Consider the following 72,089-nt stretch of genomic DNA (forward strand, 5'->3'; position numbering starts at 1 on the left):
GGTTGGAAGAGTGTGTACTCACTCCTAGTAAGCCTTCATGACCAGCCGCTGTTATTATGTTCTTAGCATATACATTTTTTTAAAATTCAAGATGGCCACGAGGACAATCAGGCTATCAGACTTAGGGCTCTGAGCCATCCCTCTCCTCTGGGCTGGTGGAGAATGTCCTCTGAATCCAAGCCCTGCGTTAGACTCGGAGATTCTGCTAGTTTTGTTCCTCACTTCTCCTGGGACCAGTGGAGATGAAAAGGCCGTTGGTGTGGTGGCCTTTGCTGACACAGTCCATCTCAGAACCCACTCTCACGGTTCATCAAAGACTAATTTGGTTTCTTTACAATGGAGGGTCTGAAGCCATGACGTAAACATTTTCAGTAAACCATGAGACTATGATAAACCTTGGAGTCCTCCCCTTTAGAATAACGAACACAGGCTCTGGATTTACAGCAATGCTTCACATTACCCACAGCAAATAGTTCTATCCTGTAAGGGCTCAGCAGCCACGGGTTAGCATCCACTGAGCCGTGGCTACCAGGCAAACGTGGGTTTCTGTGAGCCTGAGGTCATAACATTTTTGGCAACTGGTCAACACATCACCATGTTCCTATATGCTTTTGTGTAGAGATTCCTTCTTTATACATATTTTTTGGTTTGTTAACAAAGAGCTAATGACTGGGCCTGAGTGACTGGCTCAGTAGGTAAGAGTGCTCGGTGTACAAACAGAATTGCCTGAATCCCCAGAACCAATGGAAAAAAGCTGACCCTTACTGTGACCTTAGTGTTGAGGGATGGAGACAGGCTGGTCTTAAGAGTCCACTGGCCAGTCAAATTAGCCAAAATGGCAAGATGGTAAGCTTCAGGATCTGTGAAAGACTCTTTCCCATGGGAATAATAGCATATTCTTCTGGCATCCATGTGTTTGAACAGGCACACCCCCCAACAAGCACACGTGTGTGCACGCACAGCCCCCACCCCCACACTCACACTCAGTCTTATAACTCATACCTGAATGAACTTTTCTGACCCGCACTTTTTCTCTCTAGGGCACATCCCAGTCTTACTGCTCTGAGAAGCTTATGTGACACTTCAGCAGTGTCCTTGGAGTCACTGTAAGCAGTTTTGTGGGGACGTTAGAAAGATCACTAACGCAAGGTACAGAGGCCAAACCCACCACACGGGAAAGGTCACGGTGCGAGAGCTGAGTCAGCAGGGCAGCCACTCTCTCCTTCGTGGCAGTGGGATGAGGCCCTTGATGTATTCGCCGCTCATAAACAACTGCGAACACGTCGGCATTGATTCTAAGTCAATTTTCACGTGTAGAATCTTTAGATAATGACAATAACTTTATGTATCTTGAGATTAAGAGCCCATGGAAGTTCATTCTGGGGGAACTGGGACAGAATGAAGAGTTCAGATGTTGTGATCCATGAGAATGAACCTAAAGTAGGAATAAGCAAAACATCTTTCTGTAAAGTAATGACCATAATATTTTTACTTATTTATTTTAAGGCATGCTCTCACATCCCAGGCTGGCCTTGAACTCACTATCTAGCTGAAGATGGTCTTGAATTTTGGATCCCCCTGCCTTCACCTCTCAAGTGCTAGGATACAGGCATGTACCACCATGCCCTCCAAATGGGCATCTTTTATCAAGAACTTTTATTTTTTTATTTTTATTTATTTATTTATTTATTTATTTATTTATTTATTTATTTATTTTGGTTTTTTGAGACAGAGTTTCTCTGTGGTTTTGGAGCCTGTCCTGGAACTAGCTCTTGTAGACCAGGCTGGTCTCGAACTCACAGAGATCCGTCTGCCTCTGTCTCCCGAGTGCTGGGATTAAAGGCGTGCGCCACCACCGCTCGGCGAAGAACTTTCATTTGTTTTGCACTGACATTTTATACCCCTGGATTCTGCTTAAGATCTAGTTATTATAGAGGCATTGAAAGAAGTAAACATACTATAAAATAAATATTATCTGGTGCCTTATATTTATTATTCGTTTGCTTGTTTATTTTTGTTTTTCCACATCAAGATTTCTTTGTGTAGCCCTGACTGTCCTGGAACTGGAACTAGCTCTGTAGACCAGGCTGACCTCAAACTCACAGAGATCTGCCTGCCTGTGCTTCCTGAGTGCTGGGATGAAAGGCATGTAGCTCTACTGCCCAGATATATTTATTATTTTTATCTTCAGCAGCAAACTTTCTAGAACAGTTATGATTATTGAAAAAATATTTGGGTGCAGGCCGATGCAGAAGCCAGAGAATGAAAGGCCTGCCACTACAGCGAGGAAGTGTGTGGTGAGGAGATGAGAGAGAAAGAGAGGTGGAGCGCTGTGTGCACTTTGAAGAGAGATGGAACTGGAGAGGTGAAGGTAGTGAAGAACAGCCTGATACGAGAGGCCTGCATTGACACCTGAGACCATGGCGATGTCTGGACCTGTGCTACTGCTGAGGGCCCTGTCTGGGTCTGTAGTCCTGCAGCAGGGGTCTGTGACAATATCTATAACCCGTGTCACCACCAAAGACCATATCCTTAATCTGGGCTGCTGTCTGAGGCCATGTTAATGTCTGAGTAAGGCTCTGAGCTGGACCAACCCCTCACTGGGCACCACCCCGTGGTGCTGGGGTGATTCGAATGTAGGAGAGATGGCCCTGCCTCTTTCTGGCTGCAGCACTGAGGAGAGTTGGCTCGGCCCTCACCTGGGCATAGTGAGATAGCTAGTCCTGGGGGCATGGGTACAGACAAGCTACCACCCAGGCCCAGATCCAGGACAACACCTACCCCTTCTGTGAGCTGCTGGAGCACGTGAAGAAGCCGGTCCTGAGGAATGATAGCCGCAGGACCTCCATGACTCAGGGCAACAGCAGGCTATCTGAGAGGAGTTCCAGTGAGGAGCCAGTATCGATGTAGCAGAAGCCAGAGGCCTCGGAAAAGACCAATGACTCACTGCAGTGAACATTTACAAGTAAAGCTGGCTGGGCAAAAGAACAGACTGTGTGACACACTGCAGCTTCCAGAGCAAGAGCTTTTTACAGTTTTTATTTCTATTTTCTTTTGTGGAGAGGTTACCAGGGTGAAAGGGGTATATGGAAGGACTGTGAAATGGGTGGGATTGGGGCGCATGATGTGAAATTTACAAAGAATCAATAAAAGTTATGGGAAAAATGTTTGTACATAGAAAACTTGAAAAGAAATGATTGAATGAAAACATTTGTTGAGATGGCAGAATGGGGAATATATTTTTTATAGTATGATTTCCAATATAGATGTTATATGATCTCAGATATAAGTGAACTTAAGCAAAGGCATCATGACTAGGAATATATATCACTGAGCGATTACCTAACACATATGAAGCCCTAAGTTCAATTCATTACGCCACAATAACAAAAACAAAGATTCAACAGCAAATCCCTTCAATTAGAGCAAAATATTTGGGAACGAAAAATGGCCAGAGAAAATACATAAACACACAAGAGGTGATAATCTTTAATCTTTCTCCCTTGGAAATTGATTAATGTTGGGGGAAAGCGATGGTGTTTCCCTCTGTTGTTTCTGCCTGCAGAGTTCTGGGGGCCACGCTGCTTCACCTCAGGCTCCTTGCAGATTTCCTTTGTTCAATGCTGAGCCCCAAAGTCAAAAGCTGTGATCCCCAATATGTCATTGCCGTAGATAACGATGCAGTGCATTGTGGCGGTGGTTCTAGGAACCTGTGGTTTTATGAAAATGACGGTGGGTCCTGTCCAGAGGGAAACTGCCAGCAGGGAGGGCAGGTGGCCTCTAATAAGGCTGGTGAGGTACAAGCATGGCCTGCAGCCTTTCAACACTGAATGTAGGGTGTTACCCAGGTCCAGATACTACAGCCAAGGCCTCAGTAATTAGACAATGCAGATTTTACTGAGCACAATTTACATGTCAGACAGGGTCATGCATGCTAAGTACTGAGACAGATCAGACCCAATCTCTAGCTGTCAATTCATCCCTACTTAAACTTTTTGTATGTTTGTTTGTTTGGTTGGTTGGTTTTCAAAACAGGGTTTCTCTGTGTGTAGCCTTGGCTGTCCTAGAACTTGCTCTGTAGATAGGGCTGGCCTCAAACTCACAGAGATCTTCCTGCCTCTCACTCCCCAGTGCTGGGATTAAAGGCGTGCGAATTCAGTTAGTACCAAGCTTTGGCATAGAGGTAAATTTAGTACATTTGACTTGAGATCTGCAGAGGCAGGCAATGGTGGGAGGGCCATGCGGCCACAGCTCACTGGGTTTTACTTCCGGTCAAAACTCATCATAGTTACCAGTGCTGACTCTTCATTTGGACATAGAGTTCACATAGGCCATGCTGTCTAGCATGAATCAGTCCCCGTGAACCATGACCGTAAAACTTAGAGCAACAAGGGCCCACAGTAACAATCAGCCTGGCATGTAGGACCAGAGCTGGACCTGGAGCTGAATGGGCTCACACTGTTTTGACCATATTGCTGTTTGCTCACAGAGCTCCAAGCTGGCCCTGGCAAGTTAACTGGAAAGCATGGAAAACATTACCTTTGGTATCCTAGACCCCCTCCCCAAGTCCTTATACGTGTTCATGACCTCTTGGTGACCCACATGGACATCACCTCATGGTGTTTACTTCAGAGCAAAGACTAATAAAAAGGGCAATTTGAAAACTAGCAGTTCCTATCACAACCATTACAAAAGCAATAATAACAATGGCATGTCCAGGGAAAACAATAGTTCCCTGGAAATTTGAGAGGAGATCCTGGGGGGTGGGGATGCCCCATAATCATCTTACTCAAGCTGTTTTTTAATAGAAGACAATAACCAGAAATGAAACCATCGCCATCAAGTACACTATGTCATAGGAGATAATTGCCAGCTCAGCCAGGCTCTCTGGAGCAAGTCCTCCTTGGCCTTGTGTCTTCTTTACCAGCTACAGACATCCTCTTCTCACTGTGGCTGAGGAGTGCCTGGCTTGCAGATCTGAGCTGGGAGTGCAGTAAGCAGATACGCGTTGTCCCAGCTTCTGGCTTCCGGCTTCTGAGCTGCGGGGAAGCTTTGAACTTCAGGAATGGACCATTTCCTTTGTGGGAGAGAAGTGCGTAGGGAGACCCAGGAGGAACACATGTCCCTCCTCTTTGTTTACCATATGTGTGGCTTCCGAGCAATCTGGCCCTGGATGAGAAGTCACTAACACTGCCTGGGTGGGCCTGTAAACAGGACCCCCAGCACTGCAAGATTTGAGAGCTTCTAGAGGGCTCTCCAGCAGCCATTCACCAGGGCACGCACTACCCCAAAGCCCAGGGATGTGTGGCTTCCTGGGAATCCAAGCTGAGAACAACTACTGGAATGTACCAGCTGTCTGAATGTGCGAATAACCCCACTGGCATTGGGGAAACCAAACAAGGCACACCCTACCCCTGACAGTGTGTCATCTTGGCCGTTTATGGCCTGACATTTGACCCACTGTCTCTATGTCCCTTTGGTCACTACCTTAGAACACTGGGATTCCACTTTCATTTTAAGAGTCATAATTCTAAAGCATCGTTCGGCTCTTGTGGCCTCTCACGGGGAAATTCCTCCTGAGCAATGGCACGCAAATCTTGTGGTCACCAGGTGTGAAAACAACACTTTTACCTGTGTCACGCTACAGGGCTGATTGGTGAAATTTGGGAATGATCCCAAGTTCTCTTGAGGAAACTGCAGCCCAAGCGTGTGGGCCCTGCCCTGCTTTACTCAGAGTCTCCAAGGTGATTCACTTCAGTGATACAGGGAACCAGGGAACTGGGAGCCACCCCGTTACGCATCTCGTTGTCACATTTAATCACTCGGAATCACCTGGCATGATTTGGAATGTCTTAGAAGGTGTTATTCCAAATTTCGTTTATGAAAGCTGGAGGGCAGCCTAGGACCTCCTTGAGGCGTCACTGCTGGGGACAGGCCATGGGAAGTGTTGCCCTGTGGCTTTCTTTGCTTTTACCCTGTAGCTTCTGTGGTTCTGCAGCCCCCACTCTGCCCTTCCCCTTGGGTGATTTGGTGGCATTCCTTTTCTCCTCAGAGGGCTGGAGGAATTGCTGGCTCTTCCTTCCTTGGCAAACCCTGTGAGGCAAAGGTAGACAGGGTCTTCCGTAAGGAAGCTCTGCAGCCAGTAATCCTCCCTGTCAGATCTGGGGCAGCAAATCCCCTCACACCTTCTTCCTCTCTGCGCTCTGCCTGGGCCTGTTGCTTTCCTCCTTGGCTGTCCACAGTCCCGACAGTACGATGTAAGTTCGCAGAACCTCCAGATAAAAGCCTTCCATCCTCTTCTTGTTCCTCTACACCCAGCACTTCATTCTTTGTAAGAGAAGCATGTAGAGCTCACAAGCCTTTTTTCCCAGGCAAGCCTAATGACCTGAATTAGATTCCTAGAACCCATGGAAAGGGGGAAAGAGAGAACCGATTCCATCAAGTGTTCCTCTTGCTGCCACTATGATGCCCTTGCACTCACATACATGCATCACACACGCACCTGTTCATATGTATACACACACACCACACACACACATAATTTAAAAGTCGTAACTTTTTAAGAGTAACATCAGCTGTGAGTGGTGGCACACCCGTTAATCTCAGCATCCAGGAGGCAGAGACTAGCTGATCTCCCAGTTTGAGGACAAATGGGTTTATATAGCAAGGTTCAGGCTAGTCAGGGCTACATAATAAAACCTTGTTTCAAAATAAAACAAAACCAAAAAAAAAAAATCTATTTTGCTGAATTGGATTCGAGGGACCCAGGAGAGGCGGTGACAAAGTAGGCCTTTTACTTTGCTTTTGAGTGCTAGGTGAGTCTGGTAATTGCTGGAAAGAGGCCTCCAGAGGTAGCTGATCCACACATGGCCGCAGAGTACCTACTGTGTTAGCCTCCCCACCCACTGTGGAAGCCTCTCTCTCTATGGTAGCAATATATAAGGCTGTTTCAAAGTAAAAACATAAAATATCCACCATATTAAACTTAGAACAAGAAAAATCACAACATGTTTATATTGATTACAAGATGTTACTTTAGATACTTTGAATAAAATAGTTTTTACTTACTTATTTATTCATTTATTTTTGGTTTTTCAAGATAGGCTTTCTCTGTGTAACTCTGGCAGTCCTGAAACTTGCTCTGTAGATCAGGCTGGCCTTGAACTCAGAGACCTTTGCCTACCTCTGCCTCCTGAGTGCTGGGGATTAAAGGCATGTGCCACCACCACCCAGTTAAAATCGATTTTTTTTTATTGTTGTTGAGATAGGGTTTCTCTGTATACTACTGGATGTCCTGGAACTAGCCTTGTAGACCAGGTTGGCCTTGAAGTCACAGAGATCCCCCTGCTTCTGCTTCCTGAGTGCTGAGATTAAAGGTGAGCAATACCACAACCCAGCCAAAATAAATTTTTAAAAGGGGATCACTTCACCTATTTTATTTACTTCTCCTGTTTTTTTCTTTTTCCATTTTCTTTTCTTTTTTTTTTTTTTTTTTTTTTTTTTTTTTTGGTTTTTCGAGACAGGGTTTCTCTGTGGTTTTGGAGCCTGTCCTGGAACTAGCTCTTGTAGACCAGGCTGGTCTCAAACTCACAGAGATCTGCCTGCCTCTGCCTCCCAAGTGCTGGGATTAAAGGCGTGCGCCACCACCGCCCGGCTTTCTTTTCTTTTGTTATTTGAAACAGGGTACCCCAGATTGCCTTGAATTTTTGGCCTTCCCACCCTAGCTTTCTAAGTACTAGGATTATAGGTGGGTTTTTGTTTTTGTTTTTAATATCTGCTGGAAACATTGAAGTTGTATCTGTGGCATTGATTGAGCAAGCTGTAGGGTGAGACACAAGCCTTTACTTTGTAAGTCGCTGAGACCACAATGCCACCCTCTAAGGTTTCTGTTGCAACTCCACTTAACACTGAATCCTTGTGTAGTGCTCCCCACAAACACAATGGAAATGCCATTAATTGAAGATTTTTTTTCTTTTAAATTTTTTTTTTCTAACTCCCTGACTTAGCTTCCATACCAGGCCATGGGAAACTCTGCTCACTTAAGTAGAAATTGCATCAGTGCGGCAGCCCCGGGACCCTGACTGTGACGGTTGCTTTCATGAGAACCCCTTTTAGATATAACTCTAATGGTGAGGCTGCGGGCCAGGGTGGGTAAGATGTGTCTCCTACGTGAGAACACTAAAGTATGATCTGGAAAATGGGCTCTTCCAGGGACTAAAGGACACCGTGATTGCGGACAGGGCTAAGGGGAAGGAAGTGTGATCAGGAAATGCTATCATTACCTCCCACTGGATAGTCACAGATACACACGGGTGTCTATAGAACTTGCTCTTGGGTGAGGCATGGTGGTGCTCACTTGGGAGGCAGAGGCAGATGGATCTCTGTGTAATTCAAAGCTGGTCCAAATAGTGAGTTTTGGGTCAGCCAGGGCTACACAGTGGAGGCCCCATCTTAAAAAACAAAAACAAAACCTGTTCTAAGAGTGCACATATACGCAACTATAGAAAGCTCAACAGATCGGCCTGCTCAGATGTGGTCAGTATGTCTGTTGTTTGAAAGACAAATCCCAAATTCCCCAGAACTTGAGACTAGCATTAGTTTGGGCTCTCATTCCTTCTCTTAATTTACTTTTACCATTCCAGAGATGTCAAGCCATTCTACACATGGATTAACAGCCAAAGATATGTCTTCCATTATACGTGGATCTAGATAGGCAATCAGGGACCATTCCCACCTTCTGGTGTCTACCATTCAGGGAGGCAGCATCACTCTCATTAGTTCCCATGGTAACTGGTGAAGGCAGGGGACTAGAGAAGTATTACAGAAACTGTAGTGCACCTTGAGCCTTGAGCTCCACTTTAGGTGATGTGTATTGGTCATGGAATCTGTTACCTCCCTAAAAGAACCATCACGTGGCTTAGCCTCAGTAGGTGCTCAAGGAATTCTGGGCAAAAACAACTGATAACAAAATATCAACAATGGACTGACTGGGTCATATGACCAGTGCTTTCTCGAAGTCATGCTCACTAGTTCAGGTCTCAGAAGTGATCAACATGAAAAAGCAAAGGACAGTGCCAGAGTAGGGCCCTCCACTACCCCTGACAAGGCTCTGCAAGGCGTTTCAGTGTGGAACCCATTATGTGAGTGCTGCCCAATGCTGTGGAGAACCCAAGGATGACCACGGCCCTAGTCAGAGTTACCGCTGCTGTGAGAAAACACCATGACAACTTGGGAAGGAAAGTATTTATTTGGCTTATACTTCCATGTCACTGTTCATCATCGAAAAAGTCAGGACAAACACCCAAACAGGGCAGAAACCTGGAGGCAGGAGCTGATCAAGAGGCCATGGAGGGGTGCTGCTCTCTGACTTGCTCCACATGGCTTGCTCAGCCTGCTTTCTTATAGAACACAGGACCACAAGCCCAGGGGTGAACCCCAACCACAATCGGTTCAGTCCTCTCCCATGAATAACTAATTAAGAAGATGCCCCATAGCCGGATCTTAGGAAGACATTTTCTCAATCAAGGTGCACCTCCTCACCCTTGTACACTCTAGCCTGTGTATCCTTCGTCCTTCTGCCTGTACCTCCCAAGTACCAGGATTGCAGGTGTCAGCCACCATAGATCCAAATTTTTACAAAATATTTTAAAAATCAAAATTGACATAACCCAGTAGGGTTCTTCGCAGAGAACTACAATGTTCCTATCTTTTGAAATATTTAGGCCCCTTGGAGACTCTCCTCTAAATGGAGGAATACATTCTCTCCTGTGACTCTGATGCCACCCGGAAGTTGTTCAGACAGTAGCATGTAATCAGGGTAAGTATGGCACATGGACCTTCAAAGTCATGATGTCCCGCCCTGGGATTGTCAGCCAAGGAGCAAGTGAAGCAGGATCCTTGGTGGCAGCCTCCACCCATGGAGAGCCAGCGTTACCTCATATCCGTGGGGAGTTTCTGTGGAACCAGAATGGTTGAGTTTCTTTGCAGTTGCTATGTGGTGTTTTTTGAGCCAGATGGAGCACAGACCCTAGGAAACTCTACCTGGCATTTTCTTCTGTAAGCCAGATCAGACTCACTAGGATGTTTTGAAAGAGATGCCTTCAGATAAACCACCTGGAATTTCTTAGCTTTGTCCCAAATCTTCCGAAACAGCTCTTCAGAGAGCAAGACCCAGAATAAAATTTGTATTCAGCCTAATCTCATGCACAAACTCACCCATATCTGAGAGTTATTATTGCGTGTGAGCAGCTGACACGTCCCTAAGGCCGCTTCTTTCCTCCATAGCAGTCAAACCTACCTCCTGACCTGTCACCGCCATCCTAAAGGACACTTCCTGCCATCAAAAATAACTACCACGCCATCACCTCAGGGTTTCAAAAGTGTTGGTTGGGAGCTTGAGACAAAGAATGCCAGCGGCAGCCTAGACCAGGGTACTGGCACAACAGCATGATGTCAAGCTAAACCACCAAACTCTTTTTGTCCTTATAGTTTCTGATTAGCAATCTATATAGATGTGGGGGATGGCTCTATTGGTAAAGTGCCTGCCTTCTAAGCATGAGGATCCAGAACCCACATTAAAAAAACAAAAATGGTTGCGATAGTGTAGGCTTGTAGCCCCTATGCCCAGGATAGAGTAGCCTTGTAATCCCTGTGTTTGGGAGATAGACACGAGCAGAATGCTGGACTCCATGGTCAACAAATCTGCCTTACTTGAAAAGTTCCAGATTAGTGAAGATCCTGTGGTGCCTTGCATTTTCAAAAGTTTAGTTCCTTATCATCGTGGTGCAACATGGTGGTGTTCAGGCCGACATGGTGCTGGAAATGGAGCTAAGATTTCTATCTCTTGACTTGTAGGCACCAAGAAATGATCTGTCTCACTGGGTGTGGCTTGAGCATATTTGAGACTTCAAATCCCACCTGTCCAGGAAAAAAAGCTGGCTATGCTAATGGTGAAAGTGTCAAATAGTGCATTCGAGTCCAGCTTTTTGATATTGTGTGACAACACTGTCATCTACAAAATCCATGACTTCAAACAAAATACTGAGTTACAAGAAATTGTATTATTTCCCAAATCCCAAACTTACAATGTTTTAAATAAATTTATGATGGGGGAACTGAAAAAAAAAAAAAGATCCTGTGTTACAAACAAACAAACAAAAAAAACCTATGCCTGAGGAACAACATTTAAGGTTATCCTTCACCTCCGTAAATACCCTTTCCTGCACACATAAGTACACATACACACATGATGGGGGAAGCTCTGTTAACCAATCACCTTTAAGAAGTGGAATCTAGTTAAGACGTGGCTACCTGGAGCCCAGGAAGAAAACTGGGACGGACCAGGTGCGCGCTCTCTCTCTGGATTATTCCGGCCGGACACAGTGGAACTCGGACTTCCCATTCTTGTGGCGTGAGTTTCCCCTTATAACAATTAAAAATATAATTGTTTATCTTTATGCTGGCCTGGTTATTTCCCTAATCGAGTGAACACGTACACACACACACACACACACACACACATAACTGCCATGTCTCCTCAGTCTCTCACTGGCCTAAATTATGAGGTCTGAAGCCAGCCACAGGGTCCCTTCTAGGAAAATTCTCCCCAACAAGATCAGCCACAGTCTGGGTGACCAGTTCAGACAAACCTTGTTCACGGGGAATGCTCATGGTTTGAGTTGGGCATGGAATAGAGTCTTGGCGGGCCTGGTCATCAGCTGCCCTAAGTCGGCTCACATCCCTTCATCCCTTCGTCAGAGATATCCTTACACTGAGCTTCAGTGACCTAGAGGCAGGAGCTTAGTTCATTTGGCAGTTCTGATACTGTGTTTATTATTCCCTGTTACAGGGATTTCCCAAGACCCAGGCAGAACGATTCCCTTTGTTGGCCAAATATAGTGGCAGGGGCGAGAGGAGAAGAAGAAAAAGGCACGCTGTGCTTTGACTTTTGCTAGTTTTTCTTTGTGAAACAGGATCTCATTGTGTAGCCCTGGCTGGCTTGGAATTCTCTCCAGGCTGACCTTAAACTCAGAGATACCTCTCTGCCTATCACCTGAGTGCTGGGATCAAGATGTGGCACATCTGGCTGCTATCCTGCTTTTATTATAGGACAGAAGTGGAAAGTTCCACTCAGATAGTTCTTCCTAAAGTGACAAGCCAGTTGCCATGGGTGTTCAAAATTGTTGCCGACTTTTCCCAAATGAAAGTGTAAAACAAAGCAAAACTCTTCCCTCCCATCCACCTACTTTCTATAGTTAAACATCTAATCCTAGCATATTTTTTCATTCTAAAACAGACATGGACTTAGGCTGTTTCTCCCAGGGCTGAGTGCTCTCTACCTTATCCTTTATACCGTTCCCAAATCCTACTTACCAGCAATAAAACCATTCACAATATGTGTTATTTGTGGGACCACCTCTTAAGGTCAAATATTACCAGAAGATATATATATATATATATATATATATATATATATATATATATATACATATGCGTGTATATATATATATGTATATATACACGCATATGTGTATATATACATATATATATATATATATGGACAGAGAGAGAGAGAGAAAGTAATGGAGAAACAAAGACAGAAAGAAAGAAGGGGAGAGAGAGATAGAAAAAAAGAAAGAGAAAGAGACACAGAGAGAGAAAGACAGAAAGACAGAGAGAGAATTGGGTCTTGCTGCTGGCACTCATTTCCTGTGGAGAAGAGCATTTTACACCTTCCAGTCACATCTGATGGTGGAGTAGTACCTGTTGCTCTGCTCCGCTGGAGGGCAGCCCCAGATTCTTCCAGCCTGTGAGCACACTAAGGCGCATTGTGGAAGACAGAATCTACAATCCAGTCAGCTCAAAATCAACAGGGCTTTTTGATTTTGTTTGTTTTTGAAACAGAATCTCTCTCTATGTAGCCCTGGTGTCCTGGAACTCAGGATGTAGACCAGGCCGACTTTAAGCTCACAGAGATCCTCCTGCTTCTGACTCTTCACCACGCCTGGTCTAGTGAAGACAAGAAACAACTCTAAATCATCATGCCAAGAATTCAGTTCCTTTCCATTTAGTAAAAACATTTTTATAATCCAGGAAGTAAAGGGCTTTTATACAGACAGGGAGGGACCTTTGTACGCAACAAAGAGACTATGAGACTTTTGGTGTATCAGTCTCTGGCTGTATCAGCTCCTGCCAGAGTCAGGGAGAAGCCGCCTGTCAGGAGAAATGCAGGGTCCTGAGAGGTTGTGCGAGCTTTGCAACTCTTGAAGACAGTGTTTACCATTATTTCATAACCTGAGAGCCTGTCCCTCGGTGATGTAGAGGCACGGTCATAGAGCCTAGTTTAATAGATGTCCGTCTGTCTTATCACTGGGATAACTTGTATGCAAATATAAAACCTGGCCATCCAGAAATCTCTGGGGTTGAGTCACTTTCCCTCCCCCTGCTACTAGTATCTTTCAGAAATAAAACTAACCATTGCATATAGGAATTTCTTAAGAAAGCTATGAACCTCTTCACCGGGTTGAGGCTGTTCACTGTCTGTTTTTGTTTTGATGACTGCTCAGGAACTGTGGCCGGGGTTGTTGTCTCCCACACTCGGTTGTCTCGTCTCTGCTCCTGACTCAGGACAGGCAGTGGCTGTCCACATCTTTCCTCCTGGCTTTGCTGTTTGATCTGAGTCCAGTCTTTTGTGGACTGAGCAGATCTCTCATTCCTTTAGAATTATGTAAAGCATTGCACAGAGTCTGAGAGACACTAAGTGAGGGCTCAACCCACATGTGCCTGGCGTTTAGAACTGGGTTTCGGGAACCCTTCCTGGTGTCGCCGAGTCATCGAGCTGAAGAATTTCTTATCAGTGACAGGAGTCTCAGAAGATGACCTTTGTGCTACGTCTCATCTCTGTGGTGGCCTGTCACTTATTAATACTCTAGCGTTGTTCGCCTCAGACTTCACTACGGGGAACAATGGCCAAACTCCAAGACAGCAATGCATGGGAAGAAGTTTCCATCCGCAGAGCCAAAGCTCACGGAGCAAGAGGTTGTTTGTGTGTTTCAACTGGACAGAGGTAGCTGAAGAGGGCAGGACTGAATGACAAGGCGGCATGCAGAGCGAAGTGTCTCCTTAGAAATGGGCACAAGAATATGGTTGCTGGGGACTGCATGAGTTAGCATTCCCAAAGCCCTTGGGAAGCATGAACTCCTATTTGAAGACAGAGAAGAGTAAGCCAGGGCTGAAGGTTGGCTTTGTTCCAGGATAAGAGTGTTATTTCCAAAAAGAAGAAGAAAGAGAAGGAGGAGGAGGAGGAGGAGGAGGAGGAGGAGGAGGAGGAGGAGCAGCAGAAGAAGAAGAAGAAGAAGAAGAAGAAGAAGAAGAAGAAGAAGAAAGAAGAAGGAAACTGAATTTCCTTTTGCCTTTCTTTTACTTTGGAGAAAAGAAAAAATATGGTTAATACTAATTTTTGTTATATAATACATTTTAATTCATACATTTTATTTCTGTTTGTGTATGCTTGCTCATACGTCTGTGCACGTGTCCATGACCTCCTCTGACGTTAGAAGAGGGCACCACGTGCCATGGGACTGGAGTTACAGGGTGATGTAAGCTACTGTATAGATGCTGGGAACTGAACCTAGGTCCTCTGCAAGAGCACCAAGTGCTTTCTTCAGCACCTATCTGATAAGTTTTACTTACCAAAACAAATCTAGCTGGGTGGTGGTGGCACATTCCTTTAATCCCAGCACTCAGAAGGCAGAGGCAAATGGATGTCTATGAATTTGAGATCTACCTGGTCTGCAGAGGGAGTTTCAGCATGGCTCCAAAGCTATATAGAGAAATCCTGTGGGAAAAAATCCTAAATATTTCATGTTAAAATACATCTTTTTTTATGTATTGGAGAAAGAGTTGGGCATGGTAATGTACATCTTTAATCCCAGCACTTGGAAGGTAGAGGCAGGCGGAACTCAATAAGCTTGAGGCCAGCCTGGTCTACAAAGCGAGATCCAGGACATTCAGAGCTGCTACACAGAGAAACCCTGTCTTGAAAAACAGAAGAAGAAGAAGAAGAAGAAGAAGAAGAAGAAGAAGAAGAAGAAGGAGAAGAAGGAGAAGAAGAAAACAAACAAGCCATAGTGTCTTTTATAAAACAACCATTGCCAACATCTGACACATAAAAATACAAAGAAAGGAAGAGGATAGTGAAGACAGTCATGAGAACGGAGCCAGCCAAGGAGTACTTCCAGCTTGACATGCAGAAGAGAAAGGCCCATCCTTCTGAAATAACCCCCGTCTGCTCAACCATGTGTGTGTGATGTGTGTGTGTGTATGTGCATGTGTGTGTATGGTGCATGTGTATATATGTGAACATATGTGTATGGTGCATGTGTATGTATGTGCGTTTATATGTGCATGTGTATGTGTGTATATGTGTACATGTGTGAATGTGTATAAGTATGTGTGCATGTGTATGTGTGTGCATGTGTAGATATGCATGTGTATGTGCGTATGTATGTATGTATGTATGTATGTATTGTACTTGTGTGTGAATGCACATATGTAGGTACACATGCATGTGTGTGCACATGCATGGGGGGGCAGAGGTCAGTTGTGGGTGTCTTTCTTAAAATTACGTTCTGTAGGGAGCCAGTGAATCTGTCATGTTGACATGGGCAGAGCCATGTCAAGAGACCCTATTTTCTCAGCCCTGTGAGGGTGGCAAGGCTTTCCCTGGTGAGCCTCAGAGGGATGGCAATCCTTCTGTTCTGAGTGTGGATGTTGACAGTGTGTGCAGAAAATACCCATCAGAGCTTTCCCCTCCCGGATGTTTGCAACTGGCAGACTGCACCTTCAGAGATCAGCTAAACCTGCCTCCTTGTTCAATTGTGTGCAATAACCCCGCCTTCCTATTAAACTGTGTGTAATAAACACACTGAGCTTCTTGGGAGATGCTTTTCCATCGGAGAGCCCAGGCCACCCAATCCTAGCTTTCCTGTGTGTTTGTGTGTCCTTTAAATTTGTTCTTTCTTCATTCCCCAGTTAGGTCAGGCCCTGGAGCTGGGCAAGGATGTGCCAACACGACACCTTTTTTACTGAGACAGGATTTCCTTTCACTGAACCTCAGGGATTAAGCTAGCCGGGCTGGCTGGCCAGCAAGCCCCAAGGATATGCTCCCCTTCCCTGCCTCTGCCTTCCCAGAACCAGGGCTCCAGGAGCACACTGCCACACACTCGGCTTTTACACCAGAGCTAGGGATCTAAACTCCACTCCACAAGCACTTTAGCAACTGAGACCTCCTCAGCCCACAAGACATTTTCTTAACATGTTTAAGAAGTCCTTCAGGGAAGCATAAAGAAATGAGGATAGGCAGGGGCAGGCTAGGGCAAGGGACTCCTCGTGGGAGCAGCGAGCCCACAGACCTTTTCTTCAGTTTTACGATCTCATGAAATGCAGGCTCACCCTCCACGAAGTGTGGTCTTGAGTTGTTAAACTCCAGGTTTGGTGAACGAAAGGACAAGACTGGAAGGTGTGTCATTATTAATTTAGAGGTGCAGTTTCTCTCCCCAACTGTTTGTTGACTCATTTCCAAAGACAAACTGCAGAACCCTTGAGTTGTGGCTAGAGACAACGAATAGGAATGAGCTTTCTCAGGTGCCCACACCTTAGCCTTCACCAAAACCTGGGCCATTGGACATAGGCTAGGACTTTCAAAGCAGTCAGTAAAAGGCAAACAGAAGTCAAGAGAAAAGAAGGGCCTTTGCTTCCACCAGGATGGAGAGTCCCTCTGCCTCCTGCTGAGCTTCCGGGCTGTCAAAACACGAGAAAACAAGATGGTTGGTGGTTTTCATTGTAAACACCGGGCTCCAAACAACCAGCTCAATTCGTTAAGCAGTTGGATGACCCATTTTGACTCATGCTGCCCGGGTTATGGAAATTCCACTGCAAACAGCAGAAGGAATTAGATGAGACTGTCAAGTCAGGTGTCTGTGGACGTGGTGAGGGGGATGATTCAGAGCAGGACTAAGATAAGTCTTTCCTGCTGAACTCCATGGAGTCCAGAGTCCATTTTCTAAAGTCATTATGAAAAAGGAAATTCATTTGGGTAAATAGAAAGTAAACCTTCGCAGAGCCATGCAGGTGACATGTCCCGCAAGAAGCTGAAGGTCAGGGCCCAGGAGGGACGAATCAGTGGGCCATAAGTCTATATCCTTCGTCATATAGAGCAGGTTCACAGGAAAAGTAAAATGAGGAGGACACTGGACTCCACTACATTAGAAATAAAAGGTAGTTCAAAGCTGGGCCTGGTGGTGCAATATCTATGCTCTCAGCACTTGGAAAGGAGAGGCAGGAGTATCAGGAGTTCAAGGCTAGCTTCACTAAAATAGAAAGTTCAAAGCTAGCTTGGGTTAAATGAAATTCTATGTCGCAAAACAAAAACAAACAAACAAGCCCAAAAACTTAATTTGAAAAGAACAAAACAAAACAAAAACTAAATATTATTGCATTTACTAGGTTTTTTTTTCTGTAGTAAAAAGAGACAGATATTGTCAGTTGTCTTTAATGGTTTTTTAAAAATATATATAGTTTTTACTTGTGAGACTGTGGGAATACACACATACACACAGACCCATTATGGAAAAGATGAAGACAAGGTGTGTTCTGGGGTAGAAATATTTGATGCTGAAGTTTCTACGTTGAACTTGACCTATGGTGGGAGGGTTTGTAGCTTGAAGGGTTCCAATCTATCTGCAGGTTGGGAGGTTTAACTATCACTTATCTCTTTCTATGTAGGAGAGAAGACTCCCTGAAAACCTGTTTCAGCCTCCTATCCTTCTAAAGAGTCCTAAGCCGACCAGTCGGACTGTCCTCATGGGGTTCAGTCAGTTCTGGTCATTTAACCAATGTGGGTATTTTGCCAACAGTCCCAGGAAACTGTGGAGAAGTGAGTATTCTGTAAACAGTGCACCAGGCTCAGGGTTAGGTGCCCAGGGTGAAGTCCAGCTTTACCCCTGAATCTGGTATGTGTATCATGTTACAGTTACCAGGGCTGGACAACTAGGGAAGGAAGTGGGAAAATCCCCAGGGCCTCTTCAACCTCAGAGATTCTCCAAGTTCAGAAGTTCTGTCATCTGTGGGATCAAGAGTCTGCTCACTGCTCAGGTAGAGAATGTCTGTAGTATATGCAGAAACAGAAGAATTATTGATAGGCTCAGGCCAAACTAGTCTACATAAGTGAGCTGCAGGCCAGCCAGGACTGCACAGTGAGACCCTGTCTCAAAAATAAACAGCACCATCCATCCATCCATCCATCCATCCATCCATCCATCCATCTGTCCATCCACTCATCTGTCCATCCATCCATTGAGCCATCCATCCATTGAGCCATCCATCCATCCATCCATCCATCCATCCATCCATCCATCCAGTCAACCAACCAACCAACAAACCAACCAACCTATCAATCAGACAGACAGACAGACAGACAGACAGACAGAAGATAACCAACTAATCAATGAACCAACCAGCCAGCCAGCCAGCCAGCCAGCCAACCAGAAGCAATAAATTCCTCCCAAAGTAAACAGTCTAACAAGCTGCCAGATCCTCCAGGAAAATGCCAGCAGGAAGACATGTCATGGAACAGGTTCTCAGGCAGGAGCCAGGGCTGTCCAGTGCTTGCTGGGCCACCAGTGGAAAGCACATTGGACAGTACAGTTCACCATGAAGGAAGACTTTGTTACTCAGTTTCCGGTGCCCCCAGATCTTCTCTCTTTGCCAGCGGATTTGGAGCTGTAACCTATCCTCTCTGCCATGCAGTATAAACATTACAACTCCCCCTGTCCAGGTTGTCACTCCAAAAGCATCAGATTGGAGCTGACTCTAAGAAGACAGGGCAGGAAGTACTTCTCCCTCCCTCTCCACCCTCCTTCTGTCGGCACAGCTATTTCTAGGTTTCTTGAAGAGAATTCATTCCATTCCTTAGACCTCCATGAAAAACGTTTGTTTTTCTACATGTGTTGAGAGCCGGCCAAAGATTGGCGTGCATATTAGGTAGTATTTAATTTTTTAAACATATATATCTGGGTCAAAATTCAAAAAATTCAAAATAATTCTCAAGGTAAAGTAAGTCTCCCACCTCTTTTCCAGAGGCTCCAACGTTCTCCTGATTCTTGCATATCTGTTCAAAGATCAACCCAGAGGTGCAGGGTAGATCTCCAAGGTAGAGCCATTGCTTAGTCCATGCAAGATGCTGGGTTTGATCTCCAGAACATATTTAATGCATACATAACACTTTGCAAATAAATAAACTGTCATCTTTTCCTTCCACAAATAGAAGCAGGACACATGTCAATATACTCTTGCTGTTTTTTAACCTATAGTCATGTTTGGAAATCTTCCATTTTAATACCTGTAGAACATGTAGACCAGACTGCCAAGGCAAACAAACAAACAAACAAACAAGCAAACCAAATTTTAACCTGTAATATTTCACTATGTAACTGATCATCATTTATTAGGCAGTCTTTAGTAGACATTTGAATGGTTTCCAGAATGAAATCATTAAAAAATAGTGCTGAAACAAATGCCCTTCATGCCTATAATAGTGTCTTGTCACGCTCTGCCTTGTGCTGTTAGATTTCTTCTCATGTGTAAGTATGTTTTTGATGAGATTGTAAGTGCCTGGAGACCTGGAAGAGACACTCTTGCACCACCATTGCCAAAGCAATACGCAGCAGGGTGCACATAGTTTGTGTCTTGGAATGCTGGGTGAATGAACAAAAACTCCCCAATCACGCCAGTGACCCTTTAGACAGAAGCAGAGAGCATCTGAAAGGTTAAATGGCCTCCCAGATTTCACAGAGACCCAGCCAATCAAAGCAAACACCAATGAAATCAAAAAGTGGATAAAAATAAAGATGATATTTAGAATTTGTTCCTAAAAAGAGAACGTTTTCCCAGCACTGCCTTGTGCAGCATAAGTGACCATTTCATTGACTAGTCCAACAAGAAAAGTAAACACCTGCTCTAGAAGAATCTGTCATCTCGGGAGGTAAGCAGATGTCCCCGGCTTTTGGAATTGCTCCTTGGTATTGCCTCCAGTTCTCCCAACCACCCGTGTCCCAGTGACCTGGAAACCCTCAGGTTCAGCATCAGCCCGAGCCTGACTGGCAAGTAGATCATTCCTCCCTTTATTAGTAAGGAACCTAATAAAGCCTAGAAGAGGACAAAAAAGAGGCAAGGGTGAAGGAGCGGGAACCAGGAGAAGCACCCTGTGAGCACGTGCCAGCTCAGGAATTAATCAGGAAAAGAGGGAAGGAATGGATGATTCTAGTGCTGCTACCACCACAGCTGCCGTGGGTGATCCACGGGCGGAGTGAGCCTTTGTTAGCAGACAAGGAGGGTGTTGTTATCACAACACCTAATGAGCACTCATTATAGCCGGGTAGGGCAAATGTGTGGTCTGATTGGTGGCCCTCAAAACAATTATGTCGACATCTCATAGCTTAAAGATAGGGCTCTGTGGTTTCGCAACCCTGCACCCCTAAAAAACAGAAAGAGATTTTCATACCCACCGCTGTTGCACGAATCTCTATGACTCCTTTCACGGATTTCCAAGGTCCCCACCTAGAGTGACTCCACACTGACACACCCTTCCCTTTTTTGTTTTGAGGTAGTAAGTTTCCTTTGCCCTCAAGGGAACGGGAAGGGGAAGAGGACTCCACAGATGCTGCTGTCTCTTTTCTTCTCTTTTCCTCTTTCATTCCCCTCTCTTTGGTGACACGGACGAGCAGGCCCAGTGGATTTGGAAAAGTCTCCCGAGTCACTCAACTTGTCATGGGGTGGAAAACAACACATGGACAACACGCCAGGGAAGAGGAAGTGTGGATGCCATGCAGCCCTGAGATGCAAGAGTCAGTGGAGGAGTTAATTAGCCAAGGCTTCAGTCTGATGGGGGATGGAGGTGGACACTCCTCAGCTTGAGTACAGTGCCCTGGAATCTGAGTGGCTATTGAAGTAGTCCACATTGCAAGTCACTGGCTCACCTCAAAGAGCTGGCCTCAACCCCATACCAAGGCCCACCTGGGTACCCGTGGCCTTGACCCATAGGGCAGAAAGCCACAAGCTGAGTCATCAGTCCCTCCTAAGCTGAGCCAAGAGCTACAGGGCAAGGCCACCCTGTTTTTCTTTGTTACCTTGACCAAAACACCCCAGAGAGCAGCGTGGTTGGACCAGAGTGCCACAGGCCGATTCTTCAATGACACTTTTTAACTTTAATACATCTTTATTAAGATGAGCAATAAGCTTTTAACTTGCTGGTGGTAGCAATGGACTCAGAGGTCACTCGGTTTACTTGAGGCATTTTACAGATGTGGAGAGGTGACATGTTTTGCTAAAGTCATCCAGCTGGCCAAACCAGTAGCAAACCGAGTGTCTTGGTCAGTTGCCCTCTAACATGCCCTGCTACAGTGCCTGCCCATCTCCTGACACCAATACTCCTCGGGACACCAGCTTATCCTCACTCTTTTTTCACAGGCCATTTTTTTTTAAAAAAACAAAATACTGTCTAGTGACAATGTCTGTAGGCATCCTTATGAAACAGTGGGCTGGTTTGAAATAAAAACCTCACACTATCTCAGCAAGAGATATTCCATATAATACTGGAAAACAGAAGTAAGTAGTTGTTCTGTTTGTGGATGAACATCTGTAGAAACTCCTGTCTATGAAGAGCTGTACAGAGAAAGACAGCTCCAACTAGCCACACCCGAGTCACCGCTGTCATAACCCACATTTTCATTGAAGACACGGACAGATTTGCCAGTGCTTGTATGCTACTCTAGCCTTGTCCCATTGGGGTCAGTACACTAAGTAGAATATGGAATTTTTCTACTGGACATCTGAACCTAAATACTATCATATTGTACACTGTTCATATTCACAAACCCTTTTGATACTGTAAAATTAAAATTGTAAAATTAAAAGCTATATAATCAAAACTGGGTATTAGTCTTTCAAAATAAATTTGGCTTCCCTTAGCAGATATTAATATAACTACTTTATTTAAAACTATCAGTGACAGGTATCAAATTATACGCTGCACTTTCCCCCCTGAAGCAGGTAATTTTTTGAGGTCAAGGTCCTGGCCTTGCTTGTACCTGACCCTTGACCTGGCCGACCCAATTCCTGAAGTGTAACAGGCAGGTAATAAATGTCCTTGGGAGAGGGGATGAGTAAACAGACAGCTTAGAAAGCTGATATTGCCTTTAGTTATTAGGATAACTAATAACTAAACCTAGACAAAATAAAATAAAATAATCTGAAGGGTCACATTCTCACATATCTAAGGAGAGGAATGAGAATTACAGGAAGGAGGACAGTAGAAAGGATTAGCTAAGCAGTTTCTCTTGGGGACAATGATCCCAAACACACTGCACTGGATCAGTTAGTTCTATGTTGTGGATCCTTCTTAAACCCTCTGATTTGGAAATACACAGTAACATAAAGGTTTCAGTATATATTGTAAAGTTTATCTCACTTCAAAGACCCAGGCTTTTTTGTTTGTTTGTTTTTATACTAAGGTTGAGCTTCTGAGATAGAGAAAATTTTGGTCTCAGTAAGTATGACATTAAATTACTCGAAAATATTTTTAGAATGGCTGGGAAGATGGCTCAGTGATTAACAACATTTGCTGTTCTTGCAAAAGAACCCATGCTGGGCTCCCAGTACCCACTAGGAAGTTCATAACCATCTGTAATTCCAGTTCCGGGGAATCTGATGCTTTCTTCTGACTGTGGTACATGTACACACATGCAAGCAAATCACAGAAAGTTAAAATACATACATCTTTTTTTTAAATGTATTTTTACACCCGGCAGTGGTAGCGCACGTCTTTATTCCCAGAACTCAGAAGGCAGAGGCAGGTGGATCTCTGTGAATTTAAAGCCAGCCTGGTCTACGGAGAGCTAGTTCTAGGACAGTCAGAACTACATAAAGAAACTCTGTCTTAAAAAAAAAATCAAAATAATAATCCTCATGTAGTAATAATAAAATAAAAATATTTTTAGAGCCAGGTCTGGTGACACACTCAGCTACTGAGGCAAAAATTCAAGGCTCTCCTAGACCAGGTAGCAAGACCCTGTCTCAGAAAAAACAAACAAACAAACAAAAAACTGAAAATTAAAAAGAAGGCTGGGGATTGTGACAGTGTTATAACACTTGACATAACACATATAACATATAATATATGTGTTACGTAACACATGTATGAGCCTCTAGGTTCAGTCCTCAGACATATAAAGGAAAAATCCCTATACACACTGTTGTTATTTTTTTACATTATCTAATGTCCAACCTTTCTGGGCTTCTTTCTATGTACAAGTGAAAAGGACCTAATAAGTTAACCTTAAGGGCTGTTTGTGAGGACAGTTAGTGATGGGTACCAACTTAGTGACTTCCACGGGAGAAGTCACTACGTTCAGAACGACCGCTGAGCACAGAGGCTGCATTTAGGGTTCATTTTTACTTTCTGTTTCTTCTACTGGAACCATGCCATTTTAAATGAATACTACGGAGGAAAAACAGACATGACTCATGAATCAGATGTTCTTTGGAACCCTAATCTCTTGCTTTCTTCGTTTATCTCACGAAGGAAACGAGCCAAAGAAGGAAAGACAAGGCGAGAGTGGACACAAAGTCACTCTAAGGAGTATGAGGCTAATTTCTCCAAAGTTCATCAAGCAAGCAGTGTGGGCAACTAGTTCAGGGCACTTTACCGGTCTGTGAGATGACTGGAGTGTGATTTGTAACCTGTTCCTGTGGCTTGTTTCCCTAGCATTTCTACTTGAGTGTCTCAGAGTAAGAAGCACGTTGTAAAAGCCGTCAAGCTTTGTTCTGTTCTGGGAGGGACTATGATCTACTGAAAAACAAGCTAACTTCATTCTGAGCCTTGAAGCTTAACAGTGTCATTTACAGTGTGACATAGTCACGCTCACGCTGTAAATAACCAGAAACATTCCAGAGTTCATGACTGTTGTGTAACAACAACACTTCAAGGGTGGCTGCAGGCACGAGGCACAGCACGCCCAGTGCGCGGTGAATGCGGAGTAACCACTCCCCTGGAATGTGGTCTTGCTCAAAGGTAGTCAGGCCTTCTCTCCTTCCCCACCAGCCAAGCGTGCTGGGGGTGGACAAGCCAGACTGGAGGCACAACTCTATTTTCAGGGCATGACAAACTGACGGCGCTGATTGGGGGAGAGTACTTACCTGCCTCCTGCTCTGGTTCTAGGGACAACGTGCAGGGAGAATTTGCTTAGTAGCAACTTAGAGAAGGAAATGCCACTACACAACCTGCTACCAAAGAGGGAAGGAGACTTCAACCAAGGGTTGACTAGAAAATTCTCCTCCCAATAAGCCTACAGCCACCAGGCTGAAGAAGAAGACATTCCATTCCACTGACAAGGAGGAGACAAGATGGCAACTCTAAATTACACGTGCAATAGCCCAAGAGGCTTATAAACATTTAAGGAGTTGATGGTTATTTTCATTCCTGGCTGGTGCGCTGGTGCAAATAACAACTCCAGAAACTGTTGGAGCCCAAGCAGGGTGCTGAGCACGTGGATTTGTGACTGGGATCTGCAGGGAATGATGGCTCTCCACAAGGAGTGAATCTGAACTGCTCCTCTGGCACGGTAGTTGGTGTGTGAGCTCAAAACAGGCCTTGGTATGGAAATCAAGCTTATAAACATAACTGAAGAAAAGCACTTGTGATCCCAGTAGTTGAGGGGGAGAGGAATGAGGACCAACGTTTCAGGTTTGCAAGATGAAAAAGATCTATTGCACAACAAAGTACGTATAGTTGACACCACTGTGCTGAACACTTACAAATGCTTAAGATGCTACATTTTCTATGTTTTTTTGTAACAATGGAGAGAAGCCATGTAGATCAGCTGGTGGAAGGCTTGTCTAACATGCCCTAACATGCCCTAACATGCCCATAGATGTAGCTCAGCTGGAAGAAGGTTTGACTAACATGTCGTAAGTTCAGGCTTTGATTCTCAGCACCACACAAACTGGGTGTGGCCATAGACACATGGAGTCCAAGATCACTCTTGGCTGCTTGGTGACAGGTTTGAGGACAGGCCAAGATACATGAGACTCTGTCTCAGAAGAAGAAAAGAGAGATGAGAGAGAAGACAGACAGGCAGACTTACAGACATGGCAGTACAAAGTTTATGCCCAACAGCCAAAACCTATAGGTACCTGTATTCCTACCTGTCTTTACCCTGCTGGGCCCCCATCAGTACCTGTGCTAAAGAGTCAAGCATAAACTATTCTTAGGCTACCCAGAAGTCATTGTGGCTACTCTATGGGCTTCTCACAACCACAGAGCTCTTGAAGTTAGTGTTCTTTGCTTTGTCTAATGATATATTTCTCCTCACCCCAAGATGCTGAGAGGTCGCGTGGACTCCCCCAAAGACACATTTGGCTGATTTGAGGCCTAAAACCTGCATAGGCCACAGTGGCAAGCTTTAGGCCCTCTCTGCTCCCCTCACCCCTATAAACCCTTCCCAGCCCTCAACACCCTCTCCCCCCATCAAAGGGACTTTCCCTCTCTAACCACCAGGGTCTCCAGTGGTGAACAGAGACGATGACAAAGGAGCTGATGTGGTTTCTGCACAGTTAGAGCACAGAAGAGACTTTCAAACAGCCCTTAGAAGGGAGAAACCCGAGCACGGAAGGAAGTCTGTGCACCTTCAACACAGGCTTTTCTCTTTTTCTTTTAAATCTTCCAGAAGGAGCTGTTTTGGAGAAGACCTTCAGCAGAGCTCAGGGTAGAGTCTATACTAGCAAGACCCACATCATCCCACCACTTTCACACTCCTCTCTCTGCTGTGAATCGAGTCAGCCCTGGATTTACAAACTCGTCCTTCCTTTTTTCCTTCCTCCTCTTTCTTCCCTCTCCTTCTCCTCCTTTCCTTCCCTCCCTACTTTTCTCCCTCCTTCTTCCCTTTCTTTTATTTCTTCCCAGGCAGCTTTTGAAAGAGCACATCATTCTTTAGGCTACAGATAAGTAATAATAGCTTTTGTTACTGCCTTCAGTTTGGAGGAAGGGTTGCAACAGTGTAGTCCAGCTGAGATGGGCTGGTCATAGAAGCTTTAGTCTGGGATCCATGTGTAGGTCAAAACCAGAGGAGACAAAACAATGTGAGACAATACGACTAGAAATCTTCTAGGGTTTCTGTTGGTTCTAAAACCTGTGTAACAGGGGGCCATGTGAATAGTCCTCAAAAAGCACCCAAAGGAGTTGCGCCTTTGGGGTTCCACTGCCTAAGAACAAAAGGTTGATCAAACTGTACCTTCTTAACTTTCTTCTCTGCCATATTTAAGGCAGGGAATAAACCACCTTAAATTCAGGAGCAACACAGGCTTTTTCTGTGCACTAGAAATAGGAATATGTTTGTTCATGTGTCTTCCTTCCTTTGTAGAGAGCATACAGGCTCCATGCCCTAAAGTAGAAGGAACCTTTAAAACCAGTTTTTCTAAACAGCCAATGCCCATCCAATACCTGCTACCCAGGATCTGAGGCATGGGTTAAATGGGCACCTCAGTTTCCTCTCTGCATACAGTCGATCTGAGGCTGGCGTAGATGCCTGATACCCACCCATCTGCAAAAGCAACAGAAACACAAACTCCTGGAGGCACCTTACAGAGGAACTGCCATCCCCAAGATGGTTGGAGGGGTGGGTTCAGACTACTAGCAGACCATGGCAGGCCATGGTTCTCCAAGACTTTCTTTCTCAAGTCTTTCTCCCTATCATGACTTACAAACAGTTAAAAGTCCAGGCCGTGTGACTGCTGGCCTAGTTTACTAGGAAAGCACTCACCGAGTACGCACAGGGCCTGGGCTCAATACCCAGTACAGAAGAAGAGCTAAGCATCTCACAAAACAACAGGCAGTAATCTGGTGCCCAACAGGCCTCCTGCCCGAGGAATAGCAGTAGCTCCTTTGTTTGCCCAGCTGCCATAGGAACAATGCCTAATCTGCTAACATATTGAGCATAGTCAGTTTCCAGGTCCAGCACGAAGCTGTTAAATGTCTTGGGCATCTTCCTGGACCTTTTCCCCATCTCTGGGCTGGATATACTTCAAGCCCAATCCCATCTACGTCCTTCATGGAAAGCCCCAGCAAGGAAAGCACATTGCCTTTAAGCTTCCTACTACCAAAGGCAAGAAACCTCCTACAGTCCAGTAGGTACCAAGGGTCCTATGGGGTATTCAGGTTAGCCTCATTGGCCAGTGGACAGAACTACATTCCCACAACGATCATTAAACGTGAAACAGGTGCATTAGGAGCAGACCATGCATTAGAAGTTCCTTGGATCATCCGGGCCAAATGTCCCCTGGGCCTAGCTTCCCTAGTGCCTAGGTCACTAGAGAGTCATATGCCTCCTTAAGCCTGTTCCTTTGATGAGGGTGTGCTCACAGAGGGAGGATGCTCACCAGTGAAGTGGACCGAAAACACATCCACACAGCTAAGCTTGGGGTGTGTGGCCACCTGCTTCCCATCACAGTGGGGAACTGTGGAGAATCCCACCGTGGGGAACTGGCTATGGTATCTGGTACTGGCCATTTTTCACAACACCGGGCCTGGCCAGTGTGTCCTTGAGCACTTCCTCTCATATCCCTAGTCATGCAGGCTCGCGGGAGGGCAGACTCACACTGGCAGAACCGGTCCACTTCCTGGTGCTCCCTGTGCTTACTTCCCCCAACTATGCAAAGGGGTGGAGGAGGGAATCTGGCTATGATTGGCATCTCTCTTGCTACACCTGAGCCCAGATGTGCTCAGGGAAGAGTCATCAGACCTGGACCTTGAGACACGGCCACCATGGCTTGGTTGGGATCACACCACCTGAAATGACTGAGTGGCAAAAGGCAGGAACAGGTCATGGCTTTGGTTCTGATGAACCCCCTCCCTCTGCTTCTTCGTTGTTCCCACTCTGCCTTCACCCCTTGGCTTGTCCCGTTGGGCGATGCTTGGCTCTCACCTCGCTGTCACGACAGCAGGTTGGAGAGGTGACCAGTCATAGTTTTGATGATCAGGGTGGTAGAGTGGCCCATACCGTCTGTGCTAGAGGCAATCACAGTGAAACCGAAGGAACAGTCAAGTAGAAAACAGTGTCCGCCCACAGGCAGTGCCGAGCCAAGCCTGCAGTGGAGGTTAGGGGCTAGGGCTGCTCAGGCCAGCCTCTCTGCCGCAGCTTGTGATTCAGTAATAACTGGAAGTTGCGATGGCTTCTTCACTCACTATTTTTCAACGGTTTATTCATAAGGCAATTTTTCACTTTTCACTTATTTTCAGCCCCTTTCACATCTATTTACTCACAGTTTCTGTCTTGGCTTAACCTTTTCCTACTCCTCCCTTTCTCAGCTCAGTTTTTTTCTTTATTCCCCCTTTCAAACTTTGAGCCGTTAAAATGATAGCAAGGCCTCTTGCTAACCGACATGGTTTCCTCTCAATGCCACCTTGGGATCTGCTTACTGTGTGCTAAGGTTCTGCCTCAGCTGTCGGGGTTTCTGTCTCCTGGTCCTTTTTTTGTGACAACAAACTTAAATCTTTCCCACTTGTCTTGTAAATATGACTTTGCTTTAAAGAAATTAAAAGAGGGGGGAAAAAAGACAAAGAAGAGAAAACCAAAACCAATTAAATTAGACAATTCTGGTACTGAAGTTTAGTAGGGGTCTGGCTTAAGCATAACCCATTATTTCTAAGAAGAACATGTAGGCTTCTTTCAGATAAGCTTATGAAAGGGCAGAGTTCTTACAAGTTGGCAGGACCCGTGAGCTTACTCTCTTTTTCCAGCAGAAGCCGAGGGAGTTGGCTCCACACCAGTTTGCCCCTCACTTCTGGGTCTCTGTCATTTCCTCTTTGACTTACGGCTGTCTACCGCAGCAACCAGACTTCAAAGTACAACAGGAAATAATGGAACCTTAGCATAGCAAAGGTGTAATCCTCCAGAGGGAGCTGGAAACCACCCAGGAATGGCTCCTCATTCTAAGGACCAGAGACAGAAGCCTAGGAAGGTTCTAGAATTTTCTCCGGAGGATGCTTCTGAGAATGGGCAGACCTTAGGACTAGAGCTATACTCCTTATTCTGGGTACACAGTACGCCCCAGGAGAGGAAAGACTCGAGCTCAGTTGGTACCCCGAATACATTCCTAGACTATGAACCCAAGACCCGTGGAAGAGTTAGGGGACCCTATTCTTGATCTTCAGCCCGTGGGTATCCCAGGACCTCTCTACCAAGTTACTTGCATTAAAACTGGGTGGAAAAGGTTTACAAAGGAGAAGATGCTGATGCCCCATCCTTCCTTTGCTTGTGTGAAAGGAAACTTGTATTTGGGGCTAGTGTGCTAAGAGGCTGGAGGACCCCTTCTTCCCTAGTAATTACTATTCCTGAACCTACTTGGTTGGTAGTGTCTCTAACAGCGCCAGGTGAACACACATCATTTCATCGCCCTTTTCAGTACTTGGGAATTGCAACGTGAAACATCTTGTTTTTAATTACATGAGGGTTTTTTTTTTTGTTTTTTTGTTTTTTTTTTTTTTGCACAGTATCATGGACTCTTCCTCAGAGACAGGCAAACTTTACTAGTGTTTAATTATACCTATTGCAGCTGGGCAGTAGCAGCACAAACCTTTCATCCCATTACTCCGGAGGCAGGGGCAGGCAAAACTCTGCGAGTTCAAGGCTAGCCTAGTCAACAAAGCGACTTCCAGAACAGCCAGGGCTATTCCACAGAGACAAATAGGCCTCAGGGACATTAAGGGAGCTCAAGTTCTCCACTAAAGCCTTGTAGGTGTCTTGGTTTAGGTCTATAGCTGTACACAGGATTGACAAGAGCGTGGGCTGTGGGCTTAGAAGGGTTTGCCTTGGCATCTTGAACTGAGCTTGTGTTTTCAAGCTAGATGACTTTTCCTGATGTCCTGCGCACAGGGAGACTCTGGCCCTGTTCTGGAAGAAGTCCAGTGTGTTGCCAAACTTAGGTTAGTCAGGTAGTTAGTTTCCTCAGTTTAAACCAGTGGTTCTCAACCTTTCTAATGCTGTGACTCTTTGATACAGTTCCTCATGTGGTGGTGACCCCCAGCCACAAGATTAATCCATCGCTGTGCCATAATTGTAATCTTGCCCCTATTATGAACCATAGTGTAAATGTCTGATCTGCGACCCCCCAGGTTGAGAACCGCTGGTTTGAACTCTGGCTGGGGGTGAATTTCTTTCGTTCCCCCCCCCCCCCCGTTCCTGTTCACAGTGGAGAACAGCTGGCTGTCATTACCCACAGGTGAATCCTTCTGATGCCTAAAGATGGGTGTTTTCCTACCATTTCATGAAAGTACATTTTGTAAGCACACTGAAGAATTCTTTTACCAAAATTGCCCCAGGGTGCTTATCTGTCACTTCCTCTTTCTTTCTCGATAGGGTAGAGGAAAACTAAGAGATGACTATGCCACCCTTGTGCTGAATAACACCTTCTGTCTTAAATACACAGGGAGGGAAATCTTCACATGACCACCTCTGACTCAGCACTTGGCAAGCCTGGAAGGGGCAAACAAGGAGAGGGACCTGTTAGTTTATAGTATTCTGAGAAGCTGAGCGATGCAGAGAATATTTGCATAAATCTGGTTAAAAATAACCTTCTAGAATCTTGCTGCAGTTCTCGTCTGAATCACACCGATTAGGACTGTATTGAAATTAAGATCCCTTCTCACCCGTTTAAGACGCTGTCAGCAGTATTTTGAACACTTGGACTCAGGGGCTCTGAGGCCTTGAAAGGGGTGTGATGTGAGGTTGCTCCATGGGCTCAGAAACTTTAACAGTCCTCACACAGCTGAAAGTGGATTTGAAGAACTAGCCAATGCTCGGAATGGTCTGGCTAAAGGTAATGAAATGGGCACGTTATGGGAAAAGCGCTCCCTGGTTCCCCAGGGAAAGGAAGCACCCACTGCCCAGTTTAGTGAGCGCGTTGTGGTTTTCCTCCTATTCTTCCCTTCTCCTAGTTGCCCCTTCTCTGTTCCAGCCTTCCTTTCTAGAGATATCTCCCTGGAGGCCTGGGTTAATGTTACAAATCCTCCAAGTGCCCACAATTACATCTCCCTCTGTTCTGGCCCTCTCTCATGATCTATTTGAAGATCTCCGGGTATCCGTGTGTGTATGTTTAGAGACAGGGTCTCACTGTATAGCCTTGATTGACCTGGAACTCCCTATGTAGACCAAGCTGGCTTTGAACTCAGAGATATCTGCCTGCCTCTGCCTCCCACTCCAGAATAAGAGAACACACACTCACAGTTACACAGAGGGAGAGAAAGGGGGTGGGAGAGAGAGGAGAGAGAGGAGAGAATAACTTTATTTATACCACTTCATGGACATGAATTGATTTCATTTCCCCCAAAGAAAAACCATCATGAAATAAACTCCTATGGTGCAACATATATTGTCTATATATTGTCATGTGGTAGAAAATATTTCTGCATAGCTTTTATGTTAAGGAAATTTTTAAAAAAATAGTGACTTCTGCAGACTTTCTCTGCCCCACACAGGGCAGTGATGCCTAAATCTAACAATATAGACTCTGACAGAAGGTCTTGGACTCCTGTGGGTAGTTAACCTTCCATCCAAATCCATCCACAAATGTTCCTGAGCTAGGCAACTCTCAAGAAAACAAGACATGATCTACCAACTACAGAATTATATGTTAGTAATTGTTATACCCTAGATCTTATGGGGACTTTAAAAATTACTACCACAATGGGTCTGCAGAGTTTAGGCATCTAACCAGCACCACTTGGTGCATTATGACAATGGGGTTCTGTTTTGCTTTACTATACAGTTGTATATTGGCAACATTTTAAATTCTTGGCACAGATATTTAAGTAAACTTAAAGAAACACGGAAAGCAAAAGAAAACACAAGAGAATCTTGAGTGTATAAATGTAATTAGGATCATTATTTTCTCCACATGCAGTTAGCAGGGAGTCATGAGCTTGGTAATGGTGAAATGGGAGCCATGAAAAGCTTTTGTGAAGCACTTGTAGATTCTTCCCCAGAGACTGCTGTCATTTCTTCAGACCCAGCTATTTTTATCTACCAAAAGGGAATCAAATTTACTTGTGCCTTCTCTCTGGGGACAAGTTAGGTTCTGGAACATTGATGAACAAGAAAGGAAACTTGTTCTCATCGCATGTTCCATGAGGCCCAGAGCCATGCCACCATGAACCCTAGGTTCTCATGAAGAATGCTTACATTTGGGTTAAAGCAGCTTTTTGGAAATTCATGTTAAATCCCCAAGTTGCAAATGTGCTTCCCAATTGAGAAGGAGTGAAATTTTTTGTGGCACCCTTTGTGTTAGCTTCAAACTGCAGAAAGAATACTAATGCCAGGAGTGGGAAATGTTCCTGAACCCAAATACTCTCAGTCCCCTCACCCACTGGAGGGCTGAGTACACATGGGCTATTTCTGAAATGGGACCTAGTGTTCCGTGGCTCCTCAAGTATATCGATAAATATCCATAACTCATAATAAAAGGAACACTACTGAGAGTCATGACATTACCACCCTGAACAGTCTCGGAAGCTAAGCAGGGTCTGGCCTGGCTTGCACCTGAATGGGAGCATTATGAGGTTCTACATGCCAGTGATGTTTACTTGCTTTCTAATAGAGCACAGCAGGGTGGGATATTGGGCATCATGACTGATACTACTGGGAAAAGGAGGGCTGGGAGGGCTGATGGAGCAGGTAGAGACAAATTGAAAAAAGCAACCTTCAAAATGTGCCTCAGTGACACCCTTCAGTAGGGACAATAGGATTGGGCATCTCAGTTCAAGACACTAGACAAGCATTGGTAAAGCATGAACATTTATATTTAATTTACATTTTAACAATTTGCACATAAATAACAATGTAAACCAGTACGTAAACATAAGATAGTTTGTTGTTCTAGCAAAGTAAAAAGCCAATAACTTTGGTCAGTTTTAACTCTGAGGAAAAAAAAAAAATAAAACCACTGTTAATTGTGGGCTCAACACTCACATGTAAGAGGCCTAAGGGGAAGTACAGATGGCAAGAAAAGCAATTAGTACTTGTCAAACTCCTCCCAACAGGAGGAAAACAATGTAAGTTCACAGAAAGAAAGCATATTTGGTGTCAGTGTCATGTCATGCTTTGGTTTACCTACAGTTAAGGATTATTTTCATCAAACACAGATGCATCCAGAAATGTCAGTTTTGAGCTGGGCTGCAACTCAGTGCTAGCTTGCTTGCTAGCGTGTGTAGAATCTCTGGTTTTGATCCTGGTAGGTGTTGAGAAACCCATCATGTTAGTCAACAGATAAGGCTCTTGGGATTCCCTGGAAGATTTGAAGTTTTCCTCTTTGTGTGTTGATATACAAAACACTAAACTAAACATCAGACTGAAAGAGTGAGGAGGTATCAGGGTTCCAAAGGAGGGGGATGAAGAAAGTAAAGTGGAGATGGGAAAATGATCTTTATTTTTGTGACCCAACTGACACAAATGTAGCACACAAAAAAATTAAATCGAACAGATGATGCTCAAAAGCAAAATGGCGTTTCTGTTCCTCCCTAGTTGCTACATGGCCCTTACCTCTACACCAACGTGCTATGGTCTCTGGTAGTAGGCAAGGTGGTGCATGAGCACCGTGTGTGATCGTGAGGTCATGGAGTTGTAAGCAGAATCTCAGAAAGAGGTTCCTTCTGCTCTTTAGGAAAAGTAGGTTCTTTTACATGGCTTGGCTCACAATTTAAGTGGTTATAAATATATTATATATACACATGGTATAGTGGTATAAATAGATTCATAAATATACATCATTCTTCGCTACACCTTGAACACCAACAGGTAACCTTTGGGCTTAGACGAGTACAAGACAGAACAACCCAGCCTACCATTCCAGAGCACACGCGCTCAGCTGAGTAGCAAGTCATGAGATAAGACATCACTTCCTGCACTCCTACTGGGTACACTCAATGAGGTAATTGTTGTTGAACAACTTTGCAATGCCCTTTCATCTTCAATTAAATTAATTATAAAATGCAAAAACACAAATACTGAGAACAGCTGAGTTTTACAGAAATTACAATTGATGTGTTGGGGATAGGAATGTTCATTACCCGCTTAACCTAAGATGACAAGAATACCCGTTTTTTTTTTTTATTTGTTTGTTTTGTTTAGCTTTCTGTTCATTTTGTTCGTATTTTAAGTGTGGCCTGAGCCTATCGACACCAAATCTTTCTTGGTAGGGCACCACCTTTGTGCAATTTTGACATTAAGAAACATAAACAAGTCAACAACAAAATGACACCCAGACTCAAGCCCCCAACCCCCCCCACCCACACACACACAATTATCTGTGCTTGAAGACAGATTCTCGGTGGTTTTAACATGGCATTTTTCTCTTCTTCACATTTTCAGATAACACACTGGGATGCCAAAGTCATGTGGCCACTCGGATTGGTCCTATGACATTGGAGATAGGAAAACCCAATGCTTTTGGTGGGACAGGCTGGCAAAGCCTTCCTGTCACTATTTTGGTAAAATTGTGGCAAGGAGGGGAAAAATAAACTATCATTGGAAACATAAAATATTTCCTTTCTTATTCCTTCCCTTCAAATTATTGCTGAGTAATTCTGCACACATATCCCCAACTTACACAACGTTATTCAAATGATACTATCCTCTGAGTCAATACACCAACCATATGACTTTGGCAATATCAAGACCTCATTTTAAAGCATTATTATAGAGAAACTTGGTCTGAAATCACATAGCTGTCTACTAAGTCTCAGGTATTTCAACAAATGTGCAGAAATTATCTACAAAGAATGGCCACAAGACAATAACATTTATACTCAAATTACAAAGAATTTTTCCAGTCATTGTAAACTTTTTTAATTATTGCTTTTTGAAAGATAAACTGTATAATAAATTATGAAGGACTATCATTGAAAAAATAATTATGGCTAGGCAATAGTTTTAGTAATAGGAAGGCTATGCAAACATATCCACACAAATATTCAAAATACACAGGTTCAAATATATAGACATGGCTGTAAATAAGTATATATATATATATATAATATGTATATATGTATATATAGTGAGTCTTTGCCTCATTTATGCCCTGAGATTTTTGGTAACTTTGGAGTCCTTCTTAAATTCCAGAGGTGTGGGGAACTACCTCCTGCCAGGAGATCTTTGCAGACCTGGAATTGTTCACAAGCAATTCAATACAGGCGCCCTGACTCACCAAGTCATAACCTAAGAAGCAAAGCAAAAACAAAACACTTCTTTTCTGAAAATCTTAAGGATCCATCGGTTCAACTGTTTCTTGTTTGACCTTTACAGGCACCAGAGGTAGTGGGTTGCTGTGAGGCAACTTCATGAGGGACAGGTCTGATGACTCATAGAGGCCGCACCCTGAGGAGAGGAGCCCATTCCCCATGTTTCTTTGTAAAGACACTTTCAGACCCGTTTCCTCTTTCTCTTTTCTGACCACAGACAGAATCTCATTCTCCACCATAGAGGTCACATCCATGTTGTCCTCCATGTCCTCAAGACGGTCAGCATTGTCACTAATGTCGAACTTTTCGATTTCTTCATTGATTCGGGTAAGATCCTCCAAAGGCAGCCCAGGGGCTGGAGCCACGGGACAGTTGCCCTTCAGGTGGACCTTGAGGCTGCAGAGATGGATGTAGCTCTTGTGGCATTGGGTGCACTTGTGGGGCCGCTCGCGGGTATGCAGTCGTTTATGCAGCTTCAGGTGCACAAACTGGGTAAACTTGGCAGGGCACACCTTACATTGGTAAGGTTTTTCTCCAGAATGCAGTCGAAGGTGGGTCTTGAGATTGCTTGTGCTGCTGAATCGCTTGTGACAGACCTAGAGTGTGGAGACAAAAGAATGCAGAGAAAGGATAGAGGGAAAAATCATTAAGATTAAATATTACCAGTAGTAAATATTAAATAAAATTACTGATATTAAATATTACCAATGGAAGGGGCAAGACAACAGGCCAATACCCAGCTACCTTGGAAGACCAAAAGCCTCTTAACGGCACTGGCGGTGTGGTAAGCAGTAAGAGGGAGGCACTGTTTCTCTGTGGTGATTTCCTCACCCACTGAAAGCTAACGGTGGCATCCACCCATCACTACAGCCTGTGAGCAGCTGCAGAGCCTCCAGGAGCTTCACAGGACCAGCAGCCTGTGGCCAGGCAGGTACCTTGTGCTGGCTGAAACATCACTGGAAGCCAACACTACAAATATTTTCTACCAAGGCCGAAAGCTCTACCCAGAAAACACTGCCCACCTGACATTCATGTGGCTTTTCTCCCGTGTGCACCAGGTAGTGTTTCTGCAGGTGAGCGAGCTGAGTGAAACCCTTGTTGCAGGTCTGGCATTTGAAAGGCCGTTCTCCACTGTGCACTCTCAAGTGAACCTGGGAAGAAGCCACAGGCGTTAGCTCTAGAGTTGAGATGAGGCTTACCACTTAAGTGTCTGTTCAAAGAGCCAGATGTGTGCGATGTAAGGCCTTTGGGAAAAGGCATCAAGACAAACCCACATTTTCAGCACTCAGCAGGCCGCACCCTCACAGCCCAGGCCCAAGCTGGGTCTCCTATAGCTCAAGTGCAGTTAAATACCTGCATCCCGGCAGTCAAGTACAACCCGCACAATGCCTGGAGGCCTACCTTCAGGTTGGAGAGCTGACCGAAGGTCTTGGCACAGACATTACACTCATACTTGATCTTGCCGTTCTGCTTCTTCAGCGGGTAGGGAAGGGTCTTGTAACCAGTCATGTTTCTTTTGTTTTTGATGAGATTCATGGCTCCATCAGTGCTGGGGGCTGCCATCACTGCTGAGGTAGCTTTGGGTTGTACCACGTGTTCGGACGTGGCTGCGGTTCCCGCTGTTGGAGAACCACTGGGGGGACTACTCTCGTCCTTCATGCTGGCGGCAGCCCCGGTAAGGGAAAAGGCACTGTGGGGTGCTGGGACAAGCATCTCTCTGGGGTGCTCCGGTGGAAGCAGCCTCCGGGCTCCATCTGTGGGCAGGGAACTTGGTAGGGAAGCTGGGGTGAGCATTGGATGAGGCAGGTTGCCTCCACCAAGGAGGTTGCTGTAGACAGGATACAACCTGGGGAAGAGGCTGAAGTTGTTGATGCCGTTGATGTTGTTCATGGTGCTCAAACCATTGGAACTTAGGCCGTAGGGTGGCAATAGGAACTTGGGGTAGTGAGCATTGTAAGAGGGGATGAAAGCTGGTGGGAGGGGGGCAGGTGTGTAGCCAGGGTAGGAGCCCAGGCCCTCGGAGCCATAGGAAGCATTCAAGTAGGAGTAGGAGTCCCGGGGTTCCGGGGGGCCAGGCACCAGGGGTGACACAGTGTTCCCAGGGCTGCCGTGGGGACTGGAGCTCTTGAGGCTCTGCTCCGGGCTGCTTGCCGGAGGGCTTGGAGTTGTGGAAGATGGAAGTGGGCTGTGGGTAATGTAAGTGGGTCTTTCTATCCCGTAGGCCAGGGACGCTTTCAAAAAGTCTTCCGGCAGAGGTGCCCGGATGGGGTAAACAACCCGAGGATAGAAGGGCATGTCAGGGCTCCCATTTTTCCTAAAGCCATCCATGTCCTTTTCTGAAGTGAGGGGTGAAATGTCGGAACGGTAGAAGTCCTTCCTTTTGGAGGAATTGGAGTCCAGTTTCAAGATTTCTTTCACGCTGTACTCTCTCTTGGGAACATTCTTTGGGTAAAGTTCATTTTTCTCACTACTGTACTGCTTTGGGTTGCTTTCCATTTGTGCTAAAATGAAGAAGAAAGGGCGGTTACTCAGAGACTGTGAAGAACCAAAGTGAAATCAGAAAGCATTCTCTCTTCTTGAGAAACTCCGAGCAGCAGCTGGCAAGGCGAAGGCTAGACAGACACCTGGCCCCTCACGCCTCTCCCTCCAGAGGGCTCTGGGCCACCCACTCAGAAGAGCTGCTCCATTTCCTCCAAGGGGAATGAGGACAACAACAAAAACCGGGAACAATGGCAGTAGCCTGCACCCAGTAAGCAGCAGCGCAGCTTCCATGGCAGCCTGCACTCGGCCACGGCAGCATTTGGACAATCTCGTTTTCCATTAATGCAAACTATGATAGAAAAGTGCTGTTCAAGCTGGAACTGTAGAGCCTTCACTCAGATGGGGTGGAAAAATACAGGGGTGGGGGCTGTCAGAGGTTAATAAGTCATTCTGATGTTTGCAGTTTACCTAAAGGAAATCGGCACACTCTGCAGCCTTAGATGGAAGATTCAAACTAGTTGAAGTAACGAGCACTCATCAATTTTCAACTCGATTCTCTTTAAATAAGGACTTCCATAAAGCCCTGTTCTAATTGCCTGTGCCAAACAGATTAAGGACACGGATGCTACCCTTTATGGCCATTGTTGGACAGCACTGGAATTTCACCAAGGTTCTGGTCTAACTAGGCTACCATCTGGGCTGGCTCCTGGAATCATGAGGCGTGACAGCCACCTCTGCCAAACCACAACAGGTACTTCCCAAGCCAGTTCAATTACTTACAGCACCAAAGAAAACAGAGGCAGCTAAGAGGAAAACATTTACTCCTAGAGACAGCATATATTGCCTGGTAAAGCTCAGAAGCAGTGAGGACATTTCTAGACTATCTACCGTCATCTGGCCCTATTACACAGGGAAGATGAGGGCCGCAGGAAAAGTCTCAGCTCAACTTCCCTCGACAATAACACATATGATACACAGGCTGAGCTCTGGTTCCTGGGGTGCTCCCTCAAAGAGGCACTCCTACACCCTCGAGTGTGCTGAGGGCAATGGGGGGTGGGCAGCACATGGGTGCAGGGGGTGGGATGAACATGTTCCAAGTAGAAGCAAGATTCTTGGCTTCTGCCATTGAAGATGTAGCAGATTCAGGATAACGTTTAAGACATGGGAAAAAAAAAGTATCCTTTGTACCCTTATAAAACAGCCCTGTTGGGCTTAACTTTAAGAGAAGGAACTCCAAGCTTGCCACCTGATAGGTCTGAAGGCGAACTAACTCTTTGGAAGCCCAGAAGTAAACCTTTCCAATTCATTCTGCAGGCTGACAGCCGGAGGGATTCAATTCCAGTTGGAAAGCCCTTTAGAGGATGTTATCTCCCGCAGCTGTTATCAGTTACCCCTGGGCAGCCAGAGCCCCAGAATAAACACAGTGGACAACACTATCAGGGAAGATGCTGGTGGGGTCAGTGATGGAAAGCTTGCTGAGGGAGAACAATTTCTCAAGCCTCTAAACCAAAATAAATATCCCCTTATCAGGCCAATATCAGTCTTTCGGTGAGGCCCAGCAGGCAGGAAGTTCAAATTGTCACTTTTGTTTTTTAAAGCTAAAATGGTATAGGAAAAGAGACAAGTAAGCTGGAAAACTGATAGGCAAGACACCCCACAGTCACAGGAAGGGATTTACTGGAGCTTGAGAAAAAAAGAAAGATAATGACATCGAAGCATTTCAGGTCAAAAGAAAGAAAAGGAGATTGTGTTGTGTACAATGCTCCTAACTCTGCCCCCCCCCCTTTTTGTGGAGGGGATGGGCCTTTTTCTGCAGCCTTGGTTGGTGAGGAACTTGCTCTGTCAACCAGACTGGCCAAGAACTCAGAGATCCACCTGCTTCTGCCTCTCAATTGCTGGGATTAAAGGTGTGCACCACCACACCCAACTCTGCCATTTTTATGTGGCAAATCATGTCAAAGCCTCATAAAGTTTGTGGTAGCTCCACCGTGAAAATTTAACAAATGAAAGCTCTCAGCATAAGGAATTAGGCTCTCTCTTAGTGCTGCGCCCATGTTTAACCATGTGTTCTTGCTACGCACGTCAGTTACTGAACTGATCTAAAGCTAATGGTTGAGTCAACAAAGAATTCAAAACTTCATTTTCTCCGTGACACACGCAAGAGTCGTGTTCAGTGTCTCTGTATTCAGAAGAACAAGCCGACAGCTTCTTCTGAAGGAGTATCTGCAGCCAACTGTCAGTGTCTCTAAAATACTTTACATCTGGAAATTATAGACTGTATATGAAGGTACATTTTTAAAAACTCTTCCTTCAGCAGCTGAGTAATCAAAGGAGCTGGTATCATTTCTAACTCTCCCACTTAGCAGCTTGAGTTAACATGAAAAGGAAAAATCAAGATCTGTTTTTGTTCTTAAATCTTAAATGGCTGTAGGCGGACAGAGTCATTTCAAGAGTAAGCTGCCTCTGAGGTTCTGAATGGCTTAATTATGCCGACTCACAATTTCGATCTATAATAAGCAGCCCCAAGACTACAAGAAAGAACCTAGAAGTTCTGCAGTAGGCAAAACAAAGTCTGTTTTCAACTGAAACCGAGAAAGCAGATTAACATTCAGAAGTCTATAATTTGGTCAACTGATTTCTAGATGGGTTAGTTAGATAGATAGAAAAAAATTACCAAAAAGATTGGGAGGGCCAGGAGGTAATAGTTCTCTTTTATCTTCTTCCCTCCCTTTTCTTTCTTGCCAGTTTGTGATTTCTGGCCACTTAACTTTCCTTCATCCCATCCCTATTCTTTCCTCCTGTGGAAGTCCTTAGGGAAGACGCTGGACAGACCTCTATTGTGCTTTAAGCACGGAAATCCAGCACAACTCATCCTGGACACATGCTCTCCCTCTGAGGCCTGATGAAATGGTGGAAATTTTCCTGATCACAGTTTCAATCATCAGTTACCACACCTGAGCCAACAGGTTTCACAATCGGTGGCAGGAGCCGTGTAGTGCGCCTGTATTGTTAACTCTTCCTTTAGTAGGAATATCAGACAAAGGAGGTGCTAACAGGACACTCGGGAGAATCCTGACTAAATCAAAAGGGAGAGCTGAAGAGCAAAGATGCCATTTCACAGTATGCATGGGCATTCCTCCTGAACACAAAGAATCAACGCTTGAACCAGGCATGGTGGGCACATGCCTGTAACCCTAGCATTTTGGGAGTTCGGGTGAGATCAGTTAAAGGGCATCCTTGGCTACCTAGCAACTTTAAGGTGAACCTAAGATAAATGGGGCCCTATCTAAACAGTAATAAAAAAACAAAACGCAAACATGGGAGGAGAGAGATGGCTCCCTTTGGCCAGGCTGGATGGTACCCACTGTGCTCAGGGCAGGGGTGCACTGTGCTGAGTTAAGGGCCCTGGGCACAGAACCTATAGTGGGATCCTATGGGAAAGGTGCTGAAACTGTGAGTTTTCAGAGAACTGAAAATTCCTGAGAGCCTGAACATTGTAGAAGGGGCATAGAGGCAGAAGCAGGCAAATCTCAGAGTTAGAGGCTAGCCTGGTCTACACAGCCAGTTCTAGGACAGCCAGGGTCACAGAAAGAAACCCTGTCATGAAAAACCAAAAATCAAACCTAAACAACCCCGCCCCCCCAACAAACAAAACCAAAACTTTCAAACCTTCAACTTTTTTTTGTTTTAATCAAAAAGTGGTCGTTTTAAAAAGTTCTATGAAGTTCATCAGTCCAACCCAGGACATGTAAGCATAGTTACAAGAAAGGTTAGAATCTTTTATTCTTAAATTGTTCTGAAATAATTGACTGAAATAAAGGAATGCTTTTTAGGCCATGACAGAAACTTTGGCCAAACTACAAAAAAAAAAAAAAAAAAAAAAAAGTAAAAGCTTATAAACCTAAGGAACCAAGAATCTGTCAAGATAAAGCGATGGGTGGTTACCGTAAGACTGATTAAAAGATGAGATTAATTCATTTTACCATAAGGAAGGAAGCTAAGATATGAAATCTTTCAGGGTTATTCACTGAGACTACTTGAAAAATTTTGACAGTTTTTCTAGAAACAGCCCTCCACATGAGAGCTTTATTCACAGGTATCTTTACAAGATTTCAATGACCACGCTAAGCCCTGACACATTATGGCATGAGGGACCATAGCCAACATGTTCAACATGTCCACACCGGTCTGCATTATGCCTCCAATTGCCCCCCCCCCTTGCATAAATTCAAATTGGAAATACGTTTCTTCCTGTAACTTTCTGAAGATTCAGAGTAGATCATTATATATATATGTGTGTGTGTGTGTGTATAATAAACATATACAATAAATATTTGATAATTAAGTTTCATAATAAGGTCTAGGGATATTAAAAATGTTTTCCTCTTCCTAGTCTTAGCTAAAGCCACCTACTTAGTCCAACAGGTGAGGAAGCCATATAATTAAACAACATGTTATTAGCTCACAGGGGCAGAACTGACATGACTGGCATTTTTCATTTTTTTTTTTTTTTTTGGTTCTGTAATCCACTTACTGAGATTCATCACTGTGAGCTCTCCAGGATAAGGATAGTTTAGCCTCTCTGCAAAGTCCCGACAATACCACACAAGAAGTTCCTGGTTGGCAGGGATGGGCTTAATGGTGTAGAAGTAGATGTTCATCCCGTTCTGACAGGCAGCCAGGTTTTGCTCGCGGGCAGAGTGAGCTGGATTCACGTAGCGCATCCAGTTGCTTTTCTCCTCATTAAAGCCATCGATGAAGTGGTGGAATTCCTCTCTGGAGTAGATCTGTCCCAAAGAGAGCAAGGATGCAGGGTCAAAGGCGGCTAGCCCAAAGCCAGGGAAAGCTCCCCCAAATCTCTCAGCATAAATGAACCACGAGCAAGCAACACGACCCATGTGATTCCAGCTCTCATTGCCTAGCTAGAGAAAGAACCAAATCACTGGTCTGGTGGGACCAGAATCAGAAGAAATTAGGTAAGGCGGGTTTTGTCAGTTACCTTTTCCATTTCAATTTTATGGTCTTTTTGGGGGGGGGAGGGGAGGGTTGCGGAGAGAGCGGGCAGATAGCCAAAGAATAAAACACAGAATCTCCTCTAAAGAACAGCCTGGAGTGGGTGAAACTGCCACCAAGAGGTACTCTTGTTACAGCAGCGAATAGCGAATGGGCACCTCTGCTTAGCACACTTCCAACTATGCTGACTTTTAGTGCTTTGAGTCACTGGGCAGACGAACAAGCAGAGGACTACGTCAAACTGGGTCTCAGCTTTTTTCTATGGCCTCTGTACTTGTGTTTCCAACACCTCCGCCTGGGGCTCAGACTCTGCAAACATCCTCCACCCCCAACTCTGAGTCCCACAGTAACACTTGTTCAGATGAATACTTGGAACCCTGCCTTTTTGTGGAAACACTGGGTGGGGCAAAGGTGAATTTCACCTGCCATAACAAAGCGAGCCACTGGCACAGAGGCCAGATTTGACAGTCTACGGAGAAGTCACTTCTCCTCTTGGTAAACATGTGCAGCCTCGTGCCTCTCTTTCATGCCAAGGGAGTAGAGATTCCCTGGTAGCTGTGAGGAGGCTGGCTAAAACGGCACACACAGAACCACGCTTTAGGGCTTTTGGAAAAAGAAGAGGAAAAGAAAATATATGGTTCGGGTAAAGAAGAACACAGAATTTGTCCTACCTCTGGCTAACAGCTGTACTCACAAAACTTGGTAAAAAGGCACAGTTAAGACAGGGGGGTAAAAACAAGACAAAACCAAAACACTCTTACTAAAACCAAGGGGTAATAAACTCACTCCTTAATCTTCTCCAGAAAGTTCCTTTCTTTGAAGAGGCACCACCTTCCTGCAGACCCCAGAGCTTTCTTTACACACAAGACAGTCTCCAAGAGGTGCAGTGCTGTTGGCTCACCCCAGAGAGCTCTACGGGCAGCAGGCTATTGCCTTAGTCTTAGCCACACACTGGCTGTGGGAGCAGTTCTGTATTTCTCTCCAACGTTATCAGAAATAAAAAGGAACTCTGTCCCTTTAATACAGGCAGTAAACAGCAGAATCAGTTTCTTTTAAGAGTGACTTCCTGTGAACTGTGAGGGGGATGTATGTGGCTTCATCAAAGCAGCCTGTGAGAGCTTCCGCGGTGTGTCTTGTTAAGAGAAAATGTAACAAGACTGGGCGAATTCAGCTATCAAGAGGGGTTTTCAAGTTTGTTTACTCTGACGCGCAAACTTCCAGGAACATGGGGTTCCAGCGCTCTTGCACTAGGGCGGAAACAGCTAGCCGCGGGTGTCTTGATCCCAGTCGGCTCTCCACTACAGTTTACTGTATCCTCACTTAAAAGCCGAACTGTGGGTGTCATGGAGTCACACACACTCCAAGAAAATAAAATCGTGCGTTTGTGCAACGCACACTGATGCCTGCCTTTCCATCTATTATCAAGAAGATTAAACACGTGCTGACTCATAGTACAGTTACAAGAAATGTCACTGGTTTCTCAACTTGAACATCTCTTTGACTGTGTCATTTGCATGAAACCCTTTCATTCCTCACAACAGATGTTCATATTCCTGCCCTGGAAGTCAGGCTCTTCCAGCATGTGAGGGGTTTTATTCCCCCGCTGTGTTTGTTGCATGTGAACCACTGATTTAATTCCTTCCTCCCAAGGAAAGCCTTCCACTTACTTATTATTATGATGCTGTACATCTTTAAATGAAACAGAACTGGGAGAGTAATGGGACACTCAGGCGTTTCTTGACTATTTTCAAAATGACAACGTATTAATGACCATGTCAGAGTGTCTTAATTCAGACCATTTGAGGCCGAAATTAGCAGACCTCTATGGCTCACATCTGAGAAGGACGATAAAGGTAAAAAGGCACTCATGTTCTTTATCCACTCCCAATTCAGATTTTACCCATGAATCGCATCTCCTAGGGGGCCTCAGAGTCCTTGCAAACCCTGGAATCCCAAACGCGACTGTATAGGTCCGAGCTTTTAAAGAGCTGTGCTAAGCCAAGTCTATCATGTCCCATCATGCGGGAATTTTCCTTATGCTTAGCAACTTAAGATACTGACTAATGTAACAGTTCTACAGTGCAGATGGATTTAAATAAGGACTTCCGTGCTCATTCTCTGCCCCACTAACCCACCTTCTACCTATCCTTTCCTAGTGACATTTCTCTTCAAGATAATTCATTTATGATAACTCTTCCATTCAGTTGAAGTGAACTCAGCAAGAAATCAAGAAAGGGTGAAATCTAAGGCTTGGTGACTCATTACTACTTCCTCGAACAGAAATGCAAATGAGCCTGCCCTTGAAGCAAGCAGCAAGCTGTTTCCTTTCATCACAAAGCTCTATGTAATGAGTTGCAAAAATCAAGATTCGCATGTAGTCCATATCTAACCACCTACAGCCAATATTTCCAAGCGGTTTCATCAAACTTGCTCAGAATTCCAGTGTTGCCTTGAGTGAGCCCCATTGTTTCCCATAACTGGTTGAAAAGGAAGTGACCCCGTTCTTTAAGTTCCATCTACCCCCAAATATTGAAAAGTCTTCAAAATGTTTCCTTACTTACCCGCCAAAAATATTTCCTGTTGGCGTTCTTGGGAACTGTGTCATTGGTGTAGATTTCGCCTATCAGGGGTCCAAACCTCGTTCCCTTCGGTATGTACTCCTTACTCACCACTCCAGTGACCTAAAGAGATTAAACATGAACTCATTACACAAACCCAAAGATGTCAATCTTGTTATTTCAGTGAACTGAATTGTCAGTTGATGACCTAGCAAGACATCCATGAGGCCTCCACAATTTATACTGCTTTATTTCAGGGATGCCATCGGTCTTTCAACATTATCCGGTCACTGAAAATAGTCCAGCGGATTGTTTGCTGGTGTCTGTGGCTCTTGCTTCATTTCTTTTCATGCTAGAAGACCAGGAGATCAGCATTCTGTTCTAAGAGAATAAAGCTGCGGAGGGAGATGTCAAGATTAGACCCTTCAGTTCCCTCCTTCTCCCTCAAACCATAAACACAGTGTACTTTAGGGGAATAAAAGAGTTTTAACCTCAGAAACCAAAATAATGCTCTTTAGTTCTTCCACCGAGGCCAAAGGAACCAGAAACCAAACACATTAAGTTTTTTTTTTTTTTTTCATTCCAGATGAGGCTTCCCCCTCCCCTTCTTTCCCTCATAGCTTGTAAGGGCTCTTTACTAGAAGAAAGATCTTTCAAGTAACTTTGTTCTTCTCTAACATCTACTCAATGGTGGTCAGAAGTCCCTCTTTGAAATGGAATGTGTAATGAGGAGACTGTGGCTTCTAAAAGATGTGGCTTCTAAGATCTGAGGAAATGACCTTTTCAGACTGAAGCCTTCATGCATTGCAGCTCTGAGGGGTTTACTAAAGAAACATGTTAAAACTATGGCAGCTCTTCCTTGATCAGAACTTTTATTTTTAGGGTAATTTTTTTTTTAAATTAGATACAAACTAGGAAGCAATTCAAATGAACTCTAAGAACTAGTCAGAGTTCACATTTCACAGTAGAGATTTGTTTTCTCAATTTAAATTTTGTTATGGTTCAAAACAGAAAGGAATACCTTACTGAAATGGCCAAGGGCAGTGTAAAAGATAGTATTTATTTCTACTTTTATTTTTCTTGGTGGCGCTTATATAAGTATATGCCTGAAACAGCAGGTGGAGATAAGTGAATTAATGCCTGTTCAGATGGTTTGTGGTGGAAGCCAGGACTTTGGTCACACTACACACTGGTACCTCATTCAATCCATCAAAAATTTAACCTCAGTCTAATAGGGAACAAACAAACTTACATAGCTTGGACAGAGCACTCTTTCTCATGTCGGTTTTTTTTTTTTAAATCATCAAATGCCCCTTTTCTTGGGCAATCTAATATTTAATATACAGTTAATGGTGCATTCTTGAGACAGGAAAGGGGTGGAGGAAGAGAAAAATTTCTATACTCAATACAACTCGAAACACAGTTGGTGAGTTAAAAGTGTTATTTTTGGTCCTATATGAATTTGTGGCAAAGGTCTGAAAAAGGCAGATGTTCATGTCCTCTGCTCTCATTTTATCTGTCTATGCTTCCAAGAACACTTCATCATTGCTGCTGTCTGTTACAGGCCAGCTTTGGAGAGACAGGAACATCTCAGAGCAGAGACTCTGGAGATGAAAATACACACAGAAAGCCTGGCTAGTCTTCGCTGGTCACGGGCTTGTTTAGGACAAATTATTGAACTTACTTTGTAAAACTCATGGAATTGTCTTCTATAATACACAAATTATTAGACATTTACATTTGAATGCTTATTCCATAATATTAAAATGCCAAACAGGAAAAACAAATAATGCCATTTGTCAGTGAGCCAATAATTAGCAGCTGATAATTTCAACATATCCACTTGAAAGCAGTAATTTTGAGGAAGGCACTCGACTGGTTCCTCAACTTGGTTTTAAATTACAGCCTCCTGTAGATGGTGTCTTCGGAGTCGGAGCCTGATTACCAACAAGGGGCACTACACTGAGGTCACAGTTTCTCTTCCAAATTGCCGTCCCTCTCCCTCCAGAATGGCCTCTTGGTTTTCACCTATCAGTCTTACCCTAAGAAAACACATTTTCTTGTGGCCAAAAGGAAGTTAATTAGAATCTTGTTCCTACAACCGAAGAATGTGGGGAAGGCATAAGCTATCTAGCGCCTCTCATGCACGACTATGGACTCGGCACTGTGGATGTTTACATCAGTATTGGAAGCACCTGCCGTCTATAACCTCACAATCACAAATGAACAGACGACACGAGAACAACGAAAGAGCAAGTAGCCTTTTTAAGAAAGAAAGTACTGGTGTGGCTTCCTATCTCAGCTACTCTGAAGGCTGAGGCAAGAGATTGGTGAGTTCAAGGTCAGTCTGAGAAATAGAACCAGACTGAACTTTGATCTTAGGTGATTTTTATGAATAACGTAGAACCTTAATAATTAGCATTCCTACTATAAACAGAGCTGAGAGGTACAGAAAAATGAACACCGATAGACAAACAAAGACACACAATTCAGCGTTCTGGGATTAGAGGAATCCTGTTGCGTCGAAGTCACACATCTTTCACTAGCCGGGGTGGACGCCTCTAATCATAGTATGAAGGATGCGGAAAGATCACCGGCTTCTGGCCTGTGTTCACACTACAGACATCTCAAGATTCTATCTCAGAAAACAACACCAGCCCAGCCATCTATATCCACTCTAAACTCAGCATGCTAATAACACACAGCAAACACCTCCGTGTCAAATACACGTCCGCTTTGTTAGTCAAAGAAGACATAAAAACTGCAGCTCTAAGATGGGGACAGGAGCCAAAGCTGTTCTTAATGGAAAGTAGAAAAATCAACGTAGAGGCCTCCTGGTCCTAAAAGATCCAGATGAGTATAGCTCAACCCCACCTCCCTAACCCATTGTTTACAGCGTTCTATCCTAGGATCGAGCAAATGGTACAGAGGAACTTGGCCTGTGCTTTGAGCAGTACAGTGCTAAAAACACTAATTAAGTGTGTGTGTGTGTGTGTTCACCTAATGCAGGAAAGAAACTTCACTGGAACTGACCAGGGTCCTAAAGAATTACTGCTGGGGACTGGCCGCTATGTGCCTTCTATAAACCTATCAGTAAGAGAAAGAGGCCTGCAAAGACTGCCCATGCTTCATCTGCCCCTACAGAAGCCCTTCACGCTTGCTTTATGTACTGAGCCGACCCTTCTGCCACCTGGGCACATCCGTCTCTGTCAGGGCTTTGGCTATAGAACACAAACTGTCTGGAGCTTCGAGACAAAAACCAGGGCTTCTTTTTAACTTTACAAAATAAAGTTTATTAACAGTTCAGGATGAAATGAATGGGAATATGGAATGAAAATTCGATACTAAGGACAGCGTGGGTTTGTTTGTTGACTTTTAAAACAATCCACCCTTTAGATAGTGTGCAATATACACGCTGAAGAAAGCACAGAGATTTGAAAGAGACACTATTTGGTTCCCAATGTTGTCCGAGCTTCCGCACTTCAAATTAAGAGTATTTTAATTGCTTGTGATCTTTCTGCTCCCCAAATCTCATCCAGCTAGATTTTTTTCTCTCTCTATTTTGACTGTAAGGACATAGATGTCAGTCTGTATTTTGCTTTATTTTTCACAGGAATGGACAGGTGATTTTGAAAGGTTTCCAACGTTGTTATCTCTCTGTTAAAGGAAATGCGGTAATGCCTTGCCTTCCACTACCAAATCAAAGAGTTTGGAGGTGGAATTGCATGTTATGGTGAGATCCTTTCCAGATGGCTCACCTTAATAATGGACCTCAATCGGAATGGACACCAAGTCCTTGCGATCTGCCCGATGCTTGTCAGCACTCAACTCCAAATCAGAGTCTCAGAGGAGCCAAGTGTTCCTGGAGGACAAGCCACCCCAGCTGACAGCAGAAACCTGGCCTGGACACTATCCCTAAACCTCCAATTGACTTGTCTGTCGTCAAATACTCGCAGATTATTTCAGGAGGCCGAGGGGAAACTCCCCACAGAAGAATAACCCCCCAGCTTAAACGTTCTCAAAGTTTTAAATAGCACGTCTGTATTGGTTTTAGATCTGGAAATAGGAAGTAAGAACAGCCTCGATAAAAAGTGCGGCGTGATTCTGAGCCAGATCTAAAAATTAACGTTAAGATCAGAAATACAGCTTGTATGTTTTGTTTTTAAACCAAGGGGGTGGGGTGGTGGGAAGGTGCTGACACATAGCACAAATTCATAATGAAAAATGATCTTGCTAAAAAAAAAAATTCCCCAGGATGTCAGCACACAGTACATAAAGTAACAGCTTTTGCTATTTTAATGAAAACATTTAAAGATGACTGAGATAAATCAGTCAGATAAAACCTGCACGTAGAGAGAAAGGCCCTTTCCCTGTTTCCCCGGCTCCTGGGACTCACAGCACTAACTGAACAACGAAAGGATGGTGATGTATGTAAACATTTCAGCGAGGCTGGCGCTTCTGTCCCGGTGTGGTTTGCATCTATCATGCCCATAATGGCTCAATTCTCTTTCACCACCCCTAAGGAGCTGTCCCAAAGTTCAAAACGGGGGTTGGGGGGGGGGGGGCACGGGACTGAGACACACATTTTGGTGTAAGCATGAGACAGGATGATATTGAATTTTGTTTCCTGGTTGCTTTTGTGATGAAGAGGTACACTACCTCCTATTCAGCTGTTCCACCTAAGTAAAATATGGACAGAAGGACAAAGAATTCCAACTTCCTACTGCTACAAAGAACTATCCTCAGGAACACAAGTACTCTCTCTTCCTGGTTGCTTAACATTACAGAAATGGGGAAGAATTCAGCAGAAAAAAAAAAATAGGCTTAGTAAAAAGATAAATAAAGCCACAGTGACACCAAGAGGGACCAGAGGAGCATGATCTAGAAACACCTGGAGCAACCAGAGAAGTTTGCTTCCAGTCTGTGCCTGACTGTAACGACATAGCCTTTGGGGAAGTTGACTATCTCTCTGAACCTTGAACTAAATGATCTAATAGCAGAAGTCCACTCAGCCATGATTTTCAGTAGAATGACAAAAATTGAAAAACTTAAAGAACTGAACCGAGAAGGACATTGTAGGGTAACAAAGCGGGGACCCACAAAATGGGGTCTCTACTTCTATCCTGATAGGCTGAAAAGACAACAGGACATGATTGACCCTTTTGAGTGGACAGATATTTAGTCAAACATGATGCGGCAAAAAAAAAAACGGACTACACCTTTTAAAGCCACAGCCAGGCCTCAAACCCCCAAACAAATGCTACATTGACTCCAAGAGCTATCGGCTCAGAGGCTTCTATTGCTTTCGGGAAGAGGTATAATTAAAGCTGACCTCTGGGGTTACAGTTTTTAGGGAATATTTATATACAAACTACAATTTAAATGTTTTTATATAAAATCTAACACCATTCTCCCATCAGAAAGAAAACAAGGTGACGCTTTAGTGAAACTCAAAGCTGAATTCCTCTCTTTAAGTTTAGATCTCTCTCCCCCTCCCTCCTTCTTAAAAACATTGAACTCAGACACACAAACAGGAAAGAGACAAAGTATTTCCCGACTCGGGGACTTTCACATGCTGCTCCTTCGGGAAGGAGGAAAGGGATTCAGCGTGGCCATACTGAATACCCCCAGGAGCAAATCTGGGACTTTTACAACACAGGACCCCCTTTCACTGCCCCCTTAAGACAGTAGGCATCAGAACCCACTGTGGGTGGTGGTAATGGTGGGAAGTCTGCTGAGATTGATCCTCAGCAACTTGGCCCCTCAAGAGAGCAACGGCCAGAGGTAGAGTCTCAGAGCAAGAGGTGGCTCTGCAAATCACTTCCCAGCCACACATCTCACCGGCTTTAATTGGTATATAAAAGGGTAAACACAAATCAGGTGCTCCTCAGTTGCTTGTCCCTTTGAAACAACAAAGAGGGTACCCACTTCAGAAGCAAGTGGGCCTGCCAGCCTGGCCAAGGCAAAGGAGCTGCCTCAGGTAAACAGTGGTTAGTGAAGTCATCCTGACAGAGGACACTTTTACATGACCCTCTTCCTTCCCGGTTAATGCCATCACTTCAGTTAATAAACATGTCAAGGTTTTGAGAATAAATTTAGAAACCCAGCTAATAAAGCTGGCTCGTTAAAAGAGAAGAAAGCCATCTCAGGAGCAAAAGGAGACAAAAGAAAACATCTTTTTCTCAGAAAATTTCCTTTAAAGTTGTGTAGGACAGGGCCCGTGTGACGAGGAGCAATGCAACTCCTGTACAGCTCTGCCCACCAGAGCTGCAAGTCAGCTCTTCCAAGACATGTCAATTTGCCAAAAGATTTAACTGTTTACTAATTAGTGCAGAACAGCTGACGGGAGGAGGAAACCAACAGGAATTGGCTTGAAGGGAAAGCGATGTAAACAGCGGCTAGAGCGATCAATTATTTGCCAATACATATAAATACTCACAATGCTCACAGAGAGCAGGGGAACTAACCCAAGTGCCAGTCAGTCTTCAATAAGGCAGAGGCTTACCTCTTTGCTGTTGCTGCTGGCATACTTGAAAAGCAAGTTCCTTGGTAAGGATGCCTCTGCTTGAACAGAAGTACCCCTGTCGGCGCTGGAATCCCAGGGGTGGTCATTCACTATGTAGGTACACTTCTCTTCAAACTCAGCCTCTGTCCATAAAGTCATATCAGCTTCCTCCATATCCATTTTCATGATCCCAGTCCTCTCTGCTAACCCTTGAAACTTCACGGAGCTGGAGCTATACTTAGGGGCAGCCTGGAAGAGAAGGGAAAGGCCTTTAATCCCCATTGTCCGGCGTTCCTGTGGCTCCCTCTGAGAGGCTATGACTAACACAGTAGTCTGAAGACTTTAAAAGCTGATGGAGTACTTGTACAGTTGAGTAAGAGTCCAAAGCCGTATAAAGCAGACTGCCTTGAAGAAGCACGATTTTAGAATGCAACCCTTGGCTAGGGGGAAAAATTATATATATTTCGGCAACTCGGGAGAAAAAGAACAGCTATCTTTGAGCAATCCTTGACTTTACCTCTGAAGGCAGAATATGTTGTGGGCGCTGCTGCGTCCTGTGTCCCGGGACGCCTGGGGTCATGGCCGCCAGACCCTCAGTGCCTTGGAAAAGCTGCCTCAAGAAGTGTCACAAACAAGGAGAGGAAGAGGAAGGAGCGCTGTCTGCCTCTGAATGAAGCTAAAAATGGAAAGCGCGTGTGGTGCAGGAGCGGAACCCAGCCTGCCTTTTCCAAATGGGGAAGACTGAACTTTCCCACCAGCTCCCTATGCGAAACAACTTTCAAAACAACTGGGTTGTCGTCGTCCCCCCCCCCCCCTGGCGCGCTCTGTCTCTTTCATCCTCCAGCAGCGAAGCACGAGAGGGATTGCATCCTGCCAGCATCAATGAGTACCAGCCTTCCCGAGCTCTCATGGACCACAGGAAAAGAGAAATGGGTGAAGGGTGCTGCAGCCTTTTTGGATCGGTGGTCATTTCAAGCCAGAGAGGAATAAAAACAAAATATAAAAATATTCATAGAATTCCCCGAAGAGAATTCCTTTAGGAACTCTCGGCTACAAATAGCACTTTCCATCTAAACGTGAAAGTGCACAAATTCCCAGAAGTCACTGAAGGGGCACAGCTTACTGTAACTAAGTCATACAGAAGACGCGGGGATCCTCCTGGAATCTGCCCTCGGAAAGAGTGCTTTCCAGAGAGGAAGAACAAACGCAACGCATTCCCAAACAGACGCGGCGGATTAAAAATTAGGAATAAGGATATCCATGTAAGAACACGCGCTAGGAAAACGTAAACACTGCGGGAGCCCCTCGAGGTGCTTTTCACATTTCCCCACATCTTCCCTAAATATCATGCTCCTGGGGTAGGGGTGGGGGGGTGTTTAGTTGTCTTTGCCCCAGTTACAACTTGTAAGGTCATGTTGGACAAACGATGTTAAATTTAATAAAATTGAAAACCTCAGCCAACCCGGGATAGTTGCTTTGCTGGCAGCGGGTGAGGAAGCGGACTAGAACCACTACTGAAATTTCAGTGAATTGACAATTATGTCTAGAACTGAAAGGGTTAATGATTCATACGGAAAAAGTCTTTTAAATGTTTGACAGTGCTCCGCGCATTAAAGCAGAAGCCTTGGTTTCTGCTGCGGCTGCATTCTTAAAATAAATAAATAAAAATAAAAAAGAAAGAAAGAAAAAAGAAAGGAATGAAAAGTTTTCAAATCAGATTAAAAACAGAATCCAGTTCCTTACCAAGGTCGTACCCACACGTTTTTCCAAAAGAAGATCCAACATCTGAGATAAGGTTCGCTCATGTCCACCCAGTCCACATCCTCCCGCGTCCCGGCCGGACTGAGCAGCACTGATGCGCACCTCGGCAGTCCCTCCTTTTCTACGGCCGCGGGCCGGGCTGGCTCCGGGCGGACAGGTGCTGCGCGCTGCTCTTGCGTCTCAGCAACACTGGAGGGCCGAGTGTCACGGCAGCGCTGTCGCTCTTCCTCCTCCCTGCCTGCCGCAGACTTTACCAACTGACGGGTCTGATTCACTCCTACCAGCCGCCGGGATGGGGGCGTGGCCGCACCTGGACGGCCCAGCCGTGCGGCGGGGTTCAGGGTCCCCCCTCCCCCCCGCCGCCCCCGATTGCGAGCCGCCGCAGCTTCCTCTCTTGGCAAGTGGATTTCAACACGGACTGGGAATCTTCTTACTTCCCTTTCCAGGCGCTTGCCCTCCACGTTTACTCACGCTGCTGCGCTGCGATTGTATTCTAAGTACTCCAGCTCGCCTGCTTCCTGTCGCGGCAGAATGGGGCGGGGTAGGGGGGGGGGGAAACACTCCTCCTCCGAAGAAAACCCAAATCACCTAAACTCGGTGTCTCAGTTACAGGATCCGACGTAGTTGGAAGAACAGAGTTAAAGTATTTTGGTTTCACATGCAGCACAAGGACGCTGTGGTAGTCCTGGAGTCGTTGCCAATAAAATAAATATTCTAAGGCGTTTCTCCTCTACTATTTAAACATGTAGAATTTCATTTTTCCTTCTCACTGGATACATTCTACTTGGGTAGACCTAACTTCCTTCTTTCAACCATTTGGAAATAGGGAAACAGGAAAAAGTTATGATCGTGTATACTGGGTTTGTTGTGCTTATACCGCTCATCTCCGAATCCGCAGCCAGGCTTCTGAGGATGTACTACAGGGCAGAGGATGAATGGCTCACAGTTAAAAGGGGGATATTGAACTGATCACTGTGAGTGGAAAGCTGTTGGAGGCAGTAATTAGTGGGGCTTGTTCTGAGCCTGGGTGGCTTCTGCCTCGGCCCCAGTCAATCCTCCGGAGAAGGAAGGGCATCCTGTGATGATGGCATACAATGTCCTGTTTGTTTATTATTAAGAGCGTGGACCTTGCATTCCTGCTTCTCATTACAAAACAAACCAGATGCTCTACTTCCTTCAATGGTCTTGTGCCTTCAGCAAGGAATCCTCTAATTCAGAGAAACAATGATGCAAAGGCCCCATTTATAGCTGGCACCCCATCACTATGCCTGTTTAGATCACGGAAATTCAAGTCGTCCACTTTTCCTGCTTGCCTCATCACAGTTTTTTGTTTGTTGTTGTTTTGTTTTGTTTTTTAAAATCAGCTTTCCTTCAATCTTAGGCTGCGGTGTCTTTTCTAGTATTTTAAACACACGAGACATCCATACCCGCCCACATCATCCACACCCACATTCACACACCCAGACCCAACCTAATGATACCAACTTAGTCATACAATGAAGTGGACATTTGAGTATTTGTTTACAGGAAGAAATGAAACACAGCAAAACAAAACCCCAACTGAATCATAAAGACAGGCCTGTTTATCTTTAATTTTTCTTCCAAGAAACTTTCCCAGAATTTTTGGAAGGCGGATGGGATGGGGTGGGAAGTAAAAGATTGTATCGCAGAAAAATGGTATGTACATCTAAAATATCCTTGTACAAACTGTGTGTAGTTTAGAACAATCAAATTCCCACCGGGGGACGAGAGTAGCCCACACTCTCCGGGGCTATAGGTCCACCTGTTATTACATGTTTTGCCAGAGGGGGCGCTAGCACCAAGAGGAAACAGGCTGTACGCTTGCTCTTGTGAGGGTGGTGTAAAACTGAATGAACAATTCTTAGGAGTTCTCAGAAAGGTCCAAGTGATAATTAAACAAAAGAAATCCAGCCTTCTGCAGAGGGTTTATTAACTGATGCTGAGTCAGCACCACGATGGACAGAAAAACAATGTAGTCATCCCGAGGGCTGGCCTGCTGCTAGCTGTCTCCACTGCCGATCAGTTAACACGTTTTTTTCACTTCCCTTTCAGGATAAGCTCTGCTCCTGGGCCACAAGAGACGTGCAACTGTCAGTGAGTCCACGACAGCGGCGCAAAGGGATAGGCAAAGGGTGGCAGGCAGGGTGGGAAGAGGGCTATTTTAGGCCAAATATTTGCTTTAATGACTGGAAGATGCCAGTGAATCAACTCACGGTTAATTAATATCAGCCTGCACTCACCTTCTGAGGTGGTGAAATGGGCTTGAGTCTAGGGAGGACGCAAACATCAAATACCAGTGTGAGGCTTAGCCAGGCAACCCTAAAATTAGTTCCAGGTGTTTCTGCTGAGTTGGACAAAGTCATAGGTGGAACTATCAGGAAAGTAGATTTTGGGAATACAGTGTTGGAATACAATGTCCTTGTAGTGTTTACTTCTTGTTTCAAAGAGATGAGAAAAAAGCCAAATAGCTCTAGGCCAATTTTTGATAATGATTATGGAGTTCAGGACAGAAAATGATGTAACTTAAAATGAAGAGCCCAGAAAAGGAGAAAGGAAAATGGAAAGGAAGCAAGATCCATATTCAGAAAAGTTATGTTCATATTACAGTACCTAGGTGTTGTCCAGTGCAGAACTGCTAGGCAGGTGAGAAAGGGGCCAGTTGTGAGAATCACCCAGCCCTCCTGGACAGCACCACAGGGCTATCCTGAATGTGGACTAAGGGCTGGGAGTTGCTCGCGCAGGGACAATGCAGAGAGAGCTGAGGCTGCCACGCTCTGCAATCTTCAATGCTAAAATGTTTGCTCTAAACAATCCCTGGGCCCATCTTCAGTCACTGTGTCTTCTCCAGGCTTAGGACACCCAAAACTCCCCCAGCAGTTGCCTTTATGAATCGGCCTTTCCCAGCTGGAGTTCACTCACAAGGACTGTGAGAATCGGGTAGCCCATCGCAAGCAATCCCCAAGCTCTGTTCTCAGAAACCGTGCTCTTTCTTCTGATGCATCATCACAAGCCAACTTTTATTCAGTTTCAGCGCCTGGGCCAGGTTCCTGCCCCCTCAGCCTTGGGTGGGTTGGGAATCACTAGTGGGCCAGACGGCTGTATGGGGCAAAGGACTATTGTAGCTATTGCAGCATGAAGGGAGACTGAGCACCAAATCTGGAGACCGGGCTCCACTTGGGTTAAAAAAGCCTTTTTTTTTTTCCCTAAGGAAAGTTTTTAAAAAAATGGGATGAAATATGCTCAAGATGAAACAAGTTTTCATTTTCTAATTCAACTCCTGCTCTAACCAAACAAGGTCAATGACAGGCTAACCACATCAATAGAGCACCCCCCACCCTCTTCCCCACTCCCTACTCACCCACCCACTCTCAACCCCCACACCCATTTCCCACTTCCTGTAAGTTAGGCATCTTCATGCTGGTAAACATTTGGGGACCAACTGTAAGCCTGAGCCTAAGAGAGGGGCACTGTGGCTTTGAAGCCCTCCCACATGTCTCAAAGCCAGGATGAGAACTGGAGGGGCATTTGGTTTTTAAACTCTCACAGCCTTTTCAACTCAAGTCACTGGGCTTGGCTTCTTTGGCTGCCTTTCTTTTTCTTTTCTTTTTTTCTTTTGAAAAAAAAAAAAAGAAAGCTGGACAAGAAGAACAAGTACGTGTGTGAGCGAGAGAGAATGTATGCATGACACATGCTGTATTACGATGCGGAGTGTGTGTCATGGGTGTGATATGTGTATGATATGTTTCAGTGATGTGTTAAATCAATTTAAAAATAGCATCAGCTCCCTTTGCATGACACAGCTTTACCTCCCCAAAACTGGAGCAAACACTGGCAGGGCCCAGACTTCCCAATAGTGATCCTAGGGGCCTGTGGCAGGCTTTAGAATGATGTCAGTGTTTTGACTTCCTAAAGAAAGGAAACAAAGATTAAGTGAATTAAAGTAGGACTCTCTTCTCACTCTAGGAATGTAGCAAAGATAAGTGTTCTCCTAAGGCCTGTAAAAACCTTGGAGATGGCTGCCGTGTCAGGACTTCCCAGAGCAGTCCATACCACGACGCCTCAGTATATTTTGGTTTGTCATCAGAGTTACAGTTTTGTTTTTATCTAATTATTCACATATTTTAAAGTTATTCATTCCGTTGAACATCCACCAACTTAACAAATAATGCCAGCAGTGCGCCTCATCTCCGTGGCATCTGTGGGGGAAACCGCTGTGGGTTTCCGCGATCTGATTGCCTTCCTAATCATGCTTTTATTATGGTGATTCAGACATGAGGGATCTTAATTCCTGAAAAGGCTGTGGGAAAAGCAATCATTTCTGAACCCAGAAAATGTCCTCTAAGCCTGAATTTGGAGGGAAAGGAATGAGGCGATACTAACAGGAGGCAGAGCAGAGGCCCTGACTGAAGGAGAGAGGGCCAGCAGGGCAGGTGCACACTCCAAAGCAGGTTTCCTGTGTCTCCTCTCCTCTGAAGGAGGAAGAAGAGCTTCCACCTCAGTGAGACCCTGAGGCAAATGTTTGCCTCTCTCTTTCAGTGGGAGGAGACGCCTCCCAGCAAGAGGAAAGGCCCACAGAAAGATAAAGGTGGCATGCACAAAACTCCTAGCCCCGCATAAAAGCAGATGAAGTGCCCTGTGCCTGCCATCTCCACAGGGAGTCTTGATGCAGGAGTCTCAGAAATTAAAGGTGATCTTCAGCTAACAGCAAGTCAACCTGTCATGGAGGCAGAAAGGGTTGATGAATACTTCTCATTCCTTCCAAGGGAAGATTAAAGACAGTAGAGGCTTTGTGTGTGCGCGCATGCGTGTGCATTTATTCCAAGGGGAGTTAGAAGCAGATAAAGAGAATTATAGGAGTAATAATGAAACCTTTGAATCGCTGGCTCCTGTCACATGTATAGACTCTGCCCCATGGGGTTTAGTACTTTACCTGAGCTGAAGAGCAGATTCGTAACAAAACCCCACTCTCCTGCTTGGAAAACTGAGGACGGATGTCCAGCCGCTTAAAAGCATGTGCCCCCTGGCTTTGCCTACAGTAACTAGATCTCACCTACAAGCATGTCCCTGGGAGATACCAGCTCATAGACATGGCTCCCGCCTAGGAAAGCAAACCCATAACTTGCAGAACCCCCAAATGCAGAGTTCTGAATATTATACCAATATCACATCAGATTGCAGAACCTTTTAAGTTGGACCTGGAGTTACTGGTCCCTTTTCACTTGAGAGGTTGAGAGGTGGTAGAGGAAAGAGAAAACAATGCTATTACAATAATAGGCCTCCTCTAATAAGCACCTTATCTTCTGAAAAATCTCCCCGCTGTTGACTATGAATAAGCCAGATAACCCTTTTAACAGGAAGACCGTGAGGGGGTTCTGATCCATCAGCCCTGACAAAGATAGTAGGAGATTCTGAAGCCGGCAACCAGGACTTATCTGGTCTCCATCTACAGCCCATTGTTTCCCCAAAGTGCCTACCAGGGAAACGAGCCGCCTATTAATGTTCAATAGGAATCTTCCCCTTAAGGTGCACCTGCGGGGGCCAAGGGGCAACACTGTATTACCTAAGAATGGGATCCTCCAAAGAGAAAGTAACAGCTTGGTGTTTTAAAGGGAGGCTTCCTAATAGCTGCTTTCCAAAGAGCAGACACTGTTTTTTAGGAGAGCTAAGCCCACAATGGAGAGCCATTAAAAGTATTAGAGCGTAGACTGCCACCAGGATCCTCTGGAGGAGAGCTGGGTCCTGACAAAAGACAATTAAAGCTGATAAATCCAAGCTACTTGTTGCAGGTCTAATTCCTCCTAATTGTATTCTACTTGTATTGAGGGATGAAGAAAGCTAGTCTAATCTCTGGGGTACCTGACCTATTTCCTAAAGGATCTTCCCAGCATTCTTTTCTTCCCATCTGGACCCCTTCCCTCTTCCCGAAGGCTTGACATGTGGAGAAGACCCGTAAAGGCTGGCAGGAAGAGGACAGAGGCTACATTCAAGTCAGTGACTCTGAGGGCCCCAGACACTACACTAATAGGTAACAGCTAATCATGCTAATGGGCTGGCCAGCGATTACACTGCACTCTTTGCATTAGGCCCAACAAGTGACACAAAGCACACTTAGGGTCCCAGCGCTAGTTCCCTGCTAGATGCCAAGTGTGCACCGCCTCAGCGATTCTGAATATAGCGCTGTCTCACCGGTTGTACTAATCACAGCAGGCTAGAGTGAAGGTTCCTTGCATCCAACACCCCAAAGGGTAGAATTCTGCTGAAGAATAGCGTTTTGAATGCCAGAGACCCCTACAGACCTACTCAAGGTTTGACCTACATGTCAACTTTTTTTAACATGAAGGGAAGTTAAGTTAACTTCAGAATGTGTTATGTGTGTATGTAAAGATATCACAATAAAACTCAATATCCTGTGCCTTTGGTATATGCAGAGGAAAACAAGAGGAAGGAGTGAGAGCTCACTGGAAGCCTCGTCAGGATGGGGACAAGATGCTTTCTTTCCTTACCCCCCTCCAACCCCCCCTCCCCATGTCAACGAGTAACAAAAGAGTAAGTCTCAGGGCTGCAATTATCTCAGAGAAAGTACTTTTCCAGGGCGAGCAGAATAAGGCACTTTCGGTGCCCTCCAGATATGCAGCAGTCACCAGCGAGCTTTAATTTTGCCCTTTCCATACAATTAAAAATTGTGTCTTATTTGGTGCACTTCTACAGGGACCCTGCTAGGAAACCATCAGGAGCCCATCCTAAGCATTATGGGAGGTAAACCCCACAGCCGCCGGAATCTGTCTCTGTTCCTTTAGATTAGGGAGTGAGAACAAAATATTGCGGAGAACTCCCTGGCTCTGCAGTAGTCTGAGCAAGCTGAGCCAGTGACAGGCAGCCCCCAGCAGGGGCTCAACTGATAAACTGTGTCAAACTCCAACCATTTGTCAGCTCCAGAGAGGGGAGAACAAGCTGAAAGATGGACTCAGGAAACAGATTTATCTGGTGTAACACATTAACTAGTCTAAATACCAGTAGATAAATGTAAACACTTTTGCGGGGAAGAAAAAAAACTCATCTCAGGGCCCAGGCTGAACTGGATGTTCTCCAAGCTTTCACCTCCTCAGGTGAGTGACACCAATGGCTTCTTGATGATCTTTCCAGAATACAGTTAAACAAACTAAAGGCTTGTGTCCTTACTGACGGCGATTTCGATTATAAAAGATTTTCTGCCAGACTTGAAGAAAGGGGTCTCCATTCTCTAGAATAGAGGTTTCCCAAAGTACCGTCGTAAACACGAATGTAGTGAAAACATGAGCTCATGGCTCACACAAATGTCCACATTGCTTCGTGTTATTCTGAACATTCTTGGAAGCATTTTTAACTTTATCAGTTCCCATAAAAAGGCAAGAGAGAGGCCGCTAAAGTGTCCATAGCACCACAAGTCTGCAAAGCCGGCTAAAGCACAGAAGTAAACACATGCTTCCAGGACAGGCTGCGCCCCTGTAGAACACAAAGCACTTGGTTCCCATCCCCGCGCTGACCACTTTTGTTTTGTTCAGACTTTACCAGGGAAACCGTTCTAGTAAATGGAATCTTCTGTGGTCTTTTACCTCCTCTAATCGGTCACTGTTATCATGAAGACTCAATCCTCAGCCCAGTGCCTGGTCTGTATGAATGTCTGCTGAATAGACTAAAAGTGGTTCTTGGATCCTACCTGGAAATGAGACACTGGAACTTGCTCAGAAGACACTTTTTCTAGAGAAAGGATAGAGCACTCAGTCCACAGTCATGGAACTTGGGAAGTATTCTAGGGCAGAAGCCATCAACATAAGGATGGATCTCAGCACGTGAAAATAAATTCTTTCATTAAAAACAATTGAAACAGGGTCTTGCCATGTCTCTGGCTAATGCAGGCCTTGAACCCACAGAGACCAGCCTGCCTCTGTCTTCCAAGTCCTAGGGTTAAGGTGGCTGCCACCATGCTAGACCTAAATGTAGTCAACTTTGCAGGCAAACTGCTCACCCAGTTCTTGTTGGATCTGCTTACAGCCCCTCTCATATGGACGCACATCTCCTCCCTGGAATTCTTTCTGGAAGTTTCTCCTGCCAGTCTTAGCTCTGTCCCCTGTTCCACAGCCACTCTACCCCATAACAATTGGGTTAAACTGGTGAAATCAGTAAGTTAGACTCCTTGATGCTTAGTGAGCTGATAGAATAATTCTGATGGCAAAATTAATTTTGGATGTGCAGCAGTATAAAACCAAGATAAATAAGTCACACAATTATCTTATATACCATGTGTTTGTGTGTGCAAATAGTTTGACAAAGTAGACTAAAACTATACTTTCCTAAGTGTTAAGACTTCTTCACATAATACTAATTTTTCTCTTGATGGAGGAAAGTATTGGTTAAAAAATAAAGAAACTGCTTGGCCCTCATAGGTTAGAACATAGGTGGGTGAAGTAAACAGAACAGAACGCTGGGAGGAAGAGGAAGTGAGGTAAGATGCCTCAGACAGACGCCATGCTCTGCTCTCCCGGGCAGAAGTGATGCAGCTCCGACCCAGGATGGACGTAGGCTAGAATCTTCCCGGTAAGCGCACCTTGGGGTGCTACACACATTATTAGAAATGGGCTAGTCCAGGTGCGAGAGTCAGCCAAGAAGAGGCTAGATATAATGGGCCAAGCAGTGTTTAAAAGAAAACAGTTTGTGTGTTATTATTTCGGGGCATAAGCTAGCCAGGCAACCAGGAGCTGGGGCGGCAGGAACACAGCCCGCAGCTCCTACTACAATCTCTAGTTTGGATTAGTGCTCAGAGCATTAAACCCTTCAGAGACAATGGCATCCTTATTTTCTGTTCATAAGTAAGTAACAGCTTCTTGGGTGTTTGTAAAAGAAAGAACGATAAAACATAATCAACATATCCATTCTCCTGAACAGCTTCTACATGATGTATGCTTAAAGTTTCACAGCCGCCATTACTGTAAATTCTTTTCGCTGGACACAGATCACATATTACCATATTCACTTATCTTCCAACATTAGTGCAGCATGCAAGTTCCACGTCAGTCTGAAGTTCTATATACTTTAACTCTTCTTTACTTGCAGTGATTCTTATGATAGTCTTATGTCAGCAAGCTTTCTTAAATGTTTGGAACGAGAGTGTGGTGTTGAAAGGAAGATGCTCTCTGTATTTCAACCCCCCAAAAGGACCATCTACTTTCAATTAAGAGCATGGCTCCTTCCTTTGTAAGTACTGGTGAGCATCCGACAGCAATAATAGCAGTCAGTGTGTTAAAGCCATGGAAACAATCACAATCCCATCTGAGGGCCAGGGACAAAACTTATCAGAACCAGGGACATGTTGTGGTTTTTGTAAGGCTGTGTTTATTTTTTTGATTTCCCAAGAAGCCATTGTTGCTAAATATTATGTCCTTATTTTATCCAGAATACTGAATATAAAGAGGTAATTCTTTTAAAATATACACAACTGCTGAAGCCAGATCCAAAACCCTGGCAAAATATTATTTCTCCTCCCAGAAATCTAATTTAGTATAGGAAAATGAGTTTTGAAAACTATTTGCTTTGGAAATGAAGCCACTGAGAATTAATAACAAACTGTTCTTCCTTTCAAATGTTGTCCAATATTTACTTATTTGTTATTTATTTTACTTTTTCTAGAGTCGTAAGCATGTTTAGCAAGAGTATTACCACTGAGCTACAACCCCGGTACCCAAAGTTCAATTTGTAACAATTTGGTTTTAGGTTCTTTAGCCCTTACTTATTTCCTTCCTTCCTTTCTTTCTTCATAGTATCTACTGGAATGTGAATCTGTGTTCATATGTGGGGAAGCAAATCTGTGTGCACAAGTGTGTGTGTGTGTGTGTGTGTGAGAGAGAGAGAGAGAGAGAGAGACAGAGACAGAGACAGAGAGACAGAGAGAGGCAAAGAGAAGCAGAGACAAAGAGAGACAGAGAACATATGTGTGGAGGCCAGAAATTGATTGCTAGGTGTTTTATTGTCTTGTCCCCCAGCTTACATGCTGGGCAGGGTCCCTTACTTGAAACTCAAAGCTTATGGGTTTCTTTTGGGATCTCTTGTGATGGGATTACAGACAGCTGCCAAGACCATCCAGCGTTTACATGCTGCTGGGGTCCAAATTCCTGTGGTCCTCACACTTTCTCTGGAAACACACTTACTGCTTTTCCATTTCCCTGGGCACAGAGGCGTTTCTAATTGAGATGAGTTGATATATTACATTGATTACATAGTCAAAACTAACTTTGTTTCCAAATTGATTGAGTAACCACATGGTTGATGCTTTTTTATCCAGTGCAAATGGGACCAATCACTCTAAGATTATGGAAACAGTCAACCCGAAGACAGTTAAAAATAATAATTACTAATCTTCAACACTGACTCTCAATCAACATATCAATGAGTAGCGACTTTCCCATCTTTGATTCAGGGCCAAGAGCTGATGGCTGAGAATGGACTTCTCCCTGTTCAGCACACGAAATGCCATCCCTGTGTAAACACACAGAGAAAGCCCCTCTACAGAGAAAGCACATTAAATGAGGTATGTCTCCACAGCCTTGTGTATTTAAAAAACCAGTCCCTCTTTGGAGAGGTTAAGGAATTTGTATGTAGAGCCCCTTTGTTGGAGAAAGCACAGCTTGGGGGAGGGGACTGGCTTTTAGAGTTTATATCCTCGCCCCATTTTCAGTTTGCATTGAAGATGTGATTGTTGAGGTTCCTGCCAGGCCACCTGCTACTAAGCCTCCCCTGCCTCTATGGCTTCTTATTTCTCTGGAACCAGAAACCAAAATAAACTCTCAAGTGGCTTTTGGTCACTGTATTTTATCATAACAACAACAACAACTACTATAACAAAACCCCAAATAATAAAGCACCATATCCTACTATATTTATACTTTCCCACAGTATTTTGTAGTTTTACACAATCTCTTTGTATTACAAGATTTTTCAGTTTCAGGTTTTTCAAAAAAAAAAAATTCTACTTTTCTTATTTAATGGAAACAACTCTTAGCAATATTTTATTGGTTTATGTAATAGTCGTGACACATAAATGCAACAAATACTAACTATTCTTTGTAAGCACAAAAAACAGGGCCTATGAGACAACTCAGGAGGTACAGGTATTTGCTAAACACCTGACAATCCACGTTTGATGCCCAGAGCCTATAAGGTGGAAAGAGAGAATCAATTCCCGCGTGTTTTCATATGCATGCCACAGCATATGTGCACTCAGTCCCAACACAATGAATAAATAAATGTAATTAATCAAGAAACACAAAGAAGACGTGCTAGGCACAGTAAAGAACTACCTAGACAGAGGACGTGAGGGATACTGGAAAATGCAACAGCTTGGTCAACACTTCTAAATAATCAGTTAGTAACCAAAATCTAAGCTCACCAAGGGGTTAATGAATAGTTTTAAAGAGGTAATAAACAATAAAAAAAATTTAAAACAAGCTTATGTCTTAAAATTTTTTAAAAAATTCTCATTATTCACAATTCTGGGATATGCAAAAACTCTAATGAATCTGAAAGATAGATTATATAAATGTTCTGACCTAAATGATAAGACCTATGCTAAGAGACTATCCTATAAATAAGTCCTTTCCATACCTACAATTACCTAGGATGTTTCCACTGATGTTTTGTTTGTTTGCTTGCTTGCTTGCTTGAGGCAGAGTATTACTATGTAGCTCAGGCTGGCCATAAACTCACTATGAGCCTAGGCTAGCCTGCCGTTCTTGGGAATCCTCCTGCCTAACATCCTGAGTGCAGGAGTTACAGGCCTAGGCCACGACACTTGGCAGGTTCATTGAGCACACTGACAAACAGTTACTAGCAGAGCTCAGATCCCAAGCAAACAATTTCTAAAGTTAAATGCTGGGAGTTCACTCAGCAATGGTGCTTAAATATACAACAGACAGGGGGATTTTAGAAACAGTTCTACTAAAAATAAGTTGCTCTTATTATTAACACAAAAGCAATTAGTCTTTATGGAAATGTTTCTATAAATATAGAGGACATTGACATTTCCTAAAACACCACAACCTAGGCAAAGTCTGGCAGGGCCATGCTGGTGAGGCTGATGAACCTGAGAGACCTGTGCCATGAGATTTTTAAGGACGAAGAATGTAGCTGGGCAGTGATGGTACCCATCACGTCTTTAATCCCAGCCCTCAGAGGCAGTGGATCTCTGTGATTTCAAGGCCATCCTGGTCTATAGAGTGTGGTCCAGAACATGCAGGGCTACACAGAAAAGCTCTGTCTCAAAAGAATAAAAATAAAAAAGAAAAGAAAGAATGCAAGCAAGCAGAATATGAGGCAACGACTATCAGAATGAATCTGGCAGGGGTTTGGGAATCAGGTTCTAAACATAAAAGCTGCAGGTCTGGGGTGGAAACGAGCAGAGAAGGAAACTGACCGAGAGAACTGAAGGAAAGTCAAACACTGCCCTTGAGTGAGGGGGAAAACCATAGTGGCCTTTGGCTCCTGAGAACCCCAGGAGGCCGCTTTTCCTGCATTTGCCTGTAGGCATCCAGGAGATTACCCTGTGTGTCCCGTCCATAAATCCCACTGAGGGCCTCACACAGCCGCTTGGGTAAACAGGATGGTTTATTATTCCTCGCTGTAGCCACGTTGGTATTTTTAAAAAGCCAGTCATCGTTGGCAATTTGGTGTAGATTCTAGCACTTGAGTGTCACTTCTAAATGGCCATGCATCACAAATAATGGCTTTGTTTATTCCTGGTGTTTGGAGACAGTGGCTCAGAACCAACTTGAACTCCTGGTCCTCTTGTCTCTCTTTCCCCACTGCTAGGATTGCAGCTCTGCAGGCTATCACTCTGGTACAGGACATAGGGCTTTTCCCTTACTGCTGTGAACCCTCCCCAAGTCTGCCTCACTCTTAACGGCCAGAGTATTCCAAAGCGCAAATATGTCTTTTTTTAAAATTTAATCAATGATCTACATATATTGTTTGCAGTGCTGAGGATTAACCCAAGATCTTCCTAAATTCATATTCTACCACAGAGCTACACCCCAGACCTAATGTATCTTTTTCCCCTAATGTATTTTTAAACTATATAGACTACTTTAAAATCTTGGGAATCTGAGCCTGAAGTTCAGGGTTTGAAATATTCTGAATTAAAAGTCACATCTAAATTCCCAAGTGTCCTATAGATAAAGGTGTAAGACCTTAACAGAGTCCCGAGAGTCAGTACACTTCTCTCCCAACCTGGCCATGGGCCCAAGGATTCTTGACTAGTAACTGATTCTAATCCCAACAAACATACTTACTCAAATTAATTCATAGCACAAGACTGTCTATTTTCAAACAAAATTATCAAGTATCTAAGTATTATGCTGTTTAATTTTGTTTCTGAGATAAGGTCTCTCTAAGTGGCAAAGGTTGAACTAGTGGGCATCCTCTTGCCTCAGAGACCTCCCAAATGTTGACATTACAGGTGTGAGCCATCAGACTCAGCTAAAATTAACTTAAATTATAAAATATTTTTAGCTATTTTCTAGGCAAAACAGTAAATAAAATAAACAGTACCATGTACAATGAATATACACAAAAATTTATAAATAATTTTAATTTTTTCCTCCAAGACAGAGTTTCACTGTGTAACTCTGGCTTTCCTGGAACTTGTTGTGTAGACCAGGCTGCCTTCAAACTTACAAAGATTGTCCTGCCTCTGCCTCCCAAGTGCCGGGATTAAAGAAATGGGCCACCACCACCTGCCAATAAGTTCAGTTTTTAAAAAGGCAAGTTCTCAACATTATTTAGCTGACCAAAGGGTGTAGACTGTAAAACAGCTTAATCACATTTTAGAGAATTTTTATAATGAAGAAATAATAAATATCTGGGGCTGGAGAGATGGCTCAGTGGTTTAGAGCACTAGGGGGCTCTTAGAGCTCCTAACCAGAGTTGGGTTCCCAGCGCCACATTGTGGCTCACAAACATCTGTAATTCCAATTCCGGGACATTCATTGTCCTCTTTTCTCCTCTCTGGCACCAGGCATGCATGCGATGCACAGATATATGTGCAGGCAAAATTTCCATACACATAAATAAATAAATATATCTTTAAAATTAATAAATAAGCTAATCTCTTTAACACTATGGTAATGTTGAGAATACTTCTTACCTCTGGGTTCAGACCATCTATTCACACAGTCACACTTTCTTTCCTCTGCTCAGCGTTGAAGGGAACAGCCAAGCAGCCAGTTCTCACCCCCTCTCCTATTCCTGTGACATCATTACTTCCCCTTCTTGAGAATTAGATTGTTCACAGCACTGACAGTGGCTTCTGAGAAGCCATAAGGCCTGCTGGCATAAGGTTCCCTTCAAGGTACCCATGGAAGTCTGTGTGGGATGAGGAGGATTGAAACCATCCTCTTTCCAGAGAAGAGTGAAATCTGCCCCACCATGTTTCTGTTCTCTTTTACCGGGAGCTCAAGACAGAAATGGTTAGAAGGTTGTTGCTCTGCTCCACACTACAGGCAGCAAAAACTGTACCTCCTTCAGTGCAGAGCCTCCCAAAAGCACACGCTGACTCCAGTTACCAGGTCTTGAGTTCTATTACAGGTGGTTCATAGAAGAAAAAACTAACTGTACTGTTAACTGCGAGATGGGAGAGAAAATCTAACTACCTACTTATCCATCTAGCTCTATATGTCTCTCTGTTATAACAGACAGTAGCCAGCTGTGCCTTTAGTCTCAGGTGAGGCGACTCCCAGCTGTGTGCTGCATTCCTGGGACCGGAGGACCACAGTTCTTAGAGCTATCTCATTCACAGTCTAAATTCTTGCAGAAGAAATGAATAACACTCCGCGGAATGTTTCCACGGGGTCATTTCCAGGTGATTTTATTGTTGCCATCTCTTAGAAAATGAATTTGCTCTTTGCTTCTTTTTCCCAACCACAGAGAAATAATTCAAAGGTGTGAAGGACATCTTTCTTTCTCACACTGGATAAAAAAAAGAGACATGTCTGCGATTTAGTATGGGCGTGACTACACAAGCCCAGGCAATGGCAAACGGAAATACAGCACACTGACAGTAAACCATTAAAATATGCTCCACAAGTGTTTTCGTTAGTAGCCTTCAGACCTTGCTGAAAACCAGAACAGCCCGGAAAATCTTAAAATATTATCATTAAGGTTGATTTTGATACCAATGGAATCAAATGGTGAGGTGGGAGCCAGCTAGTTCCTTGGGTGGTTTAGACATGCTATCAAATATGGGGCCTTTGCTTTATTTAGCCAGAGTTCATCTTTTAAATATTCTATACACATAAAATATTGTCTCTCCTAATGCTTCCTGCAAAAATGTCATTTTGTTGCATATTGTGATTGTTATATCTTTTTAGTCTAGGTTTTAGTTAATATACAAGATAAGGAAGTTCATCATGACATCTTCAATCATAAATATCATTGTATTTTCTCGTATCTACTTGCTTATTACCCCACTGCCCCTCTCCACCCTATTAGTTTCTCTTCTGCTTTTGCATCATATTTGTATATATATATTGTTAAATCTGGGCTCTGCATGACAGAAGCACACAGTATTTGTCCTTCTTCTCTGCTTTACTCTTTCTTGTCCCCTCATTCCCTCCTCCTTGTCGTCCCCACTTTCAGTATGCACAGTCTCCTTTGGCTTTTATGTAATTTAGTCCTGGATACACAAACAGCTTCTAAGTATACAACTTGGATTGATAATACACAGTCTGCTCCGGGACTGACAAAGGACCTGGTGCAATGAGGGTTAGCATACAATTTCTGCACTAAATACTTGAGTTGGTAGCCGCAGATCGTATGGCTATTCCAGTTACGGGAGAATTTGTGACTCAGAAGAGACACTACCACCAAGAATGTGGATGAATAAACAATACATACCCAATGCTGGAAAATCAACTAAAAATTTTACATTCTGTGGCTGGTTTGGAGCATAGTTGAGAGTGCTTGTCTCGAATGCATGAGATGTTGGGTTGAACCCTTACACTGCCACAATAATACCAATTCTACATGCTATTGAAAGTGGGTTGGTATTATCATCTTCCAGCACTGATTACATGTACATATATGTATATATTTATGTATGTATATATATATATGTACATGTGCACATACTCATAACACACACAAACACCAGACCTGTGTCAAACTCATGGGCATCCAAGTACTGGGATCAAAGTTGTGAGCCACCACACCTAGCTCATAAGATATATTCTTAAAATATGTGGTTCCAACATACCATTAGAAGTTACAACTGTTCAAAGAAACAGTGGAAGGTTGGTCAGAAGAATAAGTATTTAAAGGGACTAAAACCTGCTCTTTGGGGTATGACGTGGTACCTCAAACACAGTCAGACATCACCATGTTTCTCAAAGGAGAAGATAGAAAGACATTTGTTCATTAATAATATTATCAACACTTACATAAAAATATCAAAAGATATTAGTACTTAAAATGTTAGGATTAATCTGTTTCTAGGTAGTTACACAGCATACTTTGTTTATTTAACTTTTCTCTAAAACTTTTAAAGACTTATTTATTTATCATGTGTATGCTTCTGCCTGCATGTATGTCTGTGAACCATGTGTGTGCCTGGAGCCTGTGGAGGTGAGAAGAGGGCATGTGATCCCCTGGAACTGGAAATAAATGGCTGTGAGCCACCATATAGGTGCTGGGAACCAAACCTGCTCCTTTGTAAGAGCAGCCAGTGAGTGCATTTAACTGCAGAGCCATCTCGATAGCCCCCATATACTTCTTCTAGAAATAACTCTAGCTGTATATACCAATAACTTAGAAAATCCCTAACATTTGATCAAATAATTCATATGCATAGGAATAGGTTCATGGGAAAATAATTTGAGTAGTCATAGTGATATAAGCATATTTAGTTAGAATGTCATATATAGTTATGCTAAATTAGAAACAGTGTGAGTACTGAAATTTATGGAAACATCCTACTTAGAGTATGATGTTGGTTATGACATTGCTATTATTCAGCCACTGAGAAGGTTTTGAGGCGAAGGTAGTGGAGAGCGTGCCACAACAAGCCACAGGGGAAAGGGACCGACGCGAAAAGTCCCGCTACTCCATTTGCTTCTCCAGACAGCGACAAGGAAACCCTTTGATGTAAAGAAGAAACATCTCAAGCCATTAGAAGGGGTATCCGAATGTGGATGTCGCTTCTCCCTTTTCCTCATCTAATTAGTCCTAATGAAGACAGCAGTCATAAATTTCCATTAACTATACTCCTCATCTGGCACAGGCCCACGGGTCCATATGTTAGGTCTTTCAACTGACCAAATGTGACAGCCCCAGAAAATGATTTAGCTTAAAGAAAAAGAAAAAATTTAGTAGATAAAAATAATGACAGACACCTAGGAAGTCTGAAAAGGTAATAATAAAAAACAAATCAAAAGAATCCAGAATAAGTAGGGGCTAAAAAGAAAGAAAGAATGTCACATTCAATGTATTTTCAAAATCTTGGCTTTCGTTCTTTCCTAAGTCCATCTAATCACAGCTGATAAAAAAAAAAAGGTTTGTGGTGAAGAAAATGCACGTAGGTGCTGGAATCCAGCTCTCTAGGTCCTACTCACTTCACTGAGGAAAAACCCTCCGTCACCAGAGTCAGGCCACCCGTGGGAAGTGTAGCACAGTGCATTTTTTATCGAGCAGAAATATTTAGCTTGGCTGTCTGCCAGAGAATGTTGGAAGAGCGAACTGAATGAGGGGATTTACCGTCCACGTGCTGGGCACGTGGCATCCAGAGTCTCCTAGGCTGTCCCCACTCTCAGGTGTCTGCACAGGGCGTAGTGCTGTGAGATCCCAGGCAAAGGGAAGTAGGACAGGGCACCATCTTAATGGACAGACTGGCGGCTTTTCTCAGGCTAGCTTTCTTCTGCAATTGCTCCAATTGTAAAATCGGGATGTCAGAGGTTGAAGAGCTAGCCATACTTACTGTGCAAGCGTAAGGATTTTGGCTTGGTCGCCCAAAACTGACCAAAGGAAAAAAAAGTGAGATATCCTATCTAGAAAAGTAAGGTAGAAAGCAATTGAGAGGGATACTTGATGTCAGTATCTGGCCTCTGGGTATACACACACACACACACACACACACACACACACCACAAAACAAACAAATCCTGGGCACATTCTAGGTATTGATGTTTGAAGGAAAAAACCCTCAAATTATTAGTTTCACAAAACTCCAAAGATGCTTTCCTTTAAATCTATTTCATTTCATTGATTTATTTCTGCGTATGAATGTGGAGATCAATCCTGTGGAGGTCAATCCTCTTCCTCCACAATGGCGGTCCCAGGGTATTAGTATTGGTAGCAGGTGATTTCATCTGCTGAACCATCTCACCATCTCTGA

General features: G+C 44.3%; 1 protein-coding gene across 2 annotated transcripts; it reads right to left on the reverse strand.

Moving 5' to 3' along the window:
• Nucleotides 1-32,893: 32,893 nt before the first annotated feature.
• On the reverse strand, nt 32,894-53,874 carry Prdm1 (PR/SET domain 1). 2 transcript variants are annotated; one of them, XM_041653916.1, is made up of 8 exons: nt 53,642-53,703; nt 52,260-52,338; nt 51,899-52,147; nt 45,397-45,516; nt 42,357-42,609; nt 36,743-37,842; nt 36,364-36,492; nt 32,894-35,937 (listed from the first exon to the last, which is right to left on the reverse strand). In XM_041653916.1, the coding sequence occupies exons 1-8, from the start codon at nt 53,701-53,703 to the stop codon at nt 35,362-35,364; spliced, it is 2,568 nt and encodes an 855-aa protein (XP_041509850.1). In that variant the 3' UTR covers nt 32,894-35,361. The 2 variants fall into 2 exon arrangements, with proteins under 2 accessions (XP_041509850.1, XP_041509849.1); XM_041653915.1 differs by lacking the exon at nt 52,260-52,338 and having other exon boundaries at nt 53,642-53,874.
• Between the last annotated feature and the right edge of the window lie 18,215 nt (nt 53,875-72,089).

This window comes from Microtus oregoni, unplaced genomic scaffold (assembly GCF_018167655.1).
Source record: "Microtus oregoni isolate MIOR12 unplaced genomic scaffold, Mior012 000006F_ref0000085, whole genome shotgun sequence".
Classification (NCBI taxonomy): domain Eukaryota; kingdom Metazoa; phylum Chordata; class Mammalia; order Rodentia; family Cricetidae; genus Microtus; species Microtus oregoni.

Bases quoted from the DNA above. Each gene is read 5' to 3' on its own strand.
- Prdm1 (XM_041653916.1), bottom strand. From the start codon at position 53,703: ATGAGCGAACCTTATCTCAGATGTTGGATCTTCTTTTGGAAAAACGTG. The intron at 45,517-51,898 runs GTAAGCCTCTGC...TAATCTCTTTAG, and splicing joins CCAGCAGCAACAGCAAAGAG to GTCACTGGAGTGGTGAGTAA. The intron at 35,938-36,363 runs GTGGGCAGTGTT...TCCACACTCTAG, and splicing joins AAAAGCCACATGAATGTCAG to GTCTGTCACAAGCGATTCAG.